The sequence below is a fragment of the Kogia breviceps genome, chromosome 7, assembly GCF_026419965.1.
Source record: "Kogia breviceps isolate mKogBre1 chromosome 7, mKogBre1 haplotype 1, whole genome shotgun sequence".
NCBI lineage: Eukaryota > Metazoa > Chordata > Mammalia > Artiodactyla > Physeteridae > Kogia > Kogia breviceps.
The window spans coordinates 14,070,169-14,133,295 of NC_081316.1; the positions used below are offsets into that span (position 1 = coordinate 14,070,169).

Genomic DNA, 63,127 nt, shown 5'->3' on the forward strand with positions numbered 1-63,127 from the left:
GCCACAGCTCGAAACAAGAAAATTACAAAATGGGAAAGCTCACCAATAAAGGCAAACATACAGTAAAGGCAGGCAATCATCCACACACAAATATGATATCAAAACCAGTAAACATGAGAGGAGGAGAGTACAAGTGCAGGATATTGGAAATGCATTTCAAATGAAGAGATCAGCAATGTAAAACAATATACATATGTATATTGTTACTCATGGTAAACATAGTTTGCAGTTACTCATGGTAACTGCAAACTAAAAATCTATAATATACACGCAAAAAAGAAAAGTGAATCCAAACAAATCACAAGAGAAGAGAACGAAAGAGGAAAGGAAGAAAAAAAGACATACAAAAACAAATCTGAAACAATTAACAAAACAGCAATAAGGATATATATATATATATGGATAATTACCTTAAATGTAAACAGATGAAATGCTCCAAATAAAAGAGATAGACTGGCTGAATGGATACAAAACAAGACCCGTATATATGTTGTCTACAAGAGACCCACTTCAGATCTAGAGACACAAACAGACTGAAAGTAAGGGGATGGAAAAAGTATTACATGCAATTGGAAATCAAAAGTAAGTTGGAGTAGCAATACTTATATCAGACAAAATAGACTTTAAAATGAAGACTGTTAAAACTAAAGACAAAGGAAGACATGACAAAATAATCAAGGGATCAGTACAAGAAGAGAATATAACAATTGTAAATATATATGCACCCAACATAGGAGCACCTCAATATATACGGCAAACACAGTCATAAGAGGAGACATTGACAGTAACACAATAATAGTGGGGAACTTTAACATCCCACTTACATCAATGGAAGTTCATCTAGACCAAAAAAAAAAAAAAAAAAAAATCAAGAAGGAAACAGGCCTTAAGAGACACATTAGACCAGATAGACTTGACATTTATAGAGCATTCCATCCAAAAGCAACAGAATACACATTCTTTTCAAGTGCAAATAGAACGTTCTTCAGAATTGGTCACATGCTGGGCCACAAAGGAAGTCTTGGTAAATTTAAGAAAATTGAAATCATATTAAGCAACTTCTCCAACCACAAGGCTATGAGGTTAGGAGTCAACTACAAGAAAAATATTGTGAAAAACACAAACACATGTAGCCTAAACAATATGCTACTAAACAACAAATGGATCACTTGGAAATCAAAGAGGAAATTAAGAAATACCTAGAGACAAATGAAAACAAAAACATGACAATCCACCACCTATGGGACACAGCAAAAGCAGTTCAAAGAGGGAACTTTATAGTGATACAAGTTTACCTCAGGAAAAAAGAAAAATCTCAAATAACTATCCTAACCTTACACCTAAAGCAAATAGAGAAATAAAAACAAAACCCAGTGTTAGTAGAAGGAAAGAAATCATAAAAATCAGAGCAGAGATAAATGAAAGACTAAGAAAACAATAGAAAAGATCAGTGAAACTAAAAGCTCGTTCTTTGAAAAGATAAACAAAATTGAAAAACCTTTAGCTAGACACATCAAGAAAAAAAAGAAAGACAGCCCAAATCAGTAAAATTAGAAATGATGAGAACTTACAACAGACACTACAGAAATACAAAAGACCATAACAGAGTACTACAGGCAACTACATGCCAATAAAATGGAAAACCTAGAAGAAATGTACCAGTTCTTAGAAAGGTACACTCTCCCAAGACAGAACTAGGAAGAAATAGAAAATATGAATAGGCAAATTATAAGTATTGAAATTGAATCTGTGATTTTTAAACTCCCAATAAACAAAAGTCCAGGACCAGCTGGCTTCACAGGTGAATTCTATCAAACATTTGGAGAAGAATTAACACCTATCCTTCTGAAATTATTATTTTTTAATTGCAGAGGAAGGAACACTTTTAAACTCATTCTCTGAGGTCCCCATCACCCTGATACCAAAATCAGACAAAGATACCACAAAAAGAAGGAAATGACAGGCCGATATCACTGATTAATATAGATGTAAAAATCCTCCACAAAATACTAGCAAACCAAATTCAACAATACAATATAAGGATCATACACCATAATCAAGTGGGATTTATCCTAGGGATGCAAGGATTTTTCAATACCCACAAATCAATCAGTGTGATACTCTACATTAACAAACTGAAGAATAAAAACCATATGATCATCTCAATAGAGGCAGAAAAAGCTCTTGATAAAATTCAACATCCACTTATGATAAAAAACTCTCCAGAAAGTGGGCATAGAGAGAACCAACCTCAACATAATAAAGGCCATATATGACAAACCCACAGCTAACATCATACTCAATGGTGAAAAGTTGAAAGCATTACCTCTAAGATTGGGAACAAGACAAGGATGTCCACTCTTGCCAATGTTATTCAACATAGCTTTGGAAGTCCTAACCACAGCAATTAGAGAAGAAAAAGAAATAAAACAGATTCAGACTGGAAAAGAAGAAGTAAAACTGTCACTGTTTGCAAATGACATATTATACATAGACAATCCTAAAGATGTACCATAAAACCACTAGAGCTCATCTATGAATTTGGTAATGCAGCAGGATACAAAATTAATGAAGAGAAATCTGTTGCATTTTTACACGCTAACAATGAAAGATTCGAAATAGAAATTAAGGAAACAATCCTATTTACCATCACATAAAAAAGAATAAAATACCTAGGAATAAACCGACCTAAGGAGGCAAAAGACCTGTACTCTGAAAACTATAAAAGACTGATGAAGGAAATCAAAGATGACACAAACAGATGGAAAGATATATGGTATTCTTGGATTGAAAGAATCAATATTGTCAGAATGACTATACTACCCAAAGCAATCTATAGACTCAATGCAATACTTACTTATCAAACTAACAATGGGACTTCCCTGGTGGCGCAGTTGTTGAGAGTCTGCCTGCCGTTGCAGGGGACATGGGTTCGTGCCCCGGTCTGGGAAGATCCCACATGCCACGGAGTGGCTGGGCCAGTGGGCCATGGCCGCTGAGCCTGCGTGTCCGGAGCCTGTGCTCCGCAACGGGAGATGCCACAACAGTGAGAGGCCCGCGTATCGAAAAAAAAAAAAAATGTATACCAGATTGGAAGTTGTAGCATGTAAACTGTAAGTATAAGAAACCTGGAATTGTTATATTAATATAAGTAAAATACATACTGGAAATCAAGAAGCATTACTAGACATAAAGAGGCCAGGAGCATCTTGATAAAATGACCAATTCATCAGGATTCTGACCAGTAGCACATAAAAGATCCTTAATATATTCTGTAAGGGAAAACCTCAGAAGATAAATCCTTAGGTGAGCTCACCTCTGTCTTTCTCTAGTATCTTTATTTGAAGGAATTTAATATTATTTTGAGTTCTGGGTGTGACTGAAACTGAAGCACAATATCAGTTGCTAAAAGGTAGTAATTGCACCATATTCCACTATGCTTTAATTAGAAACAAAGGTTTATATTTTGTTAATTATTGTCATTTAAAGTCAGTATAAACAAGAAAAACACTTGCTTTCTGTTCTTTCCCCAGAAAAATCATAAAGCATTCACTTTTGTGTCTCTCAAATTCCATTTTCTGGAAATGACTAAAGATTGTAGCAGGCATATTTTAGATTATTTAGAGACCTTGTACATGCCAAAGTCCAATGTTGATTTTACAGAATCACTGAGAAGAAGCACGTTAAGTGAGTAAACCTTTAAACAGATTTAATGTTCATCAGATAGAAGTATCTTTGGTAAATAATTTTCTCTTTGACTTTACTTAAAAAACTAATACCTCGTGATTCCAGACAGATTAGGGAAACTGCTTCCAATGTTCTGGTGCAGTAGCGAAGTGACGAGAACCATTGATGAGAAACTGATGTGAGGTCACATAGATTTAGTGTGAGTTAATGAAAGGAAACATTTTTCTCCCTTTGAACTTATGTCTACAAATTCATTGTGAGTTTTCTTGAAAATTGCCTCTTCACAATGGCCTTTGAGGAGCTCCTGAATGAAGTTGGTGGCCTGGGAAAATTCCAGATCCTTCAGATGGTTTTCGTTCTTCCTCCAGTCATGATAGCAGCCTGTCACATACTACTGGAGAACTTCACTGCAGCCATTCCTGGTCATCGCTGCTGGGTCCCCATCCTTGATAATGACACTGTCTCTGATAATGACACTGGGATCTTCAGCCCTGATGTCCTCCTGAGAATCTTCATCCCGTTGGATTCTAACTTGAAACCAGAGAAATGTCATCGCTTCCTCCTCCCCCAGTGGCAGCTCCTTCAACTGAACGGGACCTTCCCCAACATGACTGATCTGGACACGGAGCCCTGTGTGGATGGCTGGGTATATGACCGAAGCTCCTTCTCCTCCACCATCGTGACTGAGGTAAAGGCCCCATTTACCTCTTCGAGTACATGGTGTGGGTGTTTAGAATAACATAAATAGGTACTGTTCAAATATTCAGTTACTGAGTAGATAGTATAAGCAGCTCTCTTTTATTCTTTCAGTGATTGTTTATCTTTTTAATTGCCAAACACTTACATTACAACTGAGGATGATGAAATCAACAAACTGGTTATGAATTTTACTGTCACAAAGCTTAAAATTTAATGTGAAGATTGACATTTAGACAAGGACATACTTGATATAATGTGTGAAAATTTATTATTGGTCACTTGTTCTCAGTCTAGTTGCAATTGGAAATATTTGTATTAACTTAAAAAATTCCATTTCCTGACTAATTGTCAGAGAAACAAATCAGAATGTATTTCACTATAGGTGTGATCCAGGCATCAATGATTAAAAAAATAAACAAACTTCAATTTTTCCAATGTGTGACAAAGATTGAGAACCACTGAGGTATGCAGTGCTCAGTCAATATGAAGATTGGCCCTGGTATAACCTGGGAGAGTGAGCTGAGGATCTAAAGAAAGCCATGCTTAAGCTGAGACATGAATGATACAGATGAGTAGATGTAGTAAAGGAAACCAGAGGGCGTGTTTACTGAGGGCTATTGGAGTGAGTGCACATTGAGTGATAAAAGATGTTGTGAAGCTCCTCTGTGCTGGTTTCCTTCTCTTCCAGTGGGACCTCGTATGTGATTATCAGTCACAAAAACCAGTGGTTCAATCCCTATTCATGGCTGGAATGCTGGTGGGGGGCCTCATATATGGCCATCTCTCAGACAGGTGAGTGTCTCCAGATCACAGCTGCCATTCCTGTGGTGTTTTCACAGTTTATGATTAATTGTTTCATAAAGATTCTTTATTGAGTAGCAATATACAATTTATACTGTTGTGGGTTGCTTTGGTTCCAAGGGAGCTATAGATGGAAATGCAGAATTAGAATCATTGTGATGAATGTCATTTTGTTGCCACAGAGCTCTCTGTACTGGACACAGAAATGACCTCTTCATAAGATGTGTGTGCATTTCAGAATAGTAGTTAGAGGTGAGTTACCATAAACTTCATTTATAAAGGTGAGAAGGAGTTACCAATGGGAAGTGAGAGGAAGGTGCTTCAAGATAGTAGGTCCTGCCTGTTTGAAGAAACAGCATTGTAGGCCTTTCCCAAGGATTCAGTGAGCTAAATGCTTGTGGGTTCTCACATTAGTCCTCATATCATGGTTACCCCACTGTAATTAGTATTGATTTCTATAAAATTTGTGTGCTCAATGAGATGGTACTGAAGATGAATTAGAAATAATTGTGGCTATAATCTGTATGTTTAATTTTGTAAGAGAGAAAAAGCCTCATTAGAGGTAATACTTTCAACAATATAAGGTAACTAATCTATAGAACTCAGGAGTCATAATTTTTGGATTGAGAAGTTTGGGTTATCCTGTGCCTGGCAAGGTCATCCAAAAGTAAGAGGACCAGCATGGCTGCCACATACTCAAGTCTCCCATAGGGGAAATGGAAGGCTTAAAGTATCCCTTGTCATCTGTAAGCCTAACGTCCTTTAATCTTACAGCTGGAAACTGTGGACTCTGAATGTGTCACCTCTTGAGTCATGATTCTGTTCTATTGGTTTATGTGTCTCTTTATATGCCAGTACCATACTCTTTTGATTATTATAGCTTTGTAATATAGCTTGAAATAGTGTTCTGCTTCTAGCTTGGATCTTCTTTGTCAGGATTGCTTTGACTATTTGAGTTCATTTGTGATTTCATATAAATTTTTGGACAGTTTTTTTTCTGTTTCTGTGAAAGATGCCACTGAAATTTTGATAGATATTGCACTGAATCTATATATGGCTCTGGGTAGTGTGAACATTTTAAAAATATTAATTTTTCCCATCCATGAACATGAGTTCTTTCCATTTATTTTTGTCCACTTCAATTTCTTTCATCATCTTGTTTTTTTCAGTGTCCAGATCTTTCATCTCCTTAATCATTTTATTGTTATAGTAAATGGGATTGTTTCTTTTATTACACTTTTCAGATATTTCTTGTTGGTATATAGAAATGTGTTTGATTTTCATAAGTTGATTTTATTTCCTGCAACTGTAATGAATTTGTAGATAAGTTCTAACGAAGTTTTTGGTTGAGTTTTCAGGGTTTTCTATATACAAGTTCATATCATCTGTAACAAAAAGAATATAATTCCTTCTTTCCCGTTTGAATGCATTTTTTTTCTTTCTCTTTCTTTCTTTCTTTTTTTTTTTTTTTTTTTTTTTTTTTTTTTTTTTTTTTGTGGTATGCAGGCCTCTCACTGTTGTGGCCTCTCCCATTGTGGAGCACAGGCTCCGGACGTGCAGGCTTAGCAGCCATGGCTCACGGGCCCAGCCGCTCCGTGGCATGTGGGATCTTCCCAGACCGGGGCACGAACCCGTGTCCCCTGCATCAGCAGGCAGACTCTCAACCACTGCTCCACCAGGGAAGCCCCATTTTACTTCTTTTTCTTGTCTGATAGCTCTGATTAGGACTTCCAGGATTATGCTGATAGGAGTGGTGTGAGTGGGCTCCCTTTAATCCCTTGAACTTAGAGGAAAATCTTGCAAACTGTCACTACTGAGTACGATGTTATCTGAAGGCTTGTCATATATCACCTTTATTGTGTTGAGGTGTGTTCCTTCTACAACCAATTAACTGAGCATTTTTATCATGAAAGGATATTGTATTATATAAATGGATTTTCTTTATCTTTTGAAATGATCATATGATTTTTAACTTTCATTCCATTAATATAGTGTATTATGTATATTGATTTCCATATGTTGAACTCTTTGCATCCTAGGGATGAATCGCACTTCATCATATTGTATGACCCTTTTAATGTGCTATTAAATTTGGTTTGCTATTATTATTTTTTTGCGGTACACGGACTTCTCACCATTGTGGCCTCTCCCGTTGCGGAGCACAGGCTCTGGACATGCAGGCTCAGTGGGCATGGCTCACGGGCCCAGCCCATGTGGGATCTTCCCTGACCGGGGCACGAACCCATGTCCCCTGCATCGGCAGGCAGACTCGCAACCACTGTGCCACCAGGGAAGCCCGTTTTGCTATTATTTTGATGAGAAATTTTTTGCATCTATATTCATCAGAGATGTTGGACTGTAGTTTTCTTGTTGTGTCCTTATCTGATTTTGATATCTTGAAAATGGTGGTCTTCTAAAATGAGTTTGACCATAATTCAAAAAGATACATGTGCCACAAAGTTCATTGCAGCACTATTTACAATAGCCAGGACATGAAAGCAACCTAAATGTCCATCGACAGAAGAATGGATGAAGAATATGTGGCACATATATACAATGAAATATTACTCAGCCATGAAAAGGAATGAAATTGAGTTATTTGTAAGGTGGATGGACCTAGAGTCTGTCATACACGGTAAAGTAAGTCAGAAAGAGAAAAACAACAGGAAAATGTATGCTAGCATACATGTATGGAAACTAAAAAAAATGGTACTAATGAACCTAGTGGCAGGGCAGGAATAAAGATGTAGACATAGAGAACGGACTTGAGGACACAGGGGCAAGGGGAAACTGGGACGAAGTGAAATATATATATTGGTATATATATTGACATATATACACTACCAAATGTAAAATGGATGGCTAATGGGAAGCTGCTGCATAGCACAGGGAGATTAGCTCGATGCTTGGTGATGACCTAGAGGGTTGGGATAGGGAGGGCAGGAGGGAGGCTCAAGAGGGAGGGGATGGAGGATATATGTATACATATAGCTGATTCACTTTGTTGTACAGCAGAAACTAACACAACATTGTACAGTAATTATACTTCAATGAATATATTAACTAACTAACTAAATAACTAACTAAATAAATAAAATGAGTTTGAGACTGTATTCTCCTCTTCAGTGTTTTGGAAATGTTTGAGAAGAGTTGGTGTTTATTCTTCTTCAAATGTTTGTAAGAATTCACCTGTGAAATTATCAGGTCTTTAAAAAAATTTTAAATATAGTCAATTTATAGTATTATATTAGTTTCAAGTACATAAAATTGTGATTCAATATTTTTATAGATTATATTCTATTTAAAGTTATTACAAATTAACAGCTACATTTACCTGTGCTCTGCAATTCATTCTTGTGGTTTATCTATTTTATTCATAGTTGTTTATGTCTCTTAATCTCATCCCATATCTTGCCTCCCCCGCCCTTCCCTTTCCCCATTGGTAACCACTAGTTTGAGTCTGTTTCTGTATAATTATATAATTCATTTGTATTATTTTTTAGATTCCACATATAAATGAAAACACAGAGTATTTGTCTTTTTCTGTCTGACTTTTTTCTCTAAGCATAATACTCTGTAGGCCCATCTACAGTGTTGCAAATTGTCGAATTTCCTTCTTTTTTATCATTGAGTAATATTCCATTGTATGTATATATGTATATATATGTGTATATATATATATATATATATATATCTTCTTTATTCATTCTTCTGTTGATGGACACTTAGGTTGCTTTCATATCTTTTCTATTGTAAATAATGCTGCTATGAACATTTGTATGCACTTATTTTTTGAATGGTGTATTTTTTCATTTCAGATATGTATCCAGAAGTGGTATTGCTGGATCATACGGTAGTCTATTTCTAGTTTTTTGAGGAAACTCCATACTGTTTTACATAGTTTCTGCACGAATTCACATTCCCACCAACAATGTATAAAAGTTCCCTTTTCTCCACATTTTCACCAAGAGTTGTTGTTTGTGGTCTATTTCATGATAGGTATTTGATAGGTTTGAAGTGATATTTCATTGTGATTTGGATTTGCATTATCTGATGATTCCTGGTGTTGAGTATCTTTTCATGTGCCAGTTGGTCATCTGTTTTTGTATTTGGAAAAATGTCTAATCAGTTCTTCTGTCCATTTTTATATAGGGTTGTTTACTTTTCTTGATATTGAGTTATACACGTTGTTTAAATATTTTGGATATTTTCTTTTGAGGATGGGTGAGGTTTTGATTAGTGATTCAATATTTTTCATCATTATTTGATGTGTTCAGATATTGAATTTGCTAATGTTTCTGTCTTGGTAGATTGTATGTTTCTAGAAATTTTTCCCTTTATTCTAGGTTATCAACTTTGTCACTTATAAATATCTGTAGTAGCCTCTTTGTATCTCTGTAGTATCAGCTGTGATCTATCTGCTTTCATTTTAAATTTTATAATTTAAATATTCTTTCTTTTTTTTAGTCAAATAAGTTTCTCAATTTTGTTTACTTTTTCAAAAAATCGCGACTTGGTTTTGTTGATGGTTTCTATTGTTTTCCTATTTTCTATTTTATTTATTTCTGAACTGCTCTTAGTTATTTCTTTCCTTCTGCTAACATTGGGCTGTTTTTCCTCTTTTCTAGTTCCTTCAGGTGTAAATTAATGTTATTTGAGAGCTTTCTTTTTTCTTTTTTTTAAACATCTTTATTGGACTATAATTGCTTTACATTGTTGTGTTAGTTTCTGCTGTATAACAAAGTGAATCAGCTATACGTATACATATAACCCCAAATCCCCTCCCTCTTTGTCTCCCTCCCACCCTCCCTATCCCACCCCTCTAGGTGGACACAAAGCACTGAGCTGATCTCCCTGTGTTATGCAGCTGCTTCCGACCAGCTATCTGTTTAACATTTGATAGTGTATATATGTCAATGCTACTCTCTCACTTCTTCCCAGCTTACCCTTCCCCCTCACCGTGTCCTCAAGTCCATTCTCTATGTCTCCATCTTTATTCCTGTCCTGCCCCCAGGTTCTTCAGAACCATTTGGTTTTTTTTAGATTCCAAATATATGTGTTAGCATATGGTATTTGTTTTTCTCTTTCTGATTTACTTCACTCTGTATGACAGATTCTAGGTCCATCGACCTCACTACAAATATCTCAATTTCGTTTCTTTTTATGGCCGAGTAATATTCCATTGTATATATGTGTCACATCTTCTTTATTCATTCATCTGTTGATGGACACTTAGGGCGCTTCCATGTCCTGGTTATTGTAAATAGTGGTCCAATGAACATTGTGGTACATGACTCTTTTTGAAATATGGTTTTCTCAGGGCATATGCCCAGTAGTGGTATTGCGGGTCATATGGTAGTTCTATTTTTAGTTTTTAAGGAAACTCCATACTGTTTACCATGTGGCTGTATCAATTTACATTCCCACCAACAGTGCAAGAGGGTACCCTTGTCTCCACACCTTCTCCAGCATTTATTGTTTGTAGATTTTTTGGTGATGGCCATTCTGACCGCTATGAGGTGATACCTCATTGTAGTTTTGATTTGCATTTCTCTAATGATTAGTGATGTTGAGTATCCTTTCATGTGTTTGTTGGCAATCTTTATATCTTCTTCTTCTTCTTTTTTTTTTTTTTTGCGTTACGCGGGCCCCTCACTGTCGCGGCCCCTCCCGTTATGGAGCACAGACTCCAGACGCGCAGGCCAAGCGGCCATGGCTCACGGACCCAGCCGCTCCGCGGCATGTGAGATCTTCCCAGACCAGGGCACGAACCCGTGTCCCCTGCATCGGCAGGCGGGCTCCCAACCACTGTGCCACCAGGGAAGCCCTCTTCTTTTTTTTTTTTAACATCTTTATTGGAGTATAATTGCTTTACAATGGTGTGTTAGTTTCTGCTTTACAACAAAGTGAATTGGTTATACATATACATATGTCCCCATATCTCTTGCATCTCCCTCCCTCCCACACTACTTATCCCACCCTGCTAGGTGGTCACAAAGCACCGAGCTGATCTCCCTGTGCTATGTGGCTGCTTCCCACTAGTTATCTATTTTACGTTTGGTAGTGTATATATGTCCATGCCACTCTCTCACTTTGTCCCAGCTTACCCTTCCCCCTCCCCATATCCTCAAGTCAATTCTCTAGTAGGTCTGCATCTTTATTCCTGTCTTGCCCCTAGGTTCTTCTGACCATTTTTTCCCTTAGATTCCGTATATATATATGTTAGCATACGGCATTTGTTTTTCTCTTTCTGACTTACTTCACTCTGTATGACAGACTCTAAGTCCATCTACCTCACTACAAATATCTCAATTTCATTTCTTTTATGGCTGAGTAATATTCCATTGTATATATGTGCCACATCTTCTTTATCCATTCATCTGATGATGGACAGTTAGGTTGCTTCCATGTCCTGGCTATTGTAAATAGAGCTGCAATGAACATTTTGGTACATGACTCTTTTTGAATTATGGTTTTCTCAGGGTATATGCCCAGTAGTGGAATTGCTGGGTCATATGGTAGTTCTATTTGTAGTTTTTTAAGGAACCTCCAGTTGTTCTCCATAGTGGCTGTATCAATTTACATTCCCACCAACAGTGCAAGAGGGTTCCCTTTTCTCCACACCCTCTCTAGCATTTATTGTTTGTAGATTTTTTGATGATGGTCATTCTGACCGGTGTGAGATGATATCTCATTGTAGTTTTGATTTGCATTTCTGTAATGATTAATGATGTTGAGCATTCTTTCATGTATTTGTTCGCAATCTGTATATCTTCTTTGGAGAAATGTCTATTTAAGTCTTCTGCTCATTTTTGGATTGCGTTGTTTGCTTTTTGGTTATTGAGCTGCTTATAAATCTTGGAAATTAATCCTTTGTCAGTTGCTTCATTTGCAAATATTTTCTCCCATTCTGAGGGTTGTCTTTTGGTCTTGTTTATGGTTTCCTTTGCTGTGCAAAAGCTTTTAAGTTTCATTAGGTCTCATTTTTTTATTTTTGTTTTTATTTCCATTTCTCTAGGAGATGGGTCAAAAAGGATCTTGCTGTGACCTATGTCATAGAGTGTTCTGCCTATGTTTTCCTCTAAGAGTTTGATAGTGTCTGGCCTTACATGTAGGTCTTTAATCCATTTTGAATTTATTTTTATGTATGGTGTTACGGAGTGTTCATTTCATACTTTTACATGTACCTGTCCAGTTTTCCCAGCACCACTTATTGAAGAGGCTGTCTTTTCTCCACTGTATATTATTCTCTCCTTTATCAAAGATAAGGTGACCATATGTGCATGGGTTTATCTCTGGACTTTCTATTCTGTTCCATTGATCTATATTTCTGTTTTTGTACGAGTGCCATACTGTGTTGATTACTCTAGTTTTGTAGTATAGTCTGAATCCAGGCAGCATGATTCCTCCAGCTCCATTTTTCTTTCTCAAGATTGCTTTGGCTATTTGGGGTCTTTTGTGTTTCCATACAAATTGTGAAATTTTTTGTTCTAGTTCTGTGACATATGCCAGTGGTAGTTTGATAGGGATTGCATTCAATATGTAGAATGCTTTGGGTAGTAGAGTCATTTTCACAATGTTGATTCTTCCAATCCAAGAACATGGTATATCTCTCCATCTATTTGTATCATCTTTAATTTCTTTCATCAGTGTCTTTAATTTTCTGCTTACAGGTCTTTTGTCTCCTCAGGTAGGTTTAGTCCTAGATATTTTATTCTTTTTGTTGGAATGGTAAATGGGAGTCTTTTCTTAATTTCACTTTCAGATTTTTCATCATTAGTGTATAGGAATGCCAGAGATTTCTGTGCATGAATTTTGTATCCTGCTACTTTACCAAATTCATTGATTAGCTCTAGTAGTTTTCTGGTAGCATCTTTAGGATTCTTCATGTACAGTATCATGTCATCTGCACACAGTGACAGCTTTACTTCTTCTTTTCTGATTTGGATTCCTTTTATTTCTTTTTCTTCTCTGATTGCCATGGCTAAAACTTCCAAAACTATGTTGAATAATAGTGGTGAGAGTGGGCAACCTCGTCTTGTTCCTGATCTTAGTGGAAATGGTTTCAGTTTTTCACCATTGAGGACAATCTTGGCTGTCGGTTTGTCATATATGACCTTTATTATGTTAGGGAAAGTTCCCTCTATGCCTACTTTCTGGAGGGTTTTTATCATAAATCAGTGCTGAATTTTGTCAGAAGTGCTCTCTGCATCAATTGAGATGATCATATGGTTTTTCTCCTTCAATTTGTTAATATGGTGTGTCATGCTGATTGATTTCCATATATTGAAGAATCCTTGCATTCCTGGGATAAACCCCACTTTATCATAGTGTATGATCCTTTTAATGTGCTGTTCAATTCTGTTTGCTAGTATTTTGTTGAGGATTTTTGCTTCTATGTTCAGCAGTGATATTGGCCTCTAGTTTTCTTTGTGACATCTTTGTCTGGTTTTGGTATCAGAGTGATGGTGGCCTCGTAGAATGAGTTTGGGAGTGTCCCTCCCTCTGCTGTATTTTGGAAGAGCTTGAGAAGGATAGGTGTTAGCTCTTCTCTAAACGTTTGATAGAATTCGCCTGTGAAACCATCTCATCCTGGGCTTTTGTTTGTTGGAAGATTTTTAATCAAAGTTTCAATGTCAGTGCTTGTGATTGGTCTGTTCATATTTTCGAATTCTTCCTGGTTCAGTCTCAGAATGTTGTGCTTTTCTAAGAATTTGTCCATTTCTTCCAGGTTGTCCATTTTATTAGCATATAGTTGCTTGTAGTAATCTCTCATGATCCTTTGTATTTCTGCAGTGTTGGTTTTTACTTCTCCTTTTGCATTTCTAATTCTGTTGATTTGAGTCTTCTCTCTTTTTTTCTTGAGGAGGCTGGATAATGGTTTATCAATTTTGTTCATCTTGTCAAAGAACCAGCTTTTTAAAATTGTTCTTTGCTATTGTTTCCTTCATTTCTTTTTCATTTATTTTTGATCCGATTTTTATGATTTCTTTCTTTCTGCTAACTCTGGTGGCTTTTTTTCTTCTTTCTCTAATTGCTTTAAGTGATGGTAGATTGTTTGAGATGTGTCTTGTTTCCTGAGGGAGGATTGTATTGCTATAAACTTCCCTCTTAGAACTGCTTTTGCTGTATCCCATAGGTTTTGAGTCATTCTGTTTTCATTGTCATTTGTTTCTATGTATTCTTTGATTTCCTCTTTGATTTCTTCAGTGATCTCTTGGTTGTTTAGTAGTGTATTTTTTACCCTCTATGTGTTTGTATTTTTTATGGATTTTTTTCATGTAATTGATATCTTGTCTCATAGTGTTGTGGTTGGAAAAGATACTTGATACAATTTCAATTTTCTTAAATTTACTAAGGCTTGATTTGCAACCCAAGATATGATTTATCCCGGAGAATGTTCCATTAGCACTTGAGAAGAAAGTGTATTCTGTTGTTTTTGCATGGCATATCCTATAAATATTAAGTCCATCTTGTTTAATGTATCATTTAAAGCTTGTGTTTCCTTATTTGTTTTCATTTTAGATGATCTGTCCATTGGTGATAGTGGGGTGTTAAAGTACCCTACTATGATTGTGTTACTCTCGATTTCCCCTTTTATGGCTGTTAGCATTTGCCTTATGTATTGAGGTGCTCCTATGTTGGGTGCATAAATATTTACAATTGTTATATCTTCTTGGATTGATCCCTTGATCATTATGTACTGTCCTTCTTTGTCTCTTGTAATACTCTTTACTTTAAAGTCTATCTTGTCTGATATGAGAATGGCTACTCCAGATTTCTTTTGATTTCCATTTGCATGGAATATCTTTTTCCATCCCCTCACTTTCAATCTGAATGTGCCCCTAGGTCTGAAGTGGGTCTCTTGTAGACCGCATATATACGGGTCTTGCTTTTGTATCCATTCAGCCAGTTTATATCTTTTGATTGGAACATTTAATTCTTTTACATTTAAAGTAATTATCAATATGTATGTTCCTATTACCATTTTCTTAATTGTTTTTCATTTGTCCTTGTAGGTCTTTTCCTTCCCTTGTGTTTTCTGCCGAGAGAAATTCCTTTAGCATTTGTTGTAAAGCTGGTTTGGTGGTGCCGAATTCTGTTAAATTTTTGCTTGTCTGTAAAGCTTTAATTTCTCTGTTGAATCTGAATGAGATCCTTGCTGGGTAGATTAATCTTGGTTGAAGATTTTCCCCTTTCATCACTTTAAGCATATACTATCACTTCCTTCTGGCTTGCAGAATTTGTGCTGACAGATCAGCTGTTAAACTTATGGGGATTCCCTTGTATGTTAATTGTTGCTTTTCCCTTGCTGCTTTTAATATTTTTTCTTCGTATTTAATTTTTGATAGTTAGATTAATATGTGTCTTGCGTGTTTCTCCTTGGAATTATCCTGTATGGAGTCTCTGCACTTCCTGGACTTGATTGACTATTTCCTTTCCCATATTAGGGAAATTTTCAACTATAATCTCTTCAAATATTTTCTCAGACCTTTCTTTTTGTTTACTACTTCTGGGACCCCTATAATTCAAATGGCAGTGCATTTAATGTTGCCCCAGATGTCTCTGAGACTGTCCTCAATTCTTTTCATCATTTTTTCTTTATTCTACCCTGCAGCAGTTATTTACATTATTTTATCTTCCAGGTCACTTATCCGTTCTTCTGCCTCAATTTTTCTGCTATTGATTCCTTCCAGAGAATATTTAATTTAATTTATTGTGTTGTTCATGATTGTTTGCTCTTTAGTTTTTCTAGTTCCTTGTTAAACGTTTCTTGTATTTTCTCCATTCTATTTCCAAGGTTTGGGATATTTTTACTCTCTTTATTCTGAATTCTTTTTCAGGTAGGCTGTCTATTTCCTCTTCATTTGTTAGCTCCTTCATCTGCTGCATATTTTTCCATCTTCTCATTTTGCTTAACTTACTGTTGTCTGGAGTCTGCTTTTCACAGGCTTCAGGATCCTATTTCCCATTGTTTTTGGTGTCTGTCCCCAGTGGGAAAGGTTTGTTCTGTAGGTAGGTAGACTTCCTGGTGGAGGGGAATGGTGCCTGTGTTCTGGGCGTTGGGACTGGATATTGTCTTTCTGGTGGGGAGTGCTGCATCCGGTGCTGTGTTTTGGGGTGTCTGTGAACTTATTATGATTTTAGGCAGCCTCTCTGCTAATGGGTAGGGTTGTGTTCCTGTCTTGCTAGTTGTTTTGCATGGGGCATCTAGCCCTGGAGATTGCTGGCCTTTGGGTGGAGCTGGGTCTTAACATTGAGATGGAGATCTCTGGGAGAGTTCTTACTGATTGATATTACATGGGGCTGAGAGGTCTCTGGTGGTCCAATATCCTAAACTCGGCTCTCCCCCTTCAGATGCTCAGACTTGACACCAGGCCAGAGCACCAAGACCCTGTCAGCTGCACGGCTCATAAGAAAAGGGAGAATGAAAGAAAGAACCAAAAGATAAATAAATTTTAAAAATTAAAAAAATAAAATTATTAACATAAATAAAATAATAATAATAAAAAGAAGAGCTCAACCAAACCAATAAAGAAATATACCAACGGTAACAAATGCTAAAAACTATAATAAGATAAACATAACAATCAGAAACAAGTCGGTTGCAAGCAGCAAACCCCAAGTCTACAGTGGTTGTCAAAGTCCACTGCCTCAATTTTGGGATGATTAGTTGTCTGCTCAGGTGTTCCACAGATGCAGGGTTCATTAACTTGATTGTGGGGATTTAGTCCACTGCTCCTGAGGCTGCACAGAGAAATTTCCCTTTCTCTTCTTTGTTTGCACAGCTCCTGGGGTCCAACTTTGGTCTTGGCAGCACCTCTGGATGTAGGTTGCTCTCAGGCATCTGTTCCCCACAGGAAGGAAGGGGTTAAAGCAGTAGCTGATTAGGGGCTCTTGCTTACTCATGCCAGGAGCAGAGAGGGGTACGGTAGTTTTAAGTGGAATGTGGGGCGAGCCTGTGGTGGCAGAGGTCACTGTAATGTTGCAACAGCCTGAGGTGTGTGGTGTTTTCTCCTCGGGAAGTTGTCCCTGGATCATGAGACCCTGGCAGTGGTGTGCTGCACAGGTTCCTGGGGGAGTGTGTGTGGATAGTGACCTGTGCTTGCACACAGGATTCTTTGTGGCTGCAGAAGCAGCGTTAGCATTTCATGCCTGTCTCTGGAGCTCATTTAGGCAGTGCTCTGCCTTCTGTAGGTAGACAGGGAAGGAATCCCCTCTCCTCACGCACCCTGAAAGAATGGTCTTTTGCTTCTTTGGCAGGTCCAGACTTTTTCCTGGACTCCCTCCCAGCTAGCTGTGGTGCACTAGCCCCCTTCAAACTGTGTTCATGCAGCCAACCCCAGTCCTCTCCCTGGGATCTGACCTCTGAAGCCCAAGCCTCAGTTCCCAGCCCCCACCCACCCTGGGGGGTGAGCAGACAGTCCTCTCAGGCTGGTGAGTGCTGGTCAGCACTGATCCTCTGTGTGGGAATCTCTCTGCTTTGCCCTCTCCACCCCTGTTGCTAAGCTCTCCTCTGGGTCTCTGAAGCTCCCCCCACACACACACACACTCCCTGTCTCTGCCAGTGAAGAGGCTTCTTAGTGTTGGAAACTTTTCCTCTTTCACAGCTCCCTCCCAGAGGTGCAGGTCCCATCCCTATTATTTTGCCTCTGTTTTTTCTTTTTCTTTTGCCCTACCCAGGTACATGTGGATTTTCTTGCCTGTTGGGAAATCTGAGGTCTTCTTCCAGCGTTCAGTAGGTGTTCTGTAGGAGTTGTTCCACATGTAGATGTATTTTTTGGGAAGAAGGCGATCTCCACCTCTTAGTAGTCTGCCTTCTTGAAGGTCCCCCTCTAGTTATCTATTTTATACATATCAGTGTATATATGTCAATCCCAATCTCCCAATTCATCCCACCACACACCCCTCCACTTTCCCCCCTTGGTGTCCATACATTTGTTCTCTACATCTGTGTCTTTATTTCTGCTTTGCAAACCAGCTCATCTGTACCATTTTTCTAGATTCCACATATATGTGTTAATATACTATTTTTGTTTTTCACTTTCTGACTTACTTAAATCTGTATGACAGTTGCTAGGTCCATCCATGTCTTTATAAATGACCCAAGTTCGTTCTATTTATGGCTGAGTAATATTCCATTATATATATGTACCACAACTTCTTTATCCATTCATCTGTCAATGGACATTTAGGTTGCTTCCATGATCTGGCTATTTTAAATAGTGCTGCAATGAACATTGGAGTGCATATGACTTTTTGAATTAGGTTTTTCTCTGGGTATGTGCCCAGTAGTGGGATTGCTGGGTTGTAATGCAGTTCTATTTTTAGTTTTATAAGGAACCTCCATGCCATTCTCCATAGTGGCTGTATCAATTTACATTCCCACCAACAGATGCAACAGGGTTCCCTTTTCTCCACACCCTCTCTATCATTTGTGGTTTGTAGACTTTCTAATGATGTCCATTGTAACTGGAGTGAGGTGATACCTCATTGTTTTTGTATTGCATTTCTCTAATAATTAGTGATGTTGAGCAGCTTTTCGTGTGTCTCTTGGCCACCTGTATGTCTTCTTTGGATAAATGTCTATTTAGGTCTTCTGTCCATTTTTGGATTTGGTTGTTGGTTTTTTAAATATTGAGCTGCATGAGCTGTATGTATATTTTGGAGATTAATCCATTGTCCGTTGCTTCTTTTGCAAATATTTTCTCCCATTCTGAGGGTTGTCTTTTCGTCTTGTTTATAGTTTGCTTTGCTGTGGAAAAGATTTTAAGTTTCGTTAGGTCCATTTGTTTATTTTTGGTTTTATTTCCATTACTCTAGCATGTGGGTCAAAAAAGATCTTGCTGTGATTTATGTCAAAGAGTGTTCTTCCTATGTTTTCCTCTAAGAATTTTATAGTGTCTGGTGTTACATTTAAGTCTTTAATCCATTTTGAGGGTTTTTTTTGTGTGTGTGTGTGTATGGTGTTAGGGAGTGTTCTAATTTCATCATTTTACATGTAGCTGTCCAGTTTTCCCAGCACCACTTATTGAAGAGTGTGTCTTTTCTCCACTGTGTATCCCTGCCTCCTTTGTCATAGATTAGTTGACCATATGTGCATGGGCTTATCTCTGGGCTTTCTATTCTGTAACATTGATCTATATTTCTGTTTTTGTGCCAGTACTAAATTGTCATAATTACTGTAGCTTTGTAGTATAGTCTGAAGCCAGGGAGTATTATTCCTCTGGCTCCATTTTTTTCCCTGAAGATTGCTTTGGCTATATGGGGCCTTTGTGTCTCCATGCAAATTTAAATTTTTTTTGTTCTAGTTCTATAAAGAATTCCATTGGTGGTTTGATAGGGATTGCATTGAATCTGTAGATTGCTTTGGGTAGTATAGTCATTTTCACAATATTTGTTCTTCCATTGCAAGAACATGGTATATCTCTCCATCTGTGTCATCTTTGATTTCTTGCATCAGTGTCTTACAGTTTCCTGAGTACATGTCTTTTACCTCCTTAGGTAGGTTTATTCCTAGGTATTTTATCCTTATTGTTGCAGAGGTGAATGGGATTGTTTCCTTAATTTCTCTTTCTGATCTTTCATTGTTAGTGTATACTAATGCAAGAGATTTCTGTGCATTAATTTTGTATCATGCAATTTTACCAAATTCATTGATTAGATCTAGTAGTTTTCCGGTAGCATCTTAGGATTCTCTATGTACAGTATCATGTCATATGCAAACAGTGACAGTTTTACTTCTTCTTTTCCAATTTGTATTCCTTTTATTTCTTTTTCTTCTCTGATTGTCATGGCTAGGACTTCCAAAACTATGTTGAATAATAGTGGCAAGAGTACACATCCTTGTCTTGTTCCTGGTCTTAGAGGAAATGCTTTCAGTTTTTCACCATTGAGAATGATGTTTGCTATGGGTTTGTCATATATGGTCTTTATTATGTTGAGGTAGCCTCCCTCTATGCCCAGTTTCTGGAGAGTTTTTATCATAAATGGGTGTTGAATTTTGTCAAAAGCTTTTTCTGCATCTATTGAGATGATCATATGGTTATTATTTTTCAATTTATTAATTCGGTGAATCACATTGATTTATTTGTGTATATTGAAGAATACTTGCATCACTGGGATGAATCCCACTTGATCATGGTGTATGATGCTTTTAATGTGTTGCTGGATTCTGTTTGCTAGTATTTTGTTGAGGATTTATGCATCTATATTCATCAGTGATATTGGTCTGCAATTTTCTTTTTTTGTAGTGTTTGCCTGTTTATATTTTCTATTTCTTCCTGGTTCAGTCTTGGAAGGTCATACCTTTCTAAGAATTTGTCCATTTCTTCCTGGTTGTCCGGTTTATTGGCATAGAATTGATTGTTGTAGTTTCTTTTGATGCTTTGTATTTCTGCAGTGTCTGTTGTAATTTCTCCTTTTTCATCTGTAATTTTATTAATTTGAGTCCTCTACCTCTTTTTCTTGATGAGTCTGGCTAAATATTTATCAATTTTGTTTATCTTCTCACAGAACCAGCTTTAGTTTTATTGATCTTTTCTCTTGTTTTCTTTGTTTCTATTTCATTTATTTCTGCTCTGATCTTTATGATTTCTTTCTTTCTACAAACTTTGGGTTTTGTGTCTTCTTCTTTCTCTAGTTCCTTTAGGTATAAGGTTAGATTGTTTATCTGAGACTTTTCTTGTTTCTTGAGGTAGGATTATATTTGTTATAAACTTCCCTCTTAGAACTGCTTTTGCTGCATCCCATAGGTTTTGGATCATCATGTCTTCTTTGTAATTTGTCTCTAGGTATTTTTTAATTTTCTCTTTGATTTCTTCAGTGATCTCTTGGTTATTTAGTAATGTATGGTTTACCCTCCATGTGTTTGTGTATTTTACTTTTTCCCCCCTGCAATTTATTTCTAATTTCATAGAGTTTTGGTCAGAAAGATGCTTGATATGATTTCAACTTTCTTAAATTTACTGAAGCTTGATTTGTGACCCAAGATGTCATCTAACCTGGAGAATGTTCCGTGTGCACCTGAGAAGAAAGTGTAATCTGTTGTTTTCGGATGGAATGTCATATAGATATCAGTGAAATCTATCTGGTCTATTGTGTCATTTAAAGCTTTTGTTTCCTTATTAATTTTCTGTTTGGATGATCTGTCCTTTGTTTTACGTGAGGTGTTAAAGTCCTCAACTATTATTGTGTTACTGTAGATTTCCTCTTTTATAGCAGTTAGCATTTGCCTTATGTATTGAGGTGCTCCTATGTTGGGTGCATATATATCTATAATTGTTATATCTTCTTTTTGGATTAATCTCTTAATCATTAAGTAGTGTCCTTCCTTGTTTCTTATAATAGTCTTTATTTTAAAGAGTATTATGTCTGATATGAGTATTGCTACTCCAGCTTTCTTTTCATTTCCATTTGCATGGAATATCTTTTTCCATCCCCTCACTTTCAGACTGTATGTGTCCCTAGGTCTGAAGTGGGTTTCTTGTAAACAGCATATATATGGGTATTGTTTGCGTATCCATTCAGGCAGCCTGTGTCTTTTGGCTGGAGCATTTAATCCATTCACAATGAAGGTAATTATCAGTATGTATGTTCCTATTACTGTTAAAAATTATTTTGGTTTTGGTTTTGTAGGTCCATTTCTTCTCTTGTGTTTTCCACTTAAAGAAGTTCCTTTAACATTTGTTGTAGAGCTGGTTTGGTGATGCTGAGTTCTTTTAGTTTTTGTTTGTCTGTAAAGCTTTTGATTACTCTGTTGAATCTGAATGAGATCCTTGCTGGCTAGAGTAATCTTACTTGTAGGTTCTTCCCTTTCATCACTTTAAATATATCATGCCACTCCCTTCTGGCTTGTAGCTTTTCTGCTAAGAAATCAGCCATTACCTTATAGGAATTCCCTTGTATGTTATTTGTCATTTTTCCCTTGTTGCTTTCAATAATTTTTCTTTGTGTTTAATTTTTTCGATTTGATTACTGTGTGTCTTAGCATGTTTCTCCTTGGGTTTATCCTGCCTGGGAGTCTCTGGCTTGGATGAACAATCATCCAAGTGCTCTCTGGACTTGGATGGCTCTTTCCTTTCCCATGTTAGGGAAGTTTCTGACTATTATCTCTTCAAATATTTTCTTGCATCCTTTCTCTTTCTCTTCTCTTTTGGGGACCCCTATAATGTGAATGCTGGTTTGTTAATGTTGTCCCAGACGTCTCTTAGGCTGTCTTCATTTCTTTTCATTCTTTTTTCTTTATTTTTTCAATGGCAGTGATTTCCACCATTCTGTCTTCCAGGTCACTTGTCTGTTCTTCTGTCTCAGTTATTCTGCTATTGATTCCTTCTAGTGTATTTTTTTCATTTCAGTTACTGTATTGTTCATCTCTGTTTGTATGTTCTTTAATTCTTCTAGGTGTTTGTCCTTTCATTTTTCTAGGTCTTTGTTAAACATTTCTTGCATCTTCTCGATCTTTGCCTCCATTCTTTTTCTGAGGTCCTGGATCATCTTCACTATCATTATTTTGAATTCTTTTTCTGGAAGGTTGCCTATCTCCACTTTATTTAATTGTGTTTTTGGGGTTTTATCTTGTTCCTTCATTTGGTATGTAGCCCTCTGCATTTTCATTTTGTCTATCCTTCTGTGAATGTGGTTTTCCTTCTACATGATGCAGGATTTTAGTTCTTCTTGCTTCTGCTATCTTCCCTCTGGTGGATGAGGCTATCTAAGAGGCTTGTGGAAGCTTCCCGATGGTAGGAGCTAGTGTGGGTAGAGCTGGATGTTGCTCTTTTGGGCAGAGATCAGTAAAACGTTAATCTGCTTGTCTGCTGATTGGTGGGGCTGAGTCCCCTCCCTGTTGGTTGTTTGGCCTGTGACGACATAGCATTGGAGGCTACAGGCTCCTTGGTGGGGCTAATGGCAGACACTGGGAGGGCTCATGCCAAGGAATACTCCCCAGAATTTCTGCTGCCAGTGTCCTTGTCCCCACGGTAAGCCACAGCCCTGTCCTCTGCAGGAGACCCTCCAACACTAGCAGGTATGTCTGGTTCAATTTCCTATGGGGTCACAGTTCCTTCCCCCTGGGTCCTGATGTGCACACTACTTTGTGTGTGCCCCCAAGAGTGGAGTCTCTGTTTTCCCCAGTCCTGTCAAAGTCCTGCAATCAAATCCTGCTAGCCTTCAAAGTTTGATTCTCTGGGGATTCCTCCTCCCATTGCCAGACCCCCAGGTTGGGAAGTCTGACATGGGACTCAGAACCTTCACTCCAGTGCATGGGCTTCTGTGGTATAATTGTTCTCCAGTTTGTGAGGCATGCACCCTCTGGTTATGGGATTTGATTTTATTGTGATTGTGCCCCTCCTACCATCTCATTGCAGCTTATCCTTTGTCTTTGGATGTGAGGTATATTTTTTGATGAGTTTCAGTGTATCCCTGTTGATGATTGTTCAGCAGTTAGTTGTGATTCCAGAGCTCTTGCAAGAGGGAGTGAGTGCACGTCCTTTTACTCCACTATCTTGAATCCAACACCAATACTTCTTGAACTCTTCCATAAAACAGAAGAGGAGGAAAACTTCCTAACTCATACTATAAGACCAGTGTTCTTATGATTTCAAAGGTAGATAATGACATCAGAAAAATGAAAATTACAGAGCCATATCCCCTCTGAATATAGACCTAAAAAATATTCAACAAAATGCAAGCAAAGTGAATCCAACTGCATATTAAAATATTTATATACCATAAACAAATAGAATTTATCCCAGAAATGCAAAGGTGGTTCATCACAAGATAATCATCCAATATAATATACCACATCAATACAATGAAGGAAAAAAAACCTATATAATGTCAACTGATGCATAGGAGACATTTTATAAAATCAAACAATTTTCTTGGTGAAAATAATATAGTAATTAAATGTAACTTCCTCATTATTTTAAAGAGTGTTTAGGAATAAAGCTACAACTATCACTACAGTCAGTGGTGAAAGAATATTAACTTTCACACTAAGGTAAGGAGAAAGTTAAAGATGTCTGCTTTCACTGCTGCTATTTAACATCATACTGTAAACCTATGTAGAGCAATTAGAGAGAAAGAGAAATAAAATTTACCCAAAGTAAAAGGGAAGAATAATAATATAATTATATATATATAGATGAAATGATCATATAGATATAGAAAATTCCAAAGAATGCCCAAGATATTCATTAGAACTAATAAACGAATTTAAGAAAGTTGCAGAGTACAAAACGAACACACAAAAATCAGTTGTTTTTCTGTATATTTGAAGTGAACAATTTGAAAAGAAAATTAGGAAATTTATTACCCATACATCATCTTCTAAAGGAATAAAATACTTAGAAGTAAATTTAACCTAGGATGTGAAAGACTTGCACATTGAAAACTATACAGCGTTGTTGAAAGAAATTAGACAAGACCTAAATAAATGGAAAGTATCCCATGTTAATGAGGTAGGAAGACCTAATATTATCAATGAAGTCAATCATATTTAATGCAACTACAGTTTCAATTAAATCACTATCAAAACTCCAATATAATGTTTTTCTAGAAACAGAAAAGCTGAAACTTATATTCATATGAAATCAGGGCTCCAAATAGCCAAACAATTTTGAAAAAGAAGATGAAATTCAGGGGACCCATGCATCTCGGTTTCAGAACTACAATAAAGCTACAGTTACCAAATGTTATGGTACTGGTATAAGGGTTGACATACAGAAATATGTAATAGAACTGAGAGTTCAGAAATAAACCCATACATTTACAGCCAACTGTTTTTTTACAAGGGTGCCAAGACCATTTAATGTGAGAAAGAACAGTCTCTTCAGCAGATGGCATTGAACAACTAAATGTCCACATATAATAGAATAAAGTTTTCTCTTCTGTGCACACTGTATATAAAAATTAACCCAGAATGTATCATTGACCTACATATAAAAATTAAAAACTTAAAACTCTTAAAAGAAAACATAGAAATAACTTTTCATGACCCTTTATTCAGAAATGAATTCTGAGAAACTAAAAGCACAAACAACAATAGAAAAATAGATAAATTGGACTTCATCAAATTTTAAAACTATTGTGTATCAAAGTACATTATCGATAAAGTGAAAATACAAACTGCAAATGGGTGAAAATATTGGAAAATCATATATCTTTTAAATGTTTAATATCCAGAACATATAAAGAACTTAATGACAAAATAATAAACCAATTAAAAATGAGCAAAAAATTTGAATAGATATGGTCACAAAGAAGATATTCAAGTTGCAATAAGCACACGAAAAGAACCTCAACAGCATCACTTATTAAAGAAGTGCAAATCAATACTATCTGGGAAACCAGTGCACACATACTAAGATGGGTATAATAAAAAAATTAAAATCATAAATAAGAGAGAGTTCAAGAAAGTGGAGCAAGAGAATGAGTAGCTCACTTCCCGCCATTAACACATCACAAATACATCTACATGTAGAACAATTCTCAGTGAAAACTAACTGTAAATTTGCATAAGTACTCCTGTACAACCAAGGTTATAAGGTAGATAAACAAGTAAGCATGAGAAGTAAAGCTGTTTTGTCAGAACCTGTGCTCCTCTGAGTGGACTAAAAGAAAAAGGGAGATTTCATGGGTGCACATGTGTAAGGAGTGCATTCATGCTGGCTTGCCACCAGACAGGGCATGTAGAGGTCTGCTCTAGTGGCTGCTGTGTTTATCATGACCACCTCACTATGCACCATAGCCCAATCAGAACAAATGCTTAGGCCCTGCTTACTCCACACCACCAGCAGAATTGGATCTAGGGTGGCCGGGACCTGGGAAAAGATTCAACTTTGGGACGCAGATGCTCCCCTGTAACAGAGTAGACATCAGGTGGAGCAGTGACAGCCATAGTTAGCAGTTACTCTAGTGGTGCCCTAGAAGTAACCTTGATTTGTGATAGCAGCTGCTCCACAACAGCACAACCCTCCCCACGTGTCCCACCTGCCCTGAAGTTCCACCCAGGGCAGGAGCAATGTAGCCTGGGGACAGTGATCAATTGTAAGCACAAAAGGTCTTGCCCCTGAGACAGGGCAGAGAGGGGACTGCTCTAGAGGCTGCCAGTTTTTGAGAACTGCCTTGCTGTGTCCCCCAGCCCAAGCCAAGTGAATGCTCTGTTCCTGCTCACTTTATGCCACAGTGTGGCACTGGATATGGGGTGGCCACCGCCAGGGAAAAGACGCAGCCATGGGCTGTATCTGAGTGGAGCTGCAGAGGCCTACACAGCACAGAATTAGACCTCTGTAGGTGCACAAGCCACAGTTGCTTCACCACTCTCCTCCTCTAGAGCAAAGGTCCCACTGTCGAGAGAAAGAAAAACACACAATTAAAAGGAAAACAGGCAGCATGAGCCCAACCCTCAGGGCTTCCAATCTAGCAACTTGGGATTAGATCTAGCTCCTGACAAGGCAATGATGGCCACTGAACAGAGGGAAGTCCTGCCTCACATCTTGAATAGGCTCTAGGTCTTCTACTGCCAGGCCTGCCCTATCAAGGTGATACCTGCCAGCACTCCCTGAGGAAACAGCTGACTGGCATCCACATCAAATCCAGCCCTCTCCCCAAAGGCACTGGACACACCCAGTCTACAAAGAGATGTACACACATGAGAACACTCCTTCAAGACCATAATAGGTAACTGTTTCAACTAAATACATAGAGACCGAGAAAGTTAAGTAAAATGAAAAGGCAGAGGGACTACTCTCAACTGAAAGATCAAGAGAAAATGCCTTAAAAAATAATGAAACAGAAATAAACAATTTACCTGATAAAGAATTCAAAACATTGACAATGAAAATGTTAACTGAATTAGGGAAAAGATTGATCTAAACACTGATCATTTAAACAAAGAAATAGAAAATGCAAGGAAGAACTAATCAAAAATAAATAATTCGATATCTGAAATAAAGAACACACTAGAAGAAGTGACCAGCAGACTAAGTGACATATAACAAAGCACAAGTGATCTGAAGGTAGAATATTGGAAATCACACAGTCAGAACAGCAGAATGAAAGACACATAAAAAAATGATCACAATCTATAAGATTTCTGAGATAGCATGAAGCATGACAACATTTGCATTATTGGGGTTTCAGAGGGAGAAGAGAAAGATAAGTAGATTGAAAATGCATATAAGGAAATTATGTCTGAAAATTTTCCAAACCTGGAGAAAGAAACAGATATCCAGGCACAGGAAGCACAGAGGGTCCTAGAAAATATTAAACCAAACAGACCCACAATAAGATATATCATAATTAAAATGATAAAAGTGAAAGATAAAGAAAGGATTCTAAAGGCTGCAAGAGAAAAACGATGGGTTATATACAAGAGAATTCCCATAAGGCTATCAACTGATTTTTCTGCAGAAAATTTGCAAGCCAGAATGGAGTGCCATGACATATTCAAAGTGCTGAAAGGAAAAAAAACAGCAACCCAAGATACTCTACCAAGCAAGAGTACCATTTAGTATAGAAAGAGAAATAAAGAACTTCTTAGAAAAGCAAAACTGAAAGAATTAATCAATACTAAACATATCGTAAAAGAAATGTTGAATATTCTTCTCCAAATAGAAAAGAAGTAAGGATCTATAAGAAAGGAAAAATCCCACTAGGAAATGCAAATATATAGAAAGAATTTAAGATCACTAAATGTGCCAGCTGTACATTAAAAGTCAAAAAATTGTAAAAACAACCATAACTACTATGAGATAAACAGTTAAGAGATAAACATGAATATGTAAAATATGACATCAAAACCACAAATGTGGGGGAGGGAAATAAAAATGTGTATGTCTTAGAATGTGTTTGAACTGAAATAACAGCCAGTTTAAAACAAGTGGGTATAATTACGAGTCAACATACATGGACCCCATGGTAAAAATAAATCAGAAACCTATAGTAAATACAAAACAATCAGGACTTCCCTGGTGGTGCAGTGGTTAAGATTCCATGCTCCCAATGCAGGGGGCCTGGGTTCAATCCCTGGTCATGGAGCTAGATCTCACATGCATGCCACAACTAAGGAGCCCGTCTGCCACAACTGACAGGGCGCAACTAAATAAATAAATATTTTTAGGGCTTCCCTGGTGGCACAGTGGATAAGAATCTGCCTGTCAAGGCAGGGGACACAGGTTCGAGCCCTGGTTGTTGAAGATCCCATATGCCACAGACCAACTAAGCCCATGCACCACAACTACTGAAGCCCACACACCTGGAGCCCATGCTCTGCAACAAGAGAAGCCAACACAATGAGAAACCTGTGCACTGCAAGGAAGAGCAGCCCCCTCTCGCCGCAACTAGAGAAAGCCCACGTGCAACAAGGAAGACCCAACGCAGCCAAAAATAAATAATAAATAAATACATTTATTTTGAAAACTACACAAAAATCAAAAAGAGAGAAAGCCAAGCACACTACTAAAGAAAATCATCATTTTATATATAGTAGTGTGTACACCTGAAACCAACACAACATTGTAAATCAACTATACTCCAATAAAAATTAAGAAAAAAAATTTTTAAAGAAAATTATCAAATCACAATAGTAGGAACTAAAAGAAGATAAAATGAAGAAAGCAGATCTATAAAAACAACCAGAAAACATGTAATAAAATTGCAAAAGTACACCACTATCAATAATTACTTTAAATATCAATGAACTAAATGCTCCAATCAAAAGATATAGAGTGGCTAATTGGAAAAAGAAACCAAGATATTCAGTATGCTGCCCACATGAGACAACTTGAGAGTGAGTCTGAAAGTGAAGGGATAGAAAAAGATATTTCAAAGGGAAATGACAAGAAATCAGAAGTAGCAGTACTCATATGAAACATAATAGATTTTATAAGGCTATAGAAAAAGACAAAGAAGGCTTTTTATAATAATACAGGGATAAATACAAGAACAGGATATTACACTAGCTAACATATATGTACTCAATAGAGGAACACCTAAATATATAAAGCAAACACTAGCAAACATAAAGGGAGAAATTGACAATAATAGTAGGAAAATTTAACATTCCACTGACATCAGTGGACAGATCATCCAGACAGAAAATTAGTAAGGCAAAAGTGGTCTTAAAGACACAATAGATCAGTTGGACTTAGTTGATATCTACAGGACATTACATACCCCCCTTCCATGAAAAATCAGAATACACATTCTCTTCAAGTGCAAATGGAATGTTCTCCAGGATAGATCACATATTGGACCACAAAACAAGTCTCAACAAATTTAAGATAGAAATAATATGAAACATTTTTTCCTACCACAGCAGTATGAATCCAGAAATCAACTACAAGAAGAAAAATGGGAAAAGAACAAACATGTGGAGACTAAATAACATGCTACTAAGAAACCACTGGGTCAATGACAAAATCAAAGAGGAAATCAGAATATACCCTGAGACAAGTGAAAATGAAGCACACTTTCCATAAACTGTGAGATGCATCAAAAGCAGTTCTAAGAGGGAAGTTTATAGCAATACAGGCCTTCCCCACAAAACAAGAAAATTCTCAAACAAACCACCTAAATATAATTAGAAAAAGAAAGACAAAACACAAGTCACTAGAAGGAAGGAAATAATAAAGTTCAGAAAGAAAATAAACAAATATAGATTTTAAAAAATAGAAAAGATCAATGGAACCAAGAGTTGGTTTTTTGAAAATAGAAAAACAAAATTGATAAACCTGTAGCCAGGCTCACTAAGAAGAAAAGAGAGAGGACACAAATAAACAAAATAAGAAATGAAAGAGAGGAAATAACAACTGATACCACAGAGAAACCAAAAAATCATAAAAGAATACTATGACTAGTTATACATCAAAATATTGGACAACCTAGAAGAAATTAACAAATTTCTAAAAGCATGCAGCCTGCCAATACTGAGTCAAGAAGAAACAGACAATTTGAACAGACTGATCAGTAGAAGTGAGATAGAATCTTTAATTTTAAAAACTTCCTGCAAACAAAATCCAGGACCAAATGGTTTCAAAGGGGAATTCTACCAAACATGTAGAGAACAGTTAATATCTATCCTTCTCTAAAGAAGATAAATGTATACAGTGGTACATATACACAGTGAAATACTACTAAGCCACAAAAAAAAAAGAATGAAATAATGTCACTTGCAGCAACTTGGATGGACCTAGAGATTATCATACTAAGTGAAGTAAGTCAGAAAGAGAAAGACAAACAGCATATGATATCACTTATATGTGGAATCTAGAATAAGATGCAAAAGAACTTATCTACAAAACAGAAACAGATTCATAGATATAGAGAACAGACTTGTGGTTGCCAAGCAGGAGGAGTGGTGGAGGAGGGATAGATTGGGAGTTTGGGATTAGCAGATCCAAACTATTATATACTGAATGGACAAACAAGTTCCTACAGTATAGCACAGGAAACTATATTCAATGTCCTGTAATAAACAAAAAAAGACAAGAATATGAAAAAGAATGAATAAATATATATATTCATATATATAGTCATGTATATATATGACTAATAACTTTGCTGCACAGAAAAAATTAACACAACATTGTAAAACAACTATACCTCAATAAAATAAAATAAAAAACAAAAACATCTATACTTCTCAAACTATTCCAAAAAATTGCAGAGGAAGGAGCACTTCTGAACATATTCTATGAGGCCATCATCACCCTGATACCAAAACCAGACAAAGCTGTCACAAAAAAAGGAATTAGAGGCAAATATCACTGAAGAACATAGTTGCAAAAATCCTCAATAACATGTTGTTATTAGGCAACTGAATCCAACAATATATCAGAAGGATCATACACAATAATCAAGTGTGCTTTATTGCATGGATTCAAGTATTTTTCAGTTTCTGCAAACAAATCAATGTGATATACCACATTAAGAAACAGAAGAATTAAGAAAAACCATATGGTCATCTAAATAGATGGAGAAAAAGATTTTGATAAAATTCAACATTCATTTACAGTAAAAAATCTTCAGAAAGTGGGCATAGAGGAAAGATACCTCAACATTATAATAGCCATATATGACAAGCACATAGCTAACATCATAATCACTGGTGAAAAACTGAAAGCATTTCTTATAAGTTCAGGAACAAGAAAAGGGTACTCATTCTTGCCACATTTATTCAACATAGTATTGGAAGTTCTAGCCATGCAAATACAATAAAAAGAAATAAAAGAAAACAAATTTTTAAAAAACTGTCATTGTTTGCAGATGTCATACTATTCATAGAAAATCCTATGATGCCACCAGAAAACTACCAGAGCTCACCAATGAATTCACCAATGTTGCAGGATACAAAATTAGTATACAGAAATCTGTTGCATTTCTATACACTAACAAAAAACTATTGGAAATAAAAATCAAACACAAAATTCCATTTCCAATCACATCAAAAAGAATAAAATACCTAGGAATAAACCTACCTAAGGAGATGAAAGACCTGTTCTTGGAAAACTACAAGACACTGATGAAAGAAATTGAAGAGGACACAAACAGATGCAAAGATATACTGTGTTCATGGACTGGAAGAATTAATGTTAAAATGACCATACTACCCAAGGGAATCTACAGATTCAAAGTAATCCCTATAAAAATACCAAGAGCATTTTTCACAGAATTAGAACAAATAATTTTAAATTTTGAATGGAATCAGAAAAGACCATCAATAGCCAAAATGATCTTGAGAAAGAACAGAGCTGGAGGAATCATGATCCCTGATTTCAGAGTATACTACAAAAGTACAGTAATCAAAACATACAGAGTGAAGTAAGTCAGAAGAAGAAAAACAAATACCATATGCTAACACATATATATGGAATCTAAGAAAAAAAAATGTCATGAAGAGATTAGTGGTAGGACGGGAATAAAACACAGACCTACTAGAGCATGGACTTGAGGATATGGGGAGGGGGAAGGGTAAGCGGTGATGATGTGAGAGAGTGGCAGGGACATATACACACTACCAATTGTATATTAGATAGCTAGTGGGAAGCTGCTGCATAGCACAGGGAGTTCACCTCTGTGCTTTGTGACCACCTAGAGGGGTGGGATAGGGAGGGTGGGAGGGAGGGTGATGCAAGAGGGAAGAGATATGGGAACATATGTATAAGTATAACTGATTCACTTTGTTGTAAAGGAGAAACTAACACACTATTGTAAAACAGTTATACTCAAATAAAGATGTTAAAAAAATAAAAATAAAAATAAATGAAATGACAACCTGCTGAATGGGAGAAAATATTTGCAAATGATAAGACTGATAAGGGGTTAATATCTAAATATGTAAATAAATCATACACACCAACATCAAAAAAGCCAAACAACTAGGTTAAAAAATAGGAAGATCTAAATAGACATTTCTCCAAAGAAGACATACAGATGATCAATAGGCACATGAACAGATGCTCAACATCTTTAATCATTAGAGAAATGTTAATTAAAAAGACAATGCAATATCACCTCACACCTGTCAAAATGGATTTCAACAAGAATACAAATAAAAATATTGGTGACAATGTGGACAAATTGAACCCTTGTACACTATTGGTGAGAATGTAAATTGATGCAACCCCTGTGGAAGACAGTATGGAGGATTCTCAAAAAACTAAAAATAGAGCTACCATATGACACAGCAATTCCATTCCTGGGATAATATCCAGAAAAAAATAAAAACACTAATTCAAAAAGATACATGCACCTCAATATTCATAGCAGCACTATTTATAATAGCTGAGACATGGGAGCAATCTGTGTACCCATTAACAGACTAATAAAGAAGATGTAGTATATATTTACAATGGAATATTACTCAGCCATGATAAGAATGAAATTCTTGTTTTTGCAGCAATGTGGATAGACCTAGAAAATATTGTGCTAGTGAAATAAGTCAGAGAGAGAAAGACAAATACTCTATAACATCACTTATATGTGGAATCTTAAAAAGATAATACCAATGAATGTATGCAAAAAAAAAAAAGGCTTACAGATACAGAAAACAAACTAGTGGTTACAAAAGGGGACAGGAAGTGGGGAGGGAGATATTAGAGATATGGTATTAATAGATAGATAAGACTATTGTGCATAGAACAGAAGAGCAACAAGGATATATGTTAAAGCACAGGGAATTATATCCATTACCTTATAGTAACTTATAATGGAATGTAATCTATAAAAATACTGAATCACTGTGCTGTACACTGGAAACTAATATAATATTGTAAATCAACAGTACTTCAACAAAATATTATAAATTTCAAGTGTTGGTGAGCACGTGGAGAAATTGAAACTCTTGTCCATTCACGGTGGGAATGTAAATAGGTGAAACCACTGTGGAAAACAGTTTGACAGATCCTCAAAAATCTAAACATGTAATTGCAATCTGAACCAGCAATTCCACTCCTAGGTGTATACTCTAAAACCAGGGACTTAGATAGTTGTATATCAAAGAATACAGCAAAAAAGAGTGAAGTTCTGGTACATGGTACAACATGAATGAACCTTGAAAAAATTATGCTAAATGAAATAAACCTGACACAAAAGAAGAAATGTTGTAGGCATCCACGTATATGAAATATATCTAGAATAGACAAATTAATGGAGACAGAAAGTAGATTAGTGATATCAGAAGAATAAGAGGACAGGAGTGAATGGGAAATTACTGCTTGATGGTGATAGAATTTCTCTTTGTGTTGATGTAACTATATCAGAAAAAAGACAATGATGGTAACACAACATGATGAATGTAATTAACCACAGGTTTGTACATCTAAAAATTATTAAAATGACAAGTATTGTATTGATCATATGACAATAAAAACATTCAATATATCTCCAAATATTGTTGTGAATTATGTGTCTAATTCTGTCAATATTGTTTCATGTATTTCAAACTTTTTTTAAGTTAAGGTACATTTGACATTTTTAGTGTTATCTTTTCTGGAAATGTATTTTGTTTTGAAATTTATTTTAGTTGATATTAATATAAAGACTCCCACATTATTATTACTATTTTAATTCTATATCTTTTTCTGTCAATTTACATTTTTTAACCTCTTTATTGGAGTATAATTGCTTTACAATATTGTGTTAGTTTCTGCTGTATAGCTGGGTGAATCAGCTATATGTATACATATAACCCCATATCCCCTCCCTCCCACCCTCCCTAACCCACCCCTCTAGGTGGTCACAAAGCACGGAGCTGATCTCCCTGTGCTATGCAGCAGCTTCCCACTAGCCATCCATTTTACATTTGGTAGTGCATATATGTCAATGCTACTCTCTCGCTCCATCCCAGCTTTCCCTTCACCCATCTGTGTCCTCAAGTCCTTTCTCTATGTCTGCGTCTTTATTCCTGCCTTGCCACTAGGTTCATTAGTACTGTTTTTTGTTTTTTTAAGATTCCATATAAGTGTGTTAGCATACAGTATTTTTTTCCTCATTCTGACTTACTTCACTCTGTATGACAGACTCTAGGTCCATCTTTCAAATGACAATATTTTAAGTACTATAGTGGGCAGTATAAAAGTACATCACGTTTTTGATCATTACAAGAAACCATATGCCAATAAAATGGAAAACCTGGAGGAAATAGAAAAATTCTTAGACAAGCACAACCTTCAGAGACTGAACCAGGAGGAAATAGAAAATATAAACAGACCAATGACAAGCACTGAAATTGAAACTGTGATTAAAAATCTTCCAACAAATAAAAGCCCATGACAAGACGGGTTCACAGGTGAATTCTATCAAACATTTAGAGAAGAGCTAACACCTATCCCTCTCAAAATCTTCCAAAATATAGCAGAGAGGGGAACACTCCCAAACTTATTCAACGAGGCCACCATCACCCTGATACCAAAACCAGACAAAGATGTCACAAAGAAAGACCACTACAGGCCAATATCACTGATGAACAAACATGCAAAAATCCTCAACAAAATATTAGCAACCAGAATCCAACAGCACATTAAAAGGATCATACACTATGATCAAGTGAGTTTTATCACAGGAATGCAAGGATTCTTCAATATACACAAGTCAATCAACGTGATACACCATATTAACAAACTGAAGGAGAAAACCCATATGATCATCTCAATAGATGCAAAGAGCACTTTTGACAAAATTCAACACTGATTTATGATAAAAACCCTCCAGAAAGTAGGCATAGAGGGAACTTTCCTCAACATAATAAAGGCCATATATGACAAACCCACAGCAAATATCATTCTCAATGGTGAAAAACTGAAACCATTTTCCCTAAAATCAGGAATAATGTAAGGATGCTCACTCTCACCACTATTATTCAACATAGTTTTGGAAGTTTTAGCCACAGCAATCAGAGATGACAAAGAAATAAAAGGAATCCAAATTGGAAAAGAAGAAGCAAACTCACTATTTGCAGATGACCTGATACTATAAATAGCAAATCCTAAAGATGCTACCAGAAAACTACTAGAGCTAATCAATGAATTTGGTAAAGTTGCAGGATACAAAATTAATGCACAGAACTCTCTTGCATTCCTATACACTAATGATGAAAAATCTAAAGTGAAATTAAGGAAACACTACCATTTACCATTGAAACAAAAAGAATAAAATACCTAGGAATAAACCTACCTGTAGAGACAAAAGACATGTATGGAGAAAACTATAAGACACTGATGAAAGAAATTAAAGATGATACAAACAGATGGAGAGATATACCGTGTGCTTGGATTGGAAGAATCAACATTGTGAAAATGACTATACTACCCAAAGCAATCTACAGATTCAGTACAATGCCTATCAAACTACCAATGGCATTTTTCACAGAACTAGAACAAAATATTTCACAATTTGTATGGAAACACAAAAGACCCCGAATAGACAAAGCAATCTTGAGAAAGAAAAACAGAGCTGGAGGAATCATGCTGCCTGGATTCAGACTATATTACAAAGCTACACTAAACAGGACAGTATGGTACTGGTACAAAAACAGAAATATAGATCAATGGAACAGGATAGAAAACCCAGAGATAAACCCATGCACATATGGCCACCTTATATTTGATAAAGGAAGCAAGAATATACAATGAAGAAAAGACAGCCTCTTCAATAAGAAGTGCTGGGAAAACTGGACAGCTACATGTAAAATAATGAAATTAGAACAATTCCTAACACCATACACAAAAATAACCTCAAAATGGATTAAAGACCTGAATGTAAAGCCAGACACTATAAAACTCTTAGAGGAAAACATAGGAAAAACAGTGTTTGACATAAATTACAGCAAGATTCTTTTTGACCCACCTCCTAGAGAAATGGAAATAAAAACAAAAATAAACAAATGGGACCTGATGAAACTTAAAAGCTTTGCACAGCAAAGGAAACCATAAACAAGACGAAAAGGCAACCCTCAGAATGGGAGAAAATATTTGCAAATGAAGCAACTGACACAGGATTAATCTCCAAAACATACAAGCAGCTCATCCAGCTCAATATCAAAAAAACAAACAACCCAATCCAAAAATGGGCTAAGAATTAAGTAGAGATTTCTCCAAAGAAGATATACAGATTGCCAACAAACACATGAAAGAATACTCAACACCACTAATCATTAGAGAAATGCAAATCAAAACTACAATGACTTATCATCTCACACCAGTCAGAATGGCCATCATCAAAAAATCTATAAACAATAAAAGCTGGTGTGGGTGTGGAGAAAAGGGAACCTTCTTGCACTGTTGGTGGGAATGTAAATTGACACAGCCACTATGGAGAACAGTCTGGAGGTTCCTTAAAAAACTAAAAATAGAACTACCATATGACCAAGAAATCCCACTACTGGGCATATACCCTGAGAAAACCACAATTCAAAAAAAGTCATGTACCACAATGTTCATTGCAGCTCTATTTACAATAGCCAAGACATGGAATCAAACTAAGTGTCCATCAACAGATGAATGGATAAAGAAGTTGTGGCACATACATACAATGGAATATTACTCAGCCATAAAAAGAAACGAAATTGAGTTATCTGTAGTGAGGTGGATGGACCTAGAGTCTGTTATACAGACTGAAGTAAGTCAGAAAGAGAAAAACAAATACCGTATGCTAACACATATATATGGAAGCTAAAAAAAAAATCATTCTGAAGAACCTAGGGGCAGGACAGGAATAAAGACACAGACATAGAGAATGGACTTGAGGACACGGGGAGGGGGAAGGGTAAGCTGGGACAAAGTGAGAGAGTGGAAAGGACATATATACACTACCAAATATAAAATAAATAGATAGTGGGAAGCGGTTGCATCCCATGTGGAGATCAGCTCGGTGCTTTGTGATCACCTAGAGGGGTGGTATAGGGAGCATGGGAGGGAGATGCAAGAGGGAGGGTTTATGGGGATATATGTATACATATAGCTAATTCACTTTGTGATACAGCAGAAACTAACACACCATTGTAAAGCAATTATACTCGAATAAAGATGTCAAAAAAAAGTACATCTGTTTTTTAACTCACTCTGGTAATCTTTATCATTCGATGGAGTGTTTAGGTCATTAGCAGTTAGTTTGATGTGATTGTTTTAGGATTTTCTTTCCATCTACCATTTCATTTTTTGTTTTCTAAATTATTTTCTTGATGATGATAGTGATTATGAACATGATTATTTGGTGTTGTGTTTGTTCTTATGTATCCCATTTTCTGTTTGGGGGGAAATTATTTGATGTTATTTTTAAATATTGCAGAGGAATTCCCAATACCAAACACTGTCTGTCTGTTTTTATTACAGACAATGGGCTTATATTTAAATTACCACATCTCGTTTAGTCCACGTTGTCTCTACTAAGACCCTCTTTTCTTGATGCCCAATGAAAGACAAAATTCATTTTTCCTTATTTGTCTTTCACATCCCTTTTCCCTTCATTCTCCATTTTACATAATTCTTTCCTGTGAGAGATTGAAATAATAGCCACTGTCCGGGTTATGGTGCTCTTATATTCTATTCTAAGAAAGCACATTACTTGGGGTTTATAGATACAGATTCAACAAAGAGTGACTCTTACATAAATCTTCAGCAACTTTTATGCATTGCTTCACTGATCATTTGCATCAGTTGCATCTTCACCTGTCTGGTGCTAGAGACCAAAGTACACTTTTAGCTCTCTTGTGTTCTACACACTATACAGACTCTCCATTATGTTAAATACATATGTTAGTACAATGAATGCTCATGGTATATTCCAATTTCCAACATTGTAGTTTCTTTTGTATGGTATCACTTCCTGTCAGAGTCCTCCTGGGGATTGGATGATGACGTTTTAGTAATGTTAGTCTGTAAACCAGAGTGTTAGTATGAAGCGATTTCCATTGTTGATTTAGCTCTTGTTTACTCAAGGTTTCAGGTACAAAAAAATCACTTGTTAAAACATTGTCTAAATTTCAATGTATGCTTTGTTTTGTTAACTTTTTTTTAACCACAAATTATCATTGCTCCCATAATCTAACCTGCCTCTCTGTTTCTTAGGTTTGGGAGAAAGTTGATTCTCAGGTGGTGTTTGCTCCAGCTCGCCATCTCTGGGACCTGTGAAGCCTTTGCTCCCACCTTTCTCATTTACTGCTCACTACGCTTCTGGTCAGGTTGTTCTGCTGTGGTCATCATAATAAATAACTGGATGCTCAGTAAGTCAACAGTTTTGATTTTCTTGATTTTAACCTTGAAATTTCACCCTTATGTGACATTACTATCCCAATTGGGTTTTCTTTCAGTTGTAGAGTGGACAAGGACCCAGTCAAAAGCCATGGTAATAACACTGATAACCTGTGCCATTAGTATTGGACAGATAATGCTGGGAGGACTGGCTTTTGTCTTTCGAGACTGGCATACCCTGCAGCTGGTGGTGTCTATACCATTCTTTGTCTTCTTTTTCTCCTCAAGGTATGAGCCTCTCTCTCACTCCACTTAAGGGAACCTAGGGTGAAAATGCATATTGAATTGGGATATACTGATTTTCTTATTCCCTGGACCCTTTCCTGTTGTTTTGACCTAAACCAGGGTTTCTCATCAGTTCACTCTGATCAATTTGAGATTTGAGAAGCAGAATAGGGAGTAACAGTGATCTTCCTTCCAGGGAGCTCTAGGTGTTTTCTGCCATTTTGCTTCCTAAGTCTTACCCAGTATTGTGGTCTCTGAGTTATTCCAATATTATTTTTCTTATAGACTTGAAGATATACCTTCAATTTTTTGGCTTTGGAATGAATAAGGTACAATAAAGTTTTCCATGCTTTTCTATGTTGCAGATGAAATTGGATAAAGGAAGAGGCAGAAAATTTAATTCATAGAGCAATTTAACAAATATCCACAGAATCTCTCCAGAAGTGAAAATGACATGCAGATTGGATGACTTACATTACATGTTCAACACTCCCTCTTCCCTTAAATAATTTTAACAAATATATTTATTTATGGATAATTCCATCCCTACACTTAAAACCACTCTAGGGAGAATTAGCTTTAGTAGATCACAGAAAGATGACTACAGGCTTAATATAGTGAGATGAGTACAGGGAGAAAGAAGAGTGTAATCCATGTCAGACTCATAGGCTAAGTCATTCTATTCTCATAACAAGGAAGATGTGCTTATTGTTTCCATTTATTTATAAGAAAACTAAAGCAGATGTAAATAAGTGACTCATTTACGTAGTTAGTTACCAACACTTCTGGTAGTGGCAGGAGTATTCACAGTATTTGTTGGCCTGAAAGTTTACATAATTTGGGGACTTCTTTTTTCAAAATAATATACATTATGAATATACATTATGGCACAAATTTGCCAGATCTCATGCTAAACTTTGGAAGGGAATTATACAAGTGAGGGACTCTCAAACTTAAGCTTCATAAGCCTCTTGGAAAATCTCCTGGTGAAGAAGCAGAGAGGCAATTTGGAAACAAAGTCTGTGATCCTATGCATGTAGTACATTTTTTGCCTTCCATCCAATAGCCACCACTTCAATTGGTGGTGGCTACTGGATGGAAGGCAAAAAGCATAGGTTGTAATTAACCATAGGACGAATAAGCAAGAGATAGCTGACTGCACTAGTGTGGGCTTCTTTCATCAGGTGGCTGGTGGAATCTGCTCGGTGGCTGATTATCACCAATAAACCAGATGAGGGCTTAAAGGAACTTAAAAAAGTTGCACACAGAAATGGAATAAAGAATGCTGAAGCAGCCTTGAACATGGAGGTGAGCAGGAAGGGGAAGGTGGTTATTGGGTTGGAGAGAAGACACAAATTGACACTTGCTTTCTCCTTATTATAGATAGACAAACTGCTTTTCTAACAAGGGCAGCTAGTTGAGAATGCAAATTTCCTGGTCTTTCATGGCCATCTCATAGAAAAGAAGCTGTGAGCATTGTCCAAAGCTTCTTCCTATAGCTCAATTCCCGCTCTGACTCTATACCCTATGTACTCTCCTGGGTGCCCTGCCCACCTATGTGGCCTCATTTTCAATATATCATTGTTGCCATTTAATTTCCTGGAGTCTCCCTTAACTCCCTGCATCCTTCTTCATACCATGTTCACTCCTGTGATTGCATGTGTAATATGTCACTTTATAAACAAAGGGAACACATCTCTCCTCTCCTATTGGGTGTCAGTGCTCATCACAATACCTGGCACTGTGTTGGCAAATGACACATTTGTCGTTCTTGAAGGGTTTGAGAGCGACCATGCAGGAGGAGCTGGAGGCCGCACAGACCAAAACTACTGTATTCGCCTTGTTCCGCACACCCAACCTGCGTAAGAGGATCTGTCTCCTGCTCTTTGTGAGGTGGGCTCCACGCAGTGCATGACAACATTTCAGAGAGTGGGGACATGAATCTATGTATTGCATAGGTTTTAACAGTGCTGTGAGAGGGAGGCACTGATTTGGAGAAAAAAATGAGGAAATCACACCAAATAACACTCACATGAAACAGATTATATGATGAAAAGTTAGTTAGGTCATATCACACTATCAGTCTTTTCTCTGGAGATTGATGTTGAGAATTTCCATCACAGTACAGATTTGGGCACTTAATTTTCTTCATTTTTCTTTCAATTTTAATTGAAGCAAACAGAAACAAGAAGAGGTCAGAAATATATACAAGTCAATGAATATGTCAGTATGTAAAAAGTTAGCCAACATACAGATCAAGATAGAAAATCCTAACTCCCCAAGACTTCCCCTCAACTATCTGGTACAGCAATATTCACCACCTCCACACCATTGCCTGACTCTGTTCTCTCCTCAAAGCCCTCTCCTGTGCCAAATAAAACTTAACAGTGGTTCTGATCTCCTTCACTGCAGATGAGGGTTGCCTGATCTTGACCTTCACATAATATAAATGATAGAAGGGTTCTGTGACAGGCCTCCTTTCCTCATGCTCATTCATGAAGATTCAGCCATTCTGTTGCATGTAACAGTAGGCTGTTCTCCTCCCTAGTGCTTTAGTTTCCATTAGATGAATACACTACAATTTCTTTATGTACTTCAATATTGATGGACTTTTATTTGTTTCCAATTTGGATACAGTTTTTTGTGTTAGCACAAGGGCTTCTGTTGAAGTCTTGCTCATTATCTCTTGAGGGGATATAAGTATTTACTTTGGTATAGTCAGGAAGAGAAATTTTAAATTCTGAATTTTTGAAGATTTACACACATGGACAAAAAGCACACAGGATGATAACACCCACTGCCAAGCTTAAGAAAGTGACTATTGAATAGTATAATTTATCTTTCCCAGACATATCCTAGTAGACTGCTTGTTCATTTAACTACATTGTGCTTTTTGACCTTTTCATATCCACTAGGACACAGACGTACGTTTCTGAATTCTAGATAATCAGAGTGGAAGGAAAAAGTACATATAATGATAAAGAGAAGACCTGTTTGCAATTGCTGTGTTCTGTGATGGTTTCTTCTATTTTCTTTTTTAAAAAAAACATCTTTATTGGAGTATAATTGCTTTACAATGGTGTGTTAGTTTCTGCTGTATAACAAAGTGAATCAGTTATACATATACATATGTTCCCATATCTCTTCCCTCTTGCGTCTCCCTCCCTCTCACCTTCCCTATCCCACCCCTCTAGGTGGTCACAAAGCACTAAGCTGATCTCCCTGTGCTATGCGGCTGCTTCCCACTAGCTATCTATTTTATGTTTGGTAGTGTATATATGTCCATGCCACTCTCTCACTTTGTCCCAGCTTACCCTTCCCCCTCCCTGTATCCTCAAGTGCATTCTCTAGTAGGTCTACATCTTTATTCCCATCTTGCCCCTAGGTTCTTCTGACCTTTTTTTTTTTTCCTTTTTTTTACATTCCATATATATGTGTTAGCATACGGTATTTGTTTCTCTCTTTCTAACTTACTTCACTCTGTATGACAGTCTCTAGGTCCATCCACCTCACTACTAATAACTCAGTTTCATTCCTTTTTATGGCTGAGTCATATTCCATTGTATATATATGTGCCACATCTTCTTTATCCATTCATCTGTTGTTGGACACTTAGGTTGCTTCCATGTCCTGGCTACTGTAAATAGGGCTGCAATGAACGTTTTGGTACATGACTCTTTTTGAATTATGGTTTTCTCAGGGTATATGCCCAGTAGTGGGATTGCTGGGTTGTATGGTAGTTCTATTTTCAGTTTTTTAAGGAACCTCCATACTTTTCTCCATCGTGGCTGTATCAGTTTACATTCCCACCAACAGTGCAAGAGGGTTCCCTTTTCTCCACACCCTCTCCAGCATCTATTGTTTGTAGAGTTTTTGATGATGGCCATTCTGACCAGTGTGAGATGATATCTCATTGTAGTTTTGATTTGCATTTCTCTAATGATTAATGATGTTGAGCATTCTTTCATGTGTTTGTTGGCAATCTGTATATCTTCTTTGGAGAAATGTCTATTTAGTGTGATGGTTTCTTCTATTGCAATACCTAAATCTGTCTCTCTCTGGGTGAAATAGATATTTTATGTGGACTCCTTTCCCTTAGATGCTCTTTGGGTAAAAGGTAGATCCTCAGTGGGAATCTTTGATTCCATTTCTGATGGTACAGTTGGTACATGTTTGCTTTCCTGAATTCTTACATTTTCTTTTAGCCCCAAGAACTCTGATATGAACTTTAAATTTTCCAGAACTGTGTTTGAAACCAGGACACTATGCTCCCAGTCAAGGGGACACAGGTAGTTTCTTTGCAGTTTCAGTCACTAGTTGAGAAAAGGGAAATGTTTTACAGTATTGGGGTTGGCGGAATGGAGGGAGGACTCACAGCATACAGACAACTCTCAAAAAGAAATGTTTCCCCTAAATTTTAAGTTTTAATGCTTATATATTCAAATTCTCTATACCATCCAGTTTGGTGATTGGATCAGGTTATGTTTTCCCATCACTGCTAACTCTGTGCTTAGGGACTCAAAAAAAAGGACAAAAGGAATATCATTTTCCTTTATAGCCATGTTATTTTAATGGTAACTTTATCACCCTAAAAGCAAGTGTTATACAAATCAGACTAGACCTTTATTCTTAAACATTGATCATTGGCTTCCTGGGTCTATATAATAATCAACTGCAACACGTTGGCTCTAAACCTTACAGCTTGTGTCTTTCCTCTTTTGTTCACTACAGATTTGCAAACACAATACCCTTTTTTGGCATCTTTTTCAATCTACAGCACTTTGGGAGCAATATTTTCCTGTTCCAGGTAATCTTTGGAGTTCTCACTGCCTTAGCCCGATGTCTTGCATTTCTAGTATTGAATTATATGGGCCGTCGACCAACCCAGATGCTCTTCATGTTTCTGGTGGGACTTTCCATTTTGACCAACACGTTTGTGCCCCAAGGTGAGAGAAGACTGACCTTTGGGGGAAAAAAGTGTCTTTTTCCCACCCTTCAGGGATTGTATTGAAACACTGAAGTCAGGTTTAAAAAGAGGTACCAGTTATGTGCTAAGTATTCCCCCAAACCAATCTGTTGGTTTATGAGAAATTCTGCTAAAAAATTTTGGGGAAAAAAACTAAAGGTCAGCGAGGGGCAAATCAGGCATATGTTCATCTCATCACATTGTGAAGTGTCTTAAAGTGGTACAATTTATCCCAGATTATTTCTCTAGGACAGCAATTGTTTACCTGCCTTTTGTCCATTCACACTTCGAATAACAAACATGGAGGGGTGAGGCCTTGCAATGAGGACACAGCATGGTCACTCCCTTTGTTTGGTCTCTTCATTACCAGCTCTGATGACTAGTCACTTCCCCGTCTCTACATACCCGCATATGAGTGTGGTGTTAAGTCACCATGACTGCAGCTCTTGCTCATGAGAATCTCCCAGGAAATGAAAAAAATCGCCCTTTTTCAAGGAATGAAGGAGTGAACGGTAGGAATAGAATTTAAGCAGATTAAAATCCTTGTCCGGGGCTTCCCTGGTGGCGCAGTGGTTGAGAATCTGCCTGCCAATGCAGGGGACACGGGTTCGAGCCCTGGTCTGGGAAGATCCCACATGCCGCGGAGCAACTAGGCCCGTGAGCCACAACTACTGAGCCTGCGCGTCTGGAGCCTGTGCTCCGCAACGGGAGAGGCCGCGACAGTGAGAGGCCCGCGCACCGCGATGAAGAGTGGTCCCCGCTCGCCGCAACTAGAGAAAGCCCTCGTACAGAAACGAAGACCCAACACAGCCAAAAATAAATAAATAAATAAATTAATTAAAATAGGTGTTTAAAAGAAAATCCTTGTCCATTCCCTGTTAGATTACTTTACAAGTTAATGGAAGGATGATCTGTAATGATTAGTAGAACCTTAGTGGGCACTGGGCTTCACCATCTCTCAATGCAAGAATATGCTTCACAGCATTACAGATGGGTGGACTCTGCTCTTTAGAATATCATTAATGATGCAGGCTTACTCCCTTACAGGAGAGTTCTTTCCAATATTATAAAGCTATAATTAGATTTCTTTTTATACAGTGCAGAAAACTGTTTCTTTGAAATTTTTTTTAGTGGTCCTAAATTCTTTTTTCCAAATAGAAGTTTCCATTCTTGGTTCCTCATGTCTAACACTGATGTAGATCCAGCTTCTCTTCAGCCTGTCCACTAACAGAAAAGCCCTGCCCTTCTCCTACTCTCTTGTGCCATACTCACCCCATGGCAATGCTGTATCTACACTAGGTTGACTGACTCATTGAGGTTTGTCTGGGACTTCCCAGGTTTTATTAATGAAAATCTCACATTGCTAAAACCTCCTAATTACCAGGAAAACCAGGATGACTGGTCACTTTGAATTTTGCACTTTAATTGTAAAGCCCTCAAGGTTAGAGTTGAGGCTTAGACACAGTAATTGTCCACATGACAGTCCTACCTTCTATAATAAGCACAGAGCAAGTACTGGACAGAATAACTAAAAGCAAATTTCTTCCACACTCACCTTTTCTTCTTCTTCTCTGGCAAATCTCAGATATACAGAGGGATTTGCTACAATTAACCGAGATAATTTTATGTACATTTTACAACCTATGTTGATAACTTTATCTTTCTCAGTTTATAAAAGACTCCATGATCCTGCTACTGTAATATTTTCTACAATCTATTTAAAACATGCAAATAACCTGTAGAGTTGTTTGTCCTGAATGAATTTGGTGGATGCTGATTCCTTTAACACAGCTTTCTTAATCTCACTGGTCTTCCTCTCTCTAGAAATGCAGACCCTGCGTGTGACTTTGGCAAGTGTGGGAATCAGCTGTGTTGCCGCTTCTATCACCAGTTATTCTGTCCACTATGATGAACTCATCCCCACTCTCCTGAGGTATAGGGATATTTTATGTCCTCCTGAAGCCTGAGTAAAGATTGCTATATAGTGTCCAGTAGTTTAATATAATTTGTGGTTTAGGAAAGGGACCAGGAAAATGTTCTAATTCCACTAATAATAAGGTAGTAGTTGCCCATTTGTAAGTTCCAGTTATGAGTGTAAAACAGAAATATAAAGCACCAAACATATTAGAAAATAAAAACAAACAAAACAAGTGGATTTAACCTTAATTACTGGGTATTTGAGGTTGGCTTTGGATGTGGATTTTCTAAAAAGTGACTTTTTATTGTTTATCATCTAATAGCTGTAAACTGTACTAATAGAATAGAAAAATGGAAAATCAAAAACAAAGAACTTTGAATATCCCTCCAGGGCCAAAAAATAGGACTTTCCCAGCTAATTGATGCTTATTGTGGAATAACATAATAAGAAATGTTAATTATAAAGCAATTATTTGTAATAATAATAGTAACAATATACTAAAAAACAATTATCACCAAAGTTTATCAAAAAAGCTGACTTGGTGCCATGTACTGTGCTAAGCAGTACCTCAATGCATCTGTTTTTATTAAAATGATGAAAATGGGTCTTAACGCATTTTGACCCTGTCAAAGACAGCTAGAAAACCACAGAGCAAATCACAAAAACAAGTGTTTCATAAAGCCCACATATGTAATTATTGTGTTTTAGTGTGTTCCATATCACATCAAAACAATAGATTGTAAGTTATATGTGTGGATTTTTACTGGATTATTATGTATTCTTGTTTACCCTTCAGGGCAAAAGCTTTGGGATTAGATGTAATGGCTGCTAGATGTGGGTCAGCACTGGCTCCCCTCTTGATGACCCTGGTGGTGTATCTACCCACTCTGCCCTGGATCATCTATGGAGTATGTCCCATTATTGCTAGTCTTGTTGTCCCTTTCCAACCTGAAACCAGAAATCTGCCTCTGCTTGACACCATCCAGGATGTGGAAAATAAGTGAGTAATGCTTCTAGCCATCCCCTGGGAGAGACTGTGTGCTTTGGATCTGTGAGTGAGAAAGACAAAACACAGAGTGGGTCCCTCAGATCACTGGGAAGGCTGAGCCTGCCTGGGATACTTCCATCTTGGGCCATTGCCTTCACAAGTGACAGGGTTATTTCTAACCATTGTGAGTTCCAGTCTAGACTGCAGAGATTCCTCTCTGCCCTGTTCTCATTGGTAGTTTTAGTGCTGAAGAGACAGTAATTAGCTCTGTTGTGAGGGCATATCTTACTTGCCCTCATGATAGTATTTCATGATCCTCAGATCCATAAGAGCAGGGGATATAAAGGGAAAAGAAATGGGATGACCAGTGAGGGAACAATGTTAGGAAGATCATTGAGTTAAAGACTGTTTGAAGATGGCCATTCTGAAAATCTACAAACAATAAATGCTGGAGAGGGTGTGGAGAAAAGGGAACCCTCTTGCACTGTTGGTGGGAATGTAAATTGATACAGCCACTATGGAGAACAGTCTGGAGGTTCCTTTAAAAACTACAAACAGAACTACCATACGACCCAGCAATCCCACTACTGGGCATATACTCTGAGAAAACCATAATTCAAAAAGAGTCACGTACCACAATTTTCATTGCACAACTATTTACAATAGCCAGGACATGGAAGCAAACTAAGTGTCCATTCACAGATGAATGGATAAAGAAGATGTGGCACATACATACAATGGAATATTACTCAGCCATAAAAAGAAACGAAATTGAGTTATTTGTAGTGAGGTAGATGGACCTAGAGTCTGTCATACAGAGTGAAGTAAGCCAGAAAGAGAAAAACAAATACCGTATGCTAACACATGTATGGAATCTAAAAAAAATTTTTTAAAAAGGTTCTGAAGAACCTAGGGGCAGGACAGGAACAAAGATGCAGACGTAGAGAATGGACTTGAGGACACGGGGAGGGGGAAGGGTAAGCTGGGACGAAGTGAGAGAGTGGCATGGACATGTATTCACTACCAAATGTTAAATAGATAGCTAGTGGGAAGCAGCCACACAGCACAGGGAGATCAGCTCGGTGCTTTGTGACCACCTAGAGAGGGGATAGGGAGGGTGAGAGGGAGATGCAAGAGGGAGGAGATATGGGGATATATGTATATGTATAGCTGATTCACTTTGTTATACAGCAGAAACTAACACACCATTGTAAAGCAATTATACTCCATTAAAGATGTTTAAAAAAATTTTTTAAGAAAAAAATAAAGACTCTCTTTGAAAAGATAATAAAGAAATAAATCTTGTGTAGGTGCTTGTAAGATTCAGACAAATTTTGTCACTACAAGTAATGGAAAGTACCAAGAATAGGGGGGAAAAGAAACTAGCAAAAGTCTTTTAATATGAGAAATATGCTATCTTCGTAACCTAGGGCTTCAATAATAAAGTTCCACAAACTGAGTGAATTAAACAACAGAAATGTATTGTCTCACAGTTCTGGAGCCTGGAAGTCTGAGCTGAAGTTGTTGGCAGGGCCATGCTCCCTCTGAGGGCTCTAGAGAAGGGTCTGTTCCAGGTCTCTCCTGGTTTCTGGTAGTTCCTTGGCTTGTGGCAGTTTAACTCCAATCTCCACATGGCATCTCCCTGGCATGTCTCTGCGTCCAAATATCCCCTTTGTATAATGACACCAGTCAAATTGGTTTAGGGACCCAACCTACTCCAGTATGACTTCATGTTAATTATATCTGCAAGAACCATGTTTCTAAACATGGCAATCTCATATTCTGAGATACTGAGAGTTAAAGCTTCAGCATATGAATTTTTGAAGGGACACATTTCACTGCATAACAAAGGGGGCTAAGATTTTCAACTCACCCCTTGACTTTCCAAAGGTGTCTTTGGTCAGAGGTCTAAAAAGACCAAGTGAGAGTAGCACTTTCTAACTGCTTTCTTGGGTCTGCACAGTCAGCAGAGCCTTTTGCAGGATGAGTGTCAATCTTTCATGGATTTTATTGGATTATAAAAAGCTGATGGTTAAGGATCAATTTGTACTTGTGCAGGGATGGCATCCAAACTTACTTTTATTTTTTTCTATTTTTTAATGTGTGTTTTTGTTTGCTAACTAGTTTGTTGATTTGGTTTTTTTCTGTTTTGTTTTTCCAGCAAAAAATTCTCAAGAGAAGCAAATGAAAAAGATTTTTACATTAAAGTGACAAAATTTTAAGTGGATTTCATGAGATGACTGGTGAGGAAAATAAAAATAGGAAGAAAAAATGGGAGTTTTCCTTTATTTTTACATACTAGCAAGAAAATATACTGGAACATGAATCTCATTTACAATCATGGCATTAATTTTCAATTAAACATATGATTTCTTGGAACATGTAATTCCATGATCAGAAAAATGGTGCCCACATAGAATGTTAGGAAACATTTCTTTCCTCTTCTATTCCTGAAGGAGTTGGTGTAAAATGGGTAATATGTCTTCCTTAAATATTTGGTAAAATTTCCAGTGAAAATACCTGTAGTTTTCTTTGTGGGAGAATGTTTAACTATAAATTTATTTCATGTAATAGATACAGGACTATTTAGTTTATCTTTTTCTTCATTAATAGTTTCTCTCCTTATCATAGATTCTATTTTCCTATAACTTTACTTACCTAATTTTTGATGGATGCCAAGCTTTGTGTCTTAACTTCTTGGGTGTTAGATATTTTTATTCCTAAAAATATTATTGAGTTGTTTGGGATATGCCTAAGTGACTTGAAAACACTGATCTTTTTGGGTCCGGTGGAAATCCTGTGGAGTGTCTACCAGGTAGCTGTTTGGACTCATCCACAGGCTATCAATACTGGTAAGGGGCTGAAGAACCATGGGCAAAAGGACGGTCTGGAGTTATCTCCTGGCTTGCTCACCAAATATGTAACCAAACCAGGTTTGTTTGCCCGTCGAACAGCAAGCCAAACACTGAGTCACTGACGTTTGCAACAGAGAAAGTGTTATTTGTGAGGTAGCCAAGTGAGGACACAGGAGAATAAATCTCAGATATGCATCTCCAAAGGCCAGAGGCTTGAGATAAATATTTATGATATAAAGAAGCAGAGTGGTCTCAGGCATTTGGAAAGGTGATAGGAGGTTGGGGAAAGATGAAGTAACTCATTTCTGTGCAGGCCCAGCTTTGGGGTCAGTGGGCTCAACTAGTCTTTGCCAGGTGTATTGGGCAGGAGCTGACTCCAAATTTTTGGAAAACAACTTAAACCCCCATTACTATAGTGACTCATACATCAGAAGTAGTATCTATAGGGGTGGTTAGAAGTCTGATAATAAATTATGTAGGGTTCATGAAGTTTGGAGGGTTTGCAGTTAGAGAAAGGGGAAAAAATACAAATGAAGTAGGCTAAATCAGTAAAGGCAGGTTACAAGCAGAGGGTTTTCTAAGAAACTGTTCCCTTATCTGCTGCTCTGTTAGGCACATTCAATGATTTCTGTTAAACACCAGCTTCCATTAATCCTATGGAGCATGGTTTCATAATTTCTCCCTCTTCATCATCTTTCTCTCTCTTGCTACCAAACTTTATGCTTTTCTCTGCTTCCTGTTCATTTCCCTTTTGTCCTATTCTTTATTTTTTCTTTTTAAAATTTTTAATTATGGAACTTAATTATCTACAGAAAACAGTTTTTAAAAGACACATATATACACCATATATAGAAAAATTAAACATATATGACTAGTTTGCTGTGGTACAGAGCTTCCCTTAAAAAAGGAGGAGGGTTCTGATCCTGAAGAAGATAGAGTAAGCATACTGAATCTGTTGTCTTTTGACTAAATGCACCATGAAAGAACTCATGGGACAACTATTCTAGACTGTGAAAGTATATATAGTAATATAGTAACATGTCTAAAAAATAATAGCACAAAGTGGATGGGGGAGGAAATAGAGCTCTATAGGAGTAAAGTTTCTATATATTATGGAATTCAGTGAGTATAAATATGAAGTATGTTCTGAGAGCTTATGCTGTGTATTATAAGCTCTAGAGCATCTACTGAGAAACCACTGAGAAAAGAAAGAGTTTAAAATACTTAAATGAATTAAATGATACACTAGAAAATATTTACTTTAAAGGTGGTATTAAAAGAGGACCAGAGGAACAAAATAGTCATGAGACAGAAGGAAAAATAAAATAAAAATAATTGATATGATTCCAACTGTATCAATAATAATATTTACAATCTAAAGGCAGAGACTGGCTGGATGAAAAACAAAAATATCCAACTATATGTTGTCTACAGGAAATATACTTTAGACCTGATACCAATAGATTGAAAGTAAAAGGATAGAGAAAGAAATACCATTCAGATAGCAACTGCAAGATAGCTGGTGTGACTATATAAATATCATACAAAATAGATGTTAGGACAACAACTGTTACTAAAGCAAAATCTGCACATTTTAGGATGATAAATAGGTCAATTAATCAAGAAGATATAAGAATTATAAATGTGCATAAATGTAACAACAGAACCCTAAAATAGATGAAGCAAAAACTGACAGAACTGAAGGTCAAAATAGAAAATTCAACAATAATAGTTGGAAATATCAATATCCTGCTAAATATAATGGATAGAACCTTTGTTAGAAGGTCAGGAAGTGTAAAGAAGACTTGAACAATGCTATAAACAAGACCTAACAAGTATAGAACACTTCACCTAAAACATCACAATACATATTCTCCTCAAAAACTCATGGAACATTCTCCAGAATAGACCATAAATTAGTCCATCAATCAAGCCTTTATACATAGTAAAGGATAGAAATAATGCAAAATATGTTCTTCGACCACAATAGAATTAAATTAGAAATCAACAATATAAAATTTGAGAAATTTACAAATATGAGGAAATTAAGTTATACACTTCTACCTAACCATTAGTTAAAGAAGCAATCACATGGAAAATTAGAGAACTTTTCAAGATGAATGAACAGGAAAACATAACATACCAAAACTTATAGGTGGATCATTGCACTAAAGCAATTTTAAGGGGAAAAGACATGGAAAAAAATGACTATATTAAAGAAAAAGAAAGAGCACAAATCAGTAATCTAATCTTCAATCTTTGAACTTGAAAAATAAGAGAAAACTAAATCCAAAGAAAGCAAAAGGAAGGTAATAATATTAGTACAAAGATAAAAAAGAGATAATAGAAAAACAATGGAGAAAAATCAATGAAACCAAATTGATTCTTTGAAAAGATGAACAAAATAGGGTGAATAAACTTTAAGTACCTTAACCAAGAAAAGAATTAGAAGAGATTCAAGTTTCTAAAATTATAAATAAAACAGAGCAGATAAGTAATCCTGTGAACAACTGAATACCAATAAATAAGATAATTTGATGAAATGGACAAATTCCTAGAAAGGCAAAATTTACCAAAACTGACCCAAAGAAGGAATATAAAATCTGAATAAGACTATAGAAATTAAAGATGTTAAGTTACTAATTTTAAAACTTCCTACAAAGAGAAGCTCAGTCTAATTTACCTTCACTGGTGAACTCTACCAAACATTTAAAAGGAAGTAACATGAATCTTTCACAAACTCTTTTAGAAAATAGATGGGAAGTGAGCAAAAAAAGGAGAGTTCACCCTGGTAAACAGCGTATATGCCTTTTCATTTTGTTGATTATTTCCTTTGCTTTTTGAAGCTTTTGAGTTTTATGCAGTCTATTTTTCTATTTTTGACATTGTTGCCTGTGATTTTCATGCCAAATCCAAGAAATCATTGTCACCAACAATGTCAAAGAAGTTTTTCCCTAGCTTTTTCTCTGAGGAGTTTTAGAGTTCCAAGTCAGTGTTTACATCTTGCTTAAAAGTGGAATATTATTTGTCCATAAAAAATAAGCAAATCCTGCCATTGGGACAACATGGATAAGCATGCAGACATTATTATAAGTGAAATAATCCAGTTACAGAATGACAAATATGGCATGATTCTACTTATATGAGGTTTTTAAAACAGTCAAAGTCATAGAAGCAGAGAGTAGAATGAATGGTAGTTGTCAGGGACTGGGGGGAGAGAGAAGTTGGAAATTGTTTTCCAATGGGTATAAAGTTATTTTATTCATGATGAATAAGGCTATAGTTAACAATATGGTATTTTGCATTTTATAATATGTTAAAGGGATGGATCGTATGTTGTGTTCAATAAAAAAAAGACTACAAAGGAACAGAAGGGAATTTTTCCAGGTGATCAATGTGGTTAGTACCTTAGTTTAGTGATGGTATCATAAGTGTATGCATATGCACAGTCTCAACAAAATGTGAAATTATTTGGTATGTCAATTATACCCCAATAAAACTAAAAAGGAGCAAATACAAATAACCTACAGAAATTCTCACCCTAAATGGTGAAAGGCTGATTTCTTCACCATAAGTTCAGGGAAAATATAATGATGTCAGCTATCATCATGTATATTCAACAAAATATTAAAAGTTCTAATGAAGGTAATTAGAGAAGACAAATAAATAAAAGATAACCATATTCGAAAAGAAAAACAAAACTGTCTTTATCCGTAGATGACATAATTTTGTACGTAGAAATTCCCAAGGATCCACTAAATATCTGTTAGAGGTAATAAATGAGTTTACGAACTTTGCAAAATACAAAGTAAATTGCAAAAATCATTGTATTTCTTTACACTAGCAATAGACAATCTTATAAAACTCAATTTACAATAGTATCATAGAGAATAAAATACACAGAAAAAGTTAATAGGAGTGCAAGAATTGTCCACTGTAAACAAAAAACAGTGTTCTGAGAAAATAAAGAAGATCTACATAAATGGAAAGATAGCTCATATTCTTGTATTGGGAGGCTTAGTGTTGTCAGTAAAGCAATACCCCCAAGTTGACCTATAGTTTCAACAAAATTTCTATCCAAATCTCAGCTGGCTTACTTTTGGGCGGAATTGACATTAATTGTCAATTTATAATATCACTGTCATTAATATTGATATGGACTCAAAGACCCAGATTACCAAAACAATATTGGAAAAGAAAAATAAACGTAGAGGACTTTCACTTTAAAATTTCAAAGGTTACTACAAAGTTATAGTACAGTGTGATTCAGGCATTAGGATAGACTTTAACGTAAAGGAATAAAATTGAGATCACAGAAATAAACCCTAAAGTTACAGTCAATTGATTTTTAACAAAGGGGACCAGAAAAATTCAGTGGGAGAAAGGAAGTCTGCAAGAAATGATGTTTGGGTAAGACGGGAATAAAGACACAGACCTACTAGATAATGGACTTGAGGATATGAGGAGGGGGAGGGTAAGCTGTGACAAAGTGAGAGAGTGGCATGGACATATATACACTACCAAACATAAAATAGATAGCTAGTAGGAAGCAGCCGCATAGCATAGGGAGATCAGCTCAGTGCTTTGTGACCACCTAGAGGGGTAGGATAGGGAGGGTGGGAGGGAGGGAGACGCAAGAGGGAAGAGATATGGGAACATATGTATATGTATAACTGATTCATTTTGTTATAAAGCAGAAACTAACATACCATTGTAAAGCAATTGTACTCCAATAAAGATGTTTTAAAAAACCCCACACAGTTATGGTCAATTAACCTATGACAAAGGAGGTAAAAATACACAATCGTGCAAATATAGTCTCTTCAATAAGTGGTGCTGAGAAAATTGGACAGCTACATGTAAAAGAATGAAAATAGAACATTCCCTAACACCATATAAAAAATGAACTCAAAATGGATTAGAGACCTAAATGTAAGACCTGAAACCGTAAAACTCCTAGAAGAAAACATAGGCAGAACACTCTTCAACATATATAATAGCAGTATTTTTTGAATCTGTCTCCTAAAGCAAAGGAAATAAAAGCAACAGTAAATAAATGGGACCTAATTAAACTTACAAGCTTTTGCACAGCAAAGGAAACCTTCGACTAAATGAAAAGACAGCTTACTGAATGGGAGAAAATATTTGCAAATAATGACCAATAAAGGATTACTATCCAAAATATATAAACAGCCTATACAACTCAACATCCAAAAAAAAAAAAAAGCCAGATTAAAAAGTGAGCAGAAGACTTGAATAGACATTCTTCCAAAAAGACATGCAGATGTCCAATAGGCATATGAAAAGATGCTCAATATCCTCAATCAGCAGAGAAATGCAAATTAAAACCACAATGAGACGTTACCTCACTCCTGTCAGGATGGCTACCATCAAAGACCACGATAAGAGATGTTGGCTAATATGTGGAGAAAAGGGAATCCTTGTACACTGTTGGTGGGAATGCAAATTGGTGCATTCGCTATGGAAAACTGTATGGAAGTTTCTCAAAAGACTAAAAATAGATCTACCATATGAACCAACAATTCCAGTCCTGGGTATTTATCCAAAAAAATCCCCAAAACACTAATTCAAAAAGATACATCCTTGATTTTTTGTTATAGAAATTAAGCAATATCCTGGTTAGTTTTCCATGTAAGTTACTTTTAGAAGTATTGTGTTATATTGAACATCTCCACATATCTCTGCAAGTCAAGCCCTCGCCAGCCTGCCACCCCAAATTTGCTGCTTATTTTAATAAAGCGCTCATCTTACTTTGACAGTAAAAAAAAAAAGAAAGAAAGAAAGAAAAAGAAATGCTTGGAGAAATAGATATACAAAAAGTTTCAGGACCTCTATCTTATACCATAAACAAACAAACAAGTCTCAAAATGAATCATGACTTAAATATAAGAACTAAAACTATTAATTTTCAGAAGAGAACATAAGAGCAGATATTCACAATTTTGGTTAGACAATGATTTCTTAAATGTGACACAAAAGAACAAATGATAAAAGAGATTGACATCAGAAAGATAGCAGGATAGGAGGCCCCAGCCCCCCTCTCCCACAGTAACACCAATTTAACAACTGTCCATGGATGAAAATTCCTTTATGAGATACCTGGAATCCAGGTGAGAGGGTTCATCAGCGTAGTGCAGCACAGAAATGAGAAAAGACCTGTTTGAAAGGGTGAACAGAAAAGTTCCTGTCACTCTCCTCCCAACAAGTCACAGAGCAGCACTGAGAAAGATCCCCTTGGCCCTCAAGTTCTTTCACCGGCGAAAGAGAGAGAAAGACTCTGGATTCTAGCATCAAGCCACAAACATGGAAGTCACCAGGCAGCCTGCGCAGGGTCCCTGACAACTGGACTGTACAGAATCTCTGGCCAAGCTGTCTGGTGTAGACCTTTCCCTGCCTAAGCCAGTCGGTAAAGACTGGAAAGGGTTACTGCTTCTTCAAATGGGCAGACAGAAATGCAAGGCTGCAAGGACCATGAAGACTTGTGGGAATATGATACAACCAAGGAAACAAAATGCAGCTGCACTAATTGACCTTAAAGAAATGGATATCTATGACTGCCTGACAAAGAATTCAAAATAATCATCTCAGAGAAGTTCAGGTAGATCTTTAAGTTGCAATGGAATGATGCTAAACAGCAATCTGAAAGAATAAGAAAGTGCAAATCTCAGTGATAAAGGTAAAGAGAAATATATAGACAAATAATAATGTAATACTGGACCTGTGATGTGCAAATTACCTTTTAGCACTGACATAAAAGTTAAATACAAAAGTATTAATAATTATGACCATAAAAGTTTGTTTTATAGCTAACAGCCATAAAAGAGGAAATCAACAGTAACACAATCATAGTAGGGGATTTTAACACCCCACTTTCACCAATGGACAGATCACGCAAAATGAAAATAAATAAGGAAACACAAGCTTTAAATGATACATTAAACAAGATGGACTTAATTGATATTTATAGGACAGTCCATGCAAAAACAACAGAATACACTTTCTTCTCAAGTGCTCATGAAACATTCTCCAGGATAGATCATATCTTGGGTCACAAATCAACCCTTGGTAAATTTAAAAAAATTGAAATCGTATCATGTATCTTTTCTAACCCTAACGCTATGAGACTAGAGATCAATTACAGGAAAAAATCAGTAAAAAATACAAACACATGGAGGCTAAACAGTACACTACTAAATAACCAAGAGATCACTGAAGAAATCAAAGAGGAAATAAAAAAATACCTAGAAACAAATGACAATAAACACGATGACCCAAAACCTACGGGATGTAGCAAAAGCAGTTTTAAGAGGGAAGTTTATAACACAATCCTACCTCAAGAAACAAGAAACATCTCAAATAAACAACCTAACCTAACACCATAAGCAATTAGAGAAAGAAGAACAAAAAAACTCCAAAGTTAGTGGAAGGAAAGAAATCATAAAGATCAGATCAGAAATAAATGAAAAAGAAATGAAGGAAACTATAGTAAGATCAATAAAACTAAAAGCTGGTTCTTTGAGAAGATAAACAAAATTGATAAGCCATTAGCCAGATAAGTAAACACTCCAATTTACCACTGCAACAAAAATAATAAAATATCTAGGAATAAACCTACCTAAGGAGACAAAAGACTTATATGCAGAAAATTACAAGACACTGATGAAAGAAACTAAAGATGATACAAATAGATGGAGAGATATCCATGTTCCTGGATTGGAAGAATCAACATTGTGAAAATGACCCTACTGCCCAAAGCAATCTACAGATCAATGCAACCACTATCAAACTACGACTGGCATTTTTCACAGAACTAGAACAAAAAATTTCACAATATGTATGGAAACACAAAAGACCCCGAATAACCAAAACAATCTTGAGAAAGAAAAACGGACCTGGAGGAATCAGATAATTCTTTGTTAGCATGTAGAAATGCATTTGATCTCTATATGTTGATTTTGTATCCTACAAAGTTACTGAATTTGTAGATTAGTTCTAACAAATTTTTTTGGTTGAGTGGACAGGATTTTCTATGTGCAAGTTCATATCATCTGCAACCATAGAGAATAGAATTCCTCCTTTCCAGTATGGATACATTTCACTTCTTTTTCTCACCTGGTAGCTCTGAGTAGGAATTCCAGGATTATGTTGATAGGAGAGGTGTGAGTGGGCACCCTTTCTTCCCCTGAACATAGAGGGGAATATTTCAAAGTGTCACTACTGTGTATGATGTTATCTGAAGACCTGTTGTATATCATCTTTATTATTTTGAAGTATGTTCCTTCTATACCCAGTTAATTGGGCACTTATATTTTTATCACAAATACGTAGACATTAACAACACACTCTTGAACAAACATTGCACTGAAGAGGAAATTAAAAGAGGGTTTTAAAAATATCTGAGACAAACAAAAACAAAATCACAGCACACCATAATTTCTGAGATGTGGCAAGATACTAGTAAAAGTGAATTTTATAGTAACAAATGTCTATGTTAGAAAGAAAAAAGATCTTAAATAAACAATCTAACTTTATACCTCAAAGAAGTAGAAAAAAGAACAAACTAAGCCCAAAGTTAGTAGAAGGAAGTTAACAATCAAGATTACAGCAGCATTAAATGCACCAACATTCGAATTATAGGAGTCCCAGAAGAATAAGAGAAAAAGAAAGGGACTGAGAAAATATTTGAAGAGATTATAGTTGAAAACTTCCCTAACATGGGAAATGAAATAGTTAATCAAGTCCAGGAAACACAGAGAGTCCCATACAGGATAAACCCAGGAGAAACACGCCAAGACACTTATTAATCAAACTATCAAAAATTAAATACAAAGAAAAAATATTAAAAGCAGCAAGGGAAAAACAACAAATAACACACAAGGGAATCCCCATAAGGTTAACAGTTGACCTTTCAGCAGAAACTCTGCAAGCCAGAAGGGAGTGGCAGGACATATTTAAAGTGATGAAGGAGAAAAACCTACAGCCAAGATTACTCTACCCAGCAAGGATCTCATTCAGATTTGACAGAGAAATTAAAACCTTTAGAGACAAGCAAAAGCTAAGAGAATTCAGCACCACCAAAACCAGCTTTACAACAACTGCTAAAGGAACGTCTCTAGGCAGGAAACACAGAGAAAGAAAAGACCTACAATAACAAACCCAAAATAATTTAGAAAATGGTAATAGGAACATACATATCGATAATTACTCTAAATGTAAAAGGATTAAATGCTCAAATCAAAAGATATGTCTTTTGGCTGGCTGAGTGGATACAAAAACAAGACCCATATATGCTGTCTACGAGAGATCCCCTTCAGACCTAGGGACACATACAGACTGAAAGTGAGGGGATGGAAAAAGATATTCCATGCAAATGGAAATCAAAAGAAAGCTGGAGCAGCAATTCTCATATCAGACAAAATAGACTTTAAAACAAAGACTATTACAAGTGACAAAGAAGGACACTACATAATGATCAAGGGATCAAACCAAGAAGAAGATATAACAATTGTAAATATTTATGCACCCAACATAGGAGCACCTCAATACATAAGACAAATATTAACAGTCAGAAAAGGGGAAATTGACAGTAACACCATGATAGTAGGGGACTTTAACACCCTACTTTCACCAATGGACAGATCATCCAAAATGAAAATAAACAAGGAAACACAAGTTTTAAATGATACATTAAACAAGATGGACTTAATTGATATTTATATAACATTCCATCCAAAAACAACAGAATACACATTCTTCTCAAGTGCTCATGGAATGTTCTCCAGGATAAATCATATCTTGGGTCACAAAATCAGGCATGGTAAATTTAAGAAAATTAAAATCATATCAAGTATCTTTTCTGACCACAATGCTATGAGACTAGATATCAATTACAGGGAAAAAAAACTGTGAAAAATACAGACACATGGAGGCTAAACAATACACTACTTAATAACCAAGAGATCACTGAAGAAATCAAAGAGGAAATCAAAAAATGCCTAGAAACAGGGCTTTCCTGGTGATGAAGTGGTTGGGAGTCTGCCTGCTGATGCAGGGGACATGGGTTCGTGCCCGGGTCCGGGAGGATCCCACGTACCGTGGAGCGGCTGGGTCTGTGAGCCATGGCCACTGGGCCCGCACATCTGGAGACTGTGCTCCACGGCGGGGGAGGCCACATCAGTGAGAGACCCACATACCAAAAATAAACAAACAAACAAAAAATCTAGAAACAAATGACAATAAAACACGATGACCCAAAACCTATAGGATGCAGCAAAAGCAGTTCAAAGTGGGAAGTTTATAGCAATACAATCCTACCTTAAGAAACAAGAAACATCTCAGATAAACAACCTAACCTTACATCTAAGCAATTAAAGAAAGAAGAATACAGAAACCCCAAAGTTAGCAGAAGAAAAGAAATGATAAAGATCAGATTAGAAATAAAGGAAAAAGAAATGAAGGAAATGAGAGCAAAGATCAAAGCTAGTTCTTTGAGAAGATAAACAAAACTGATAAACCATTAGCCAGACTCATCAAGAAAAAAAAGAAGACTCAAATCAACAGAATTAGAAATGAAAAAGGAGAAGTAACAACTGAAACCACAGAAATACAAAGGATCATGAGAGATTACTGCAAGCAACTATTTGCCAATAAAATGGACAACCTGGAAGGTATGGACAAATTATTAGAAAAGCGCAATCTTCCGACACTGAACCAGGAAGAAATAGAAAATATAAACAGACCAGTCACAAGCACTGAAATTGAGATTGTGATTAAATATCTTCCAACAAACAAAAGCCCAGGACCAGGTGGCTTCACAGGTGAATTCTACCAAATATTTAAAGAAGAGCTAACACCTATCCTTCTCAAACTCTTCCAAAAGATAGCAGACGGAGGAACACTACCAAACTCATTCTGAGACCACCATCACCCTGATACCAAAACCAGACAAAGATGGCACAAAGAAAGAAAACTACAGGCCAATATCACTGATGAACATAGATGCAAAAATCCTCAACAAAATACTAGCAAACAGAATCCAACAGCACATTAAAAGGATCATACACCATGATCAAGTGGGGTTTATCCCAGGAATGCAAATATTCTTCAATATACACAAATCAATCAATGTGATACATCATATTAACAAATTAAAGGATAAAAACCATATGATCATTTCAGTAGATGCAGGGAAAGCTTTCAACAAAATTCAACACCCATTTATGATAAAAACCCTCCAGAAAGTAGGCATAGAGGGAACTTACCTCAACATAATAAAGGCCATATATGACAAACCCACAGCCAACATCGTTCTCAATGGTGAAAAACTGAAGCCATTTCCACTAAGGTCAGGAACAAGACAAGGGTGCACACTCCCACCACTATTATTCAACATAGTTTTGGGAGTTTTAGCCACAGCAATCAGAGAGGAAAAAGAAATAAAAGGAACCCAAATCGGAAAAGAAGAAATAAAGCTGTCACTCTTTGCAGATGACATGACACTATACATAGAGAATCCTAAATACACTAGCAGAAAACTACTAGAACTAATCAATGAATTTAGTAAAGTTACAGGATACAAAATAAATGCACAGAAATCTCTTGCATTCCTATACACTAATGATGAAAAATCTGAAAGAGAAATTAAGGAAACACTCCCATTTACCACTGCAACAAAAAGAATAAAAAACCTAGGAATAAATCAACTTAAGGAGACAAAAGACCTGTATGCAGAAAACTACAAGATATTGATGAAAGAAGTTAAAGATCATGCAAACAGATGGAGGGATATACCATGTCCTTGGATTGGAAGAATCAACATTGTGAAAATGACTATACTACTCAAAGCAATCTACAGATTCAATGCAATCCCTATCAAACTACCAATGGCATTTTTCACAGAACTAGAAAAAAAAATTTCACAATTTGTATGGAAACACAAAAGACCCTGAATAGCCAAAGCAATCTTAAGAAAGAATAACAGAGCTGGAGGAATCAGGCTCCCTGACTTCAAACTATACTACAAAGCTACAGTAATCAAGACAGTGTGGTACTGGCACAAAAACTGAAATATAGATCAATGGAAAAGGATAGAGAGCCCAGAGATAAACCCATGCACATATGGTCACCTTATTTTTAATAAAGGAGGCAAGAATATACAGTGGAGGAAAGATAGCCTCTTCAATAAGAAGTGCTGGGAAAATTGGACAGCTACATATAAAAGAATGAAATTAGAACACTCCCTAACACCATACATGAAAATAAATTCAAAATGGATTAAAGACCTAAAAGTAAGGCCAGACACTATGAAACTCTTAGAGGAAAACATAGGCAGCACACTCTATGACATAAATCACACAAGATCCTTTTTGACCCACCTCCTATAGAAATTGAAATAAAAACAATCAAACAAAAAACAAATGGGACCTAATGATACTTAAAAGCTTTTGGACACCAAAGGAAAACATAAACAAGATGAAAAGGTAACCCTCAGAATGGGAGAAAATATTTGCAAATGAAGCAACTGACAAAGGATTAATCTCCAGAATTTACAAGCAGCTCATGCAGCTCAATATCAAAAAAACAAACAACCCAATCCAAAAATGGGCAGAATACCTACATATACATTTCTCCAAAGAAGATATACAGATGGCCCAGAAACACATGAAAGAATGCTCAACATCACTAATCATTAGAGAAATGCAAATCAAAACTACAATGAGGTATCACCTCACACTGGTGAAAATGGCCATCATCAAAAAATCCACAAACAATAAACACTGGAGAGGGTGTGGAGAAAAGGGAACCCTCTTGCACTGTTGGTGGGAATGTAAATTGATACAGCCACTATAGAGAACAGTATGGAGGTTCCTTAGGAAACTAAAAATAGAACTACCATATGACACAGCAACCCCCCTACTGGGCATATATCCTGAGAAAAACATAATTCAAAAATACCACAATGTTCATTGCAGCTCTACAGTAGCCAGGACATGGAAGCAACCTACGTGCCTATCAACAGATGAATGGATAAAGAAGGTGTGGCATATATACAATGGAATATTACTCAGCCATAAAAAGAAATGAAATTGAGTTATTTGTAGTGAGGTGGGTGGACCTAGAGTCTGTCATACAGAGTGAAGTAAGTCAGAAAGAGAAAAACAAAGAGCGTATGCTAACACATACATATGGAATCTAAAAAAAAAAAACCAAAAAATGGTC

General features: G+C 36.5%; 1 protein-coding gene across 1 annotated transcript; it reads left to right on the forward strand.

The window, feature by feature from the left end:
- Nucleotides 1–3,973: 3,973 nt before the first annotated feature.
- Nucleotides 3,974–49,255, forward strand: LOC131760149 (solute carrier family 22 member 10). Its single transcript, XM_059069960.2, has 10 exons — nucleotides 3,974–4,375; nucleotides 5,075–5,178; nucleotides 38,754–38,908; nucleotides 38,996–39,164; nucleotides 40,346–40,469; nucleotides 40,939–41,054; nucleotides 43,893–44,107; nucleotides 45,952–46,060; nucleotides 46,842–47,045; nucleotides 49,195–49,255. Exons 1-10 carry the CDS (start codon nucleotides 3,974–3,976, stop codon nucleotides 49,253–49,255), a joined length of 1,659 nt encoding a protein of 552 aa, XP_058925943.1.
- Nucleotides 49,256–63,127: the final 13,872 nt, after the last annotated feature.

What these genes read in the sequence shown, in the direction of transcription:
- LOC131760149 (XM_059069960.2), top strand. Translation starts at nt 3,974, where the DNA reads ATGGCCTTTGAGGAGCTCCTGAATGAAGTTGGTGGCCTGGGAAAATTC. An exon ending in AAGCAGCCTTGAACATGGAG is followed by an intron (nt 40,470 to 40,938) that starts GTGAGCAGGAAG and finishes TCGTTCTTGAAG; the next exon opens with GGTTTGAGAGCGACCATGCA. An exon ending in CTCATCCCCACTCTCCTGAG is followed by an intron (nt 46,061 to 46,841) that starts GTATAGGGATAT and finishes TTTACCCTTCAG; the next exon opens with GGCAAAAGCTTTGGGATTAG.